We start from the raw sequence: 72,089 nt of genomic DNA, 5'->3' as shown, positions 1-72,089 counted from the left end.
CATGACTTCAGAGTTGATTTGTAATTTCGGACTTGTATTATAACTTTGCAGAATAATCTTGGGGATTAAATCTGTTGTGAGAGGCTCAATTGTTGAACAGTAAGGAAAAGTGAGTTATTGGCTTCTGACAGGAGAGATACTGGTTCAAACAAAAAATAAATAAAAAAAATGGGAATTTTAAGGTAGTATTTGTATTTTGAGGGAGTGATCGGTTTTGGATGAAATTGTAAATTAAGTTATAGGGATTGATGAGAACCATAAGCTTTAAACTGGATGGGAGTAATTTATATGTGTGAAACATTTCGACACATACATTTAAGGAATTCAAGTTGTTGTTATATTATATCAATGGAGCATATAAATTCAATTCATTACCAATTTGCTATTTTATGTTCACTTTGTTGTTATATTACATCAATGCAGCATATAAATTCAATTCATTACCAATTCATTATTTATGTTTGCACCAAATGGTTTTAGTGAATATGGAGGAAGGGACGACAATTTTGAGAGAACAGGTAAATTATACGATATTGAAAATACTGATTTTGGAATTTGTGAAATTGATGCCTAGATGTAATGGTGCTTTGAGAATGGGTGTTGGCCATAATTTATCATATGCTTGGGGAATGTTTTTTGTGGTTACTGGTTGATTATCAGTAGAGGGTGGTATGTCTAGATTTCTGATGCTTCATTTGCAGGGTCATAAGCATGAAAACCAATTGCGTTCATGTTGACTTTGGAAATGTTTTGTACCTGGAATATTATTTTATCAAATTAAATCTGTCTTTCCTTCATGTGAATCGGATGTTTATTCTTTGTTTCTTTTACTGCTTGGAATTGGTATTTGGCTATAAATTGTTATTTGTTTTATCACTTGACAAGAGCATTTTACAAGATCTCATCATAACCTGTTATGTTTGTTCACAAGTTTGATTACTTTTTTCCCTCATAAAGGTATACAAGTGGATGATGCAACGACATTGGTATCGATTTGATTTTGCTCTTGCTACCAAGCTAGCAGATTATTTGGGTAAAGAGCGGAAGTTTTCAAAGTGCCGTGATGTATTTGATGATATTATCAATCAAGGTCGTGTTCCTAGTGAGTCCACATTCCATATACTAGTCGTTGCATATCTTAGTGCTCCTGTTCAAGGTTGTTTAGATGAAGCATGTGGCATTTATAATCGTATGATTCAGTTAGGTGGTTACCAGCCCCGTCTTAGCTTACATAATTCCCTTTTCAAGGCTATTGTAAGCAATCCAGGGATCTTATCAAAGCATTACCTTAAGCAAGCTGAGTATATATATCATCATATGGTTACAACTAGACTTGATGTGCAGAAAGATATTTATGCAGGCCTAATTTGGCTTCACAGCTATCAGGATTCCATAGATAAAGAAAGAATAGCAGAATTGAGGGAAGCAATGCAATGTGCTGGATATGAGGAGGATATAGAGGTTCTGCTATCAATCTTGAGGATATGTGCAAGGGAAGGGGAGGTGGAGGAAGCAGAGAAAACTTGGGTCAAACTTCTTAAGTTTGAAAGTGATCCCCCAGCTTTGGCTTTTGTGTATAAAATGGAAGCATACTCAAAGGTTGACATGCCTATGAAGTCATTGGAAATATTTAGGGAAATGCAGTCAAAACTCGGTAAAGCAGATGTTGCAGCATATAATCAAATAATAGAGATATTATGCAAAGCACAAGAATCAGAATTGGCAGAATCAATAATGGCAGATTTTGTCAAGAGTGGTCTGAAGCCCCTTACATCATCATATGTGCAGTTACTAAACATGTACTACAATTCGGAGTTATATGACAAATTAGAAGAGACGTTATCCCAGTGCCTGGGAAAATGTCGTCCTAACTGTACTATATACACTATTTATCTGGATTACTTGGTGAAAATTGGTAATATTGACAAGGCTGAGAATATATTTTACCGGATGAACAATGATGCTTTTGTTGGTGTTAATGCTCGATCATGTAACACCATCTTAAGTGGATACCTTTCATCAGGAAATCACTTGAAGGCTGAGAAGATCTACGATTTTATGTGTCTAAAAAAGTATGAAATTGAATCCCCATTAATGGAAAAGCTTGATTATATCCTTAGCTTGAAAAGGAAAGTTGTTAAAAGACCAATAAACCTGAAGTTGAGCAAAGAGCAGAGAGAAATCTTGATTGGGTTGCTTTTAGGTGGTTTGCGGATTGATTCTGATGATCGAAGGAGGAATCACATTATTCGCTTTGATTTTGATGGCAATTCAAACAGCCAGTATGTTCTCAAGAGTCATATATATCGCCAGTTTTATGAGTGGCTGCATCCTTCTTGTAAGCCAAGTGATGACAGTGAGAATGTACCTGATAAGTTTTGTACCATTGCAAGCTCTCATTTTGGCTTTTATGCAGATCAGTTTTGGGCAAAAGGTGAACCTACCATTCCAAAACTAATCCATAGGTGGATGTCACCATGTGTTCTGGCATACTGGTACATGTATGGTGGTCTTCGAAATTCATCAGGGGATATTTTTCTGAAAATCAAGGGAAGCCAGGAAGGTGTAGAGAACATTGTCAAAAAGTTTAAAGCCATGTCCATGGATTGTAAAGTCAAGAGGAAAGGAAGGGTATTTTGGATTGGTATTTTGGGAAGCAATTCAACCTGGTTCAGGAAATTGGTTGAGCCATATATGATTGAAGATAGAGATTTTTCTGAAGCAGGTGATGAAACGGAGAAACATGATGCAATGGCAACTGAAGAAATTAACTTCAATAGTGATTCAGGTGAATAGAAAAAATGATGATACTGCACGGTGGTGTTTTGGTGAAGGTTTTTGAGGAGCTTTCCTTCAACCAATTTTTTTTTTTTTTTTACTGAAGTCATGATTGCTATGGTTGCAAAATGAAGGCTTTCATGAATATTTTTGTATTTATTCTTTGTAATATTGTAGGTGTATATTCATAATTTATGATGCATAGAAGGTTACATAGTAAGTGACTATCTGCCAATGGGTTTGCAAATTGTCACAGTTCATATAAGTTTTATTTTATTTAGTTATTTAGTATGATTGTGGCGGTAAATTAAATGTTCATAATTCATCTCAATATTGTAAATGGTAAGTGCAAACTAACTGAATGAGTGATGATGTACCTCTGTTTTTTTTTTTTTTTTTTTGTTATATGCAATGTTGGTTGACTTTGTTTCAGGCTTAAAATAAAGTGTTTTAAAAGAGTGATTATTAGTGAGACTTATAATAACAAAAATGATTTGTTTTGTTATAATTATAAAAATAATTTTTTAACTAAATAGTAACAATGTATCAATCAGTTGATTGAATTTTTAATTATAGTCAAAATAATTGAATTATTATGAAATCTAAGTCCACATAAAAAAATTGTTTGGATTTTGTAAATCTAAATCTAAATAAATCGATTAAATTTTAAATTGAAATCTATATTTCAAAAATAGGTTGAATGTTTGTAAATTAGTTTGATACCGATTTTAAAATTGATATTTATAAAATTTAATTTTAAATCTAAAATAATTTAAATTTGTTATATGAGATAATTGTACGATGAAAATTTATTGAAATCTTTCGTATTTAATAAAATATACAATTAATTAACATTTTAAAAATAAATTATTTTGAACGAGTGACTTAATTATATATACCGTTTGTTTGTGTATCATTTAGTTTGAATGAGTGAATTTATATATCGAATAATTTTGATTTAATGAGAAAATATATAAAGATATTTTTCAAAAAATTATAAAATTATTTGAATTTGTGATATTTATTTAATGTGATCTTTTTATTCTTTCATTTTAATAATCTTATTTTAGTGCTCTCTTATTTTAAATTGATGTTAAGATAGTTAGGTAAGATCACCACATTCAGGCTTGAATTTTTTCTTTTTTCTTTTTTTTTTTTAGTTTTTTGTGGTTTCATTACACCTATTACTTATTTTTTTTAATTTTAGAGGGATCACGTGTCATTATCGGGGACAAACTCTAGCATTCTTGGAATTTATATATTCACCCACTCTTTTCTCAACCTTTTTTCTTTCAAAAGTTCTCGTTCCTCTCCTTTTTACATTGCTTTGAGTTGATGAATTACATTGTCAACTTCTAAACTATACCTATCTAATGAAAAGAACTGCATTAAATCTTTTTAAATAAAACGGAGACTAAGTTTAAAACAAAAAATTAAGGGATCAGATTTTGTAAATCAGACGAGATCAAAATACTAATTAAGTCATTATTTAAGAATGTACTTATTCGCAAAACACTCCGTAAATAAAACCGGACTAAAGAAAAATAGTACATTATTTTACAATGATTGAAATTTGTGGGAAACAAAAGAAACAAAAGAAAAAAAAATGGTTAAATTGTGATTCAAAATCCTTTTAATACTTTTTGGCAAAGTATTGTGTGATAATAGGTAGTTAGACAATAGTTTTTTTATGACAAATTTATTTTTCACATATGCTCTCATTCTTTAGTTAACAAAAATAAAATAACATGCAAAGTAACTTAGTAGGAAAGGGAAGGAAAGAGTACTCAATATTTTTATGTTAGTTTGTTTAATAGTGTAGACTATATCTAGTTCCACTTGGTAAACTAATATTCTTTTGGATTGTATCCACTATTAGCTAACTTTTGTATGAGTATTATTTTGAAATGCATCCTTTTTTGGCATAGTAGGAATATTCCTTCAACAACAAACTATTTGTCGTTTAATGAGATTATTCTTTTAACAACAAACTACCTGTAGCTTAACATGATTATTCTTTCAACAAGTTACTCTTGACTCAAGACAAAGAAAATGCTTTTGTGATCAATAGATTACGGTTTCACCCACTAGAGAACAAGTTATGTCTTTTGACTTTTACAAGGTTAAATACTCTCTATTAGTTTACTAAATGAACACATAATGTTTCTTACAAAGCTATATAGGCCCAAAAAAATTTTATGCAACTCAAACTCTTCTCTTCTTCTTGAAGGATGGCTTTATATTGTCGTGAATAAAAGTAGTCATTGGAAATCCTTTTTAGGGTGTTGAGTCAACTTCAAAATCACTTGAATGAGATACTCTGAAAAGCTTTGAGGTTGATTAGATGCGTGTCATGCATACATTACATGCACTTATCTTCTTCAAGCAAATCCTAATGTTTGATTATATATATCAAGTCTTGTCTAAATCAAAGAACCTTTACTTGAAACTATGTAAAAGGTACATAGGAGACAATGCCTTCTAGAGTTGAAAAAACGTGTGAAAGAATTGGTGAAGCAACCCAAAATATTTTACTCCATTTTGTTTTAATTGTTTTCACGTATTATCATATGTGAGGTTTTGTAGTTAGTATAAAATTATTTTGTGATTAATACAAAATGACAAGTAATTATTATTGTTTTCATGGAAGATGTGTTAGATAATAACATGATAGGGACAATTTTTTTGTCATTATCAATGATAATGCGAAAATTCGTTACAAAGCATGATGACCTCGCTATCTAATATATTTTCAATTAGAACATTAAAAATCATACATCAATCACAATAACAAATTTTATATTAACCACGTAACTTAACATTAATAAAGTTAGATGATAATAATTATGTCACTCAATTAAACTTAAGAAAATAATTGTCACCCAATGACACAAACTATATTCAAACATATAAAAATTTGGTTTAATTATGTTTTAAATACATGATAAATTTAGAAACTTTCAATTAAGTATTTAATAATTTTTTTATAATTTATTAAATACTCAATAAATTTAATTTTTTCAGTTGAATTTATTTATATTCTAGGAATAAATATTACAATATTAAAACTTGAGCTCGTTGAAGCAGTAAGGGACATACTTTGTGATTAGGGGTGGAGTTTGAAGCTTATGTCTCGTCCAAAGACGTCATTTCCTCGACATAACTATTTCTCTAAAGAAAGATCCTCTTTTGCAGTTGCGTTTCCCCAATTATTAAGAAGGTTATGTTCTAAAATCACTTTGAAAAACATGGATAATTATTATTTGACACCAATTCCTCTTACTCAATTTTGACACTGTCTATGTGTCACCAATGATAATAAGTTTTTATTTTTTTCTCGTTCATATACATGCGACATTTTGGGGTGGGAAATTTGGAAATTAAGTGAGCAACAGTTCACTTTAGTTGAAGAAACCACCAAAAGTTCAAACTTTTCGAGTGTTTAATGCTTGCAGCGGAATGAAAAGGTGAATGCTTTGTTGGTTCATTTTGGCACCAGAGTGAAAAGATGAAACCTTTGGCATGGAGATTTGATATCAACCAACGGAAAAAAAAGGGCTTTTTACTGTGGATGCGTGGGGTTCTGCCTTGAAAGCTTTTGTCTTGGTCCCTTTCATTGTGGGTTGGGTTAGAAATGTGGTGTGGATACATCTGTTATGAGTGTTTTTCCTTTCGTTGTGGGGTTAGAAATGTGTTGTGGGTGTGTCTGTTGTGGTTCATTTTACGTACACAGAACATGGTGTGTGTAAATTTAAAATTGTCATAAGCATATACAGAAACCCCAAAGCAACTCCCTAATTATTTGCACATGACCCCCCACATGTGTGTCAAAGCTGTTGTGACACTTTTTTGACAAAAGATTGAATCCAATCCATTATTTTTTTTGTTCATAATCACTTCAATGTAATTAGTATGGTCCAATTTTAAATCTAATAATTGGTTATGGGCTGAGAAGTTCATACACTTCCATGGTCATTTTTGTTACTAAATATATTAACAAACCTCTTCAATTTCCAATAATGATAATACACAATTTCCTTTTATTTGCAGGTCTTATTCATGATGAAAACATGACAATATAGCAATATGTATAAATGTATGAAGGCAGAACCTCGAATGCGGTTCAAAAGTTGTGCGATAAGAAATCCATTTGTTCGATATAGGAAGAAAGAGAAGGGACCGAAAATAGTTTGATAGGTTTATTATTGTTGTAAACTTTAGAACATGTATAGATTGGTAGCAATTGTTAGGGTTGTTGTATGACTAAAAAACTTATATATTAACCATATTTTTGTATAAAATAGTAATGCATGTATATTTTGCTTGATTTAGTTGTGAATATATCTCCTACATTATTGTCCATGTAGGAAATTTTCCATGTGCAACTGTACAATTAGTTGTATGTTGTTTAATGTGTAGTGTTGTATTGTGAAAAACTTTGGGTTTGTAGAGTTCAAAACTTGTGGAAAAAGTCTAATGCAGCTCCCCGTTTAATTACCTTGTGCTCCTCACTTAATTATGACAACATGAACCAGTTCATTTATGGTAATGAATGTTTAAGGTAAAGTTAATGGTGATTTTATGTTACAATTCAACTTGGACAGAAATGACAAACAATGAAGGTGAAGGTAGAACATAGAACTTGTGTCATAATTTCAAACATGTCAAAAAATTGTACAAAAACTCCAACACAATTCTCCACTTATTTTCACATGGCTACTCCAACACAATTCTCCACTTATTTTCACATGGCTCCCTGCATGTGTATGTGGTAGTTGGTGTGGTATTTTTTTTTTTTGTAAAGATTAAATCCAATGTACTATTTTGTTTTTGATAATGATTCAAATGTAATGTCTATGATTAATTTTACATACATAGAACATGGAGTGTGATAATTTCCAACATGTCCATAATTTGTTCAAAAACTCCAGCGCAGCTAGAGATGGCAAATAAACTCGTCCTCATTTTGACGGGAAATCCCCGCATTGATTGGGTATGGGTATGGGTATGGGGAATCCCTGATTTTTTCGATTGGGTATGGGGATGAGGATGAATATATCCCCGCCATAATACCCGTCCCTGCCATATCTCCATCCTCCTTTAAATTATTAAAATATTCACAATTAATTAAGTAACCCTATATATATATTCTTTCTATTTTTTTTATTTCTTCTAAATATTTGGTTTGTCATGAAACTCATTCGCATCTCCAATATATTTTTTTGTTAAAAACAGATCTGTCTATTTATCTTAACCACAAAGGGATCTGAATTGATTAATAAGCTTTTATCTGGTTTAAGATGAATCTTGAATAAATCTTTAGGTTTTAAAGCTCAATTAATCAATTTCACAGTTCTGGGTTAATGGACTGTTTTAATTCAATCAAGAAAGATTATGAGAGAAGAGAAAGAAACAAAACACAACAATTTATACTGGTTTGATTCAGGATGAATCTACATCCACTCTTCTCCTAAGTAACTCACTTAGGAGGATTCCACTAACACAGGTAGGATCAAAGAATTACAAGCACACTTATATAATTCTAGACCCTAAAACCCAAGAACTTGATTTGCCAATCAAGAACTCCCCCTAGGAGCAATGCATCCACACAATTGCACCTAGGCCTACACTTCACACAATGAAGCAACTATAATCAGGAATACAATAAACAGAATCAAGAAACGAATACACCTATGTTGTGCAGATTTGACAATATGCTCCTTGATTCAAGCAAGACCCATCATGGTAGAATCAACTATCAATCTTCTTGGATCTGCACTTGAATGATCTTCCAGAATGCTCAATATCTCTGTGACTCTCAGAAGGCTCTCTCTCAGAAGGAAATTGTTGTAATCTATCAATTTTCTCCAGACTTAAAACAGATTTTAAAACCAGCTTTTATACAGCTTTCTCTGCTGTCATTAATGGATTAGCAATTTACCTAATCGATTATCGTGAGTTTATTTTCACTGCCTTAGTGTAATACTCACAACTAATCCATTAGTTAAACAACTAGCCATTCATGTTTGCACAAGCAAGAGTGTAATGATCCAATGCAACATAAAGCAGGTCTAATTTACATATGATAAAGAAAAACTATTAGCCTAATGCATAACCTAACTAGACCCAATCTATGTTCTATTCTAATCCTGTAGACATCATCAAAACCATTCTTCATTCATAGGTGAAGTAGCTCCCCCTACCAACATTTTTTATCTTATCATAACCTTTATGTAATTGTGTTAAAATGATGTATGTCAATTAAAAAAAATTTATGTCTAACATTTGAATATTTCTATTATTTTTTAATATTTTTATTTATTGTATATTTTCCTTTCACATGAGAATGTTTAATACTCTCAATTTAAGTGTTTAATAGGATAAACATTTCATTTACTAGGTAATATAGGAAAAAAATATATTTACTTATTATTATTAATTTTTGTTTTCATTTAAAGAACTCTTTTATTTCGCTAAAACAATTTTTGTTATTTCTCAACCATTGAGTATATATGTTGATATTTGAAAAGTTTTCTTAGATCTCTAAGATATTTTTCGTCTTATCATACCCTTAATTATACATTTGTTTTTCTTTGTGCAATTCCTTCCAATAGTCTCCAAATTGTTTATAAGACACACACTTGTTAATTTTTTAATATTTTTATTTTTGTTTATTTTCATCATGTAGAATATTATTTCGATAAATTTTATCTAATTATGTTTTATTTTCTAACTCATTACAATCATACTTTAATTTTTTCACTATAGTTGTATAAATAATTTTTATTTACTATAATATAAAAATTTAATGTAATTGCCATGAATATTCTTTTACCACCATCCAACATATATTGTGATTCAAAAGATACAAGATCTATATTAAAATTTTATTATTATGTTTATTATTTGTTTTTTGCGTCATTTTAATCAAGTGATATATTATAACTTTTATTAGTGTATAAAAAAGAGATTCATTATAATTTAAAAAATTGAAGTAAAGAAACATTTAAAATATATTTTAATTTAAATATTTTTTTCCTTTTATATTTTTTTAAAAATATTTTTTTCACTATAATTGTATACATAATTTTTATTTACTACAATATAAAAATTTAATGTAATTGTCATGAATATTTTTTTATCACCATCTAACATATATTGGAGTTTAAAAGATACAAGATCTATGATAAACTTTTATTATGTTTATTATTTATTTTTTGCGTCATTCTTTTATCAACCATTGAGTATATATGTTGATATTTGAAAAGTTTTCTTAGATCTCTAAGATATTTTTCATCTTATCATACTATTAATTATATATTTTTTTTCTTTTGTGATTCTTTCCAATAGTCTCCAAATTGTTTATAAGACACACATTTTTTAATATTTTTATTTTTTGTTTATTTTCATTTTAGAATACTATTTCGATAAATTTTATCTAATTATTTTTATTTTCAAACTCATTACAATCATACTTTAATTTTTTCACTATAGTTGTATAAATAATTTTTATTTACTACAATATAAAAATTTAATGTAGTTGCTATGAATATATTTTTACCACCATCCAACATATATTGTAGTTCAAAAGATACAAGATCTATGTTAAAATTTTATTATTATGTTTATTATTTATTTTTTGCGTCATTTTGATCAAGTGATGTATTATAACTTTTATTAGTGTATAAAAAATAGATTCATTATAATTTAAAAAATTGAAGTAAACAAACATTTAAAATATATTTTAATTTAAATATTTTTTTCCTTTTATATTTTTTAAAAAATATTTTTTTCCTTTTATATTTTTTAAAAAATATTTTTAAAATTTATCAACTAGGTTTCATTAATGTTTTCAAATTTAATAAATGTTTTGGTTCTCATCAAATTTTATTTGGTATTATAATCTAAAATGTAAACAATTATAATTTATTTCAAAGTGTTTGATATCGAACAAACAACCATACTCCTAATATTAAATATTTAATAATATTATGTTTCTTTTACAGTAATTTTTTATAAAAATTAACTAAAATTAATATTAAAGTAGTAAGAAAACGGGGTATAGATATGTGTACGAGATTACACCCATTACCCGATGAGGATGGGATGAGACAAAAGTTTGATACCCGTTGGGTTTGGGTATGAGGATGGGGATAAATATTTTTTACGGGGATGGGTATGGGGATGTGGATGAATATTTTTTACGGGGATGGGTATGGGATAGTGAAACCCCTCTCTGCCCCGCCTCGTTGCCATCCCTAAGTGCAACTCTCTACTTATTTCTACATGGCTCCCCAATGTGTTTGTGGGAGCTGGTGTGAGATTTTTTTTTTTTTTTGTAAAGATTGAATCCAATTCACTATTTTCTTCTTCTTAATGACTCCTATGTAATTTGAATGGTGCATTTTAGGTACATAGAACATGTGTCATAATTTCAAAGTTGTCAAAAAATTGTACAAAAACTCCAAAGCAACTCCTCACTTATTTTCATATGGCTCCGCACATTTGTTTGTGGCAATTGGTGTGGTATTTTTTTGGTAAAGACTGAATTCAATATACTATTTTGTTGTTGATAATGACTCAAATGCATCCTCTGGTGATCAAAATATATGAATTTCACTTTTGTTTTTAATTTTTTCCACACATCACATTTCATATTTTGACCACAAAATTAACATATAAACTAAGTATGTTATTAAGTTTGGATGCGTCATTGCTCAAAAAAATGTGGTTATAGCTGAAGTTAGTCAAGTCGGGAGCAAAGCCAACATAAGTGGGTAGTTCAAACTTTAATTATTACACAACAATGTCATTAACTTCACCGATGTTGTCCACAAATGTAGTTGTTACACACTTTTAGGTCAATTGGGGAGCAATGGAAAGTTGTGCTCTTCCAACTTCAATATGTGGATAACTAAATCAAACATTTATCATAATATATTACTTCTTATTGTTTATACTCAAAACTAATTTAGTAAACACAACAATATTTTATGATTGTATATATCAATCACCAAAAATAACATATTAGTTTATGTCGTCATGCGTAAATGGGGACCACAGACTTAACGAGTGGGAACCTACCACACACATTTTGAATAAGTATTGTTTGTTACACTAATTTTGGTTTTATCACAATATACCTGCATATAAACGAGCATATACCTATTCATATAACTGCACATAACCAAATTCATAACATCTAAAAATTTGCAGACAACAAATCCATACTCAATTAACCAAATAAAATTGCCAAATTTGAAGTCCTTTTCGCCTCATTTTGTAGTCTCACAACAAACACAACAAAATCAAACCACCTCACCCACGACAGGTCAACAACAATGTACAACCCATCCACCACAAATCCAACCACCACATGGCCGACAATTATCTCTGAAACCAAAGATTTTATTCTTCAAAGAGCTTTGTCGTTCTTCGGAATGGGTTTTTCTAAATCAACAAGTAATCAAAATGAAACATTTCCAGGTCAAACCCGCACACAATGACCACCACAAGCCTTTCTTTTCCGTTGGTTCATATCAAATTTCCATGCCAAAGGTTTTACCTTTTAAGTTTCACATTTTCCTTTCGTTGTAGGCAATTAACCAACGCAATGTTGATTACCAAATTTTTCACCCAAAATGGTCACATGTGTGAATGAAAAAAAAATTGCTTATAATTAGTGACACGTAAACCGTGTCAAAAATAAGTACGAGAAAACAATGTAAAACTATCATTATCAAAAAAACATAGAAAACAATGAAACAATCTTGCAATCTTTTATTGAGGTAATATTTAATTATTGTGGTATTTTTTATCATGTTACATATAAAGGTTAAATTTAATATATATTTTTAATAATATGTTGTATATAATTTTTTCATTTATTTTTATGTTGTTTTAATTTTATCCAAGATATTTAAAATTAGCATTGAATTAATTTAAAAGTAATATGTGGGACCGAAAACCAATCGATAGAAGTCAAAAGTTTATGAAATAAATAAATAAAAAGTGAGGGGTGAAAGTTTTTTCTTTTGTTCACTATTGAAAATTTGTATTTATGTTATAAAATTCATAAATTATAAAATTATAATTTATAATTTATAAAATTTTAAAATAATAAAATTACATTTGACGACAACTTAATAAAATCATCACATATCCAATTTAATAAAAATATTAACCAAAAATATTTAATTAAAAAAAGTTTAAATTTATTAAGTACTCACAGGCCATAATTTATTTTCAATTAATATTCAATTGAAAAAGGTTTAAATGTATTGAATACTCATAAACCATAAAAATTAAAAAACTTTATTAGAATATCACTTCGGAAGTTCCCAATTTATTCAGAATTTAAAATACAATTAAGCCTATAAATTTTAAATATTCAAAATAAATAAATTAATTAATATGGTTAATTATGTTTTTAATCAATGATAAATTTGAGACTTTTCATTTAAGTTTCTATTAAATTTTTGTGAGTCCTCAAAATTTAAAAAAGTATTCAATTAAGTCATTATCATTAGATTTGCTTGTTAAATGTACAGTAACAATTACCTTACATTATCATTCTACCTAAATATAGTTAAATAATCCTTTATTACAAGAGATTTTGTTGTATTTGACAAAAATTATTCTTAAATAAAATTAAAAATTAAAAATATAAAATATAAAATAAAAACATAAAAAATATATAAAATATAAAATTAGATAAATAATAAAATTATGAAATCATTATACAAATAAAAGATATAATACAGTAAATCTTTGAGAGATCTCATCATTAATGTCTTTACGTATTATGTAATGATATTTAAGTGTAGATAACAGTGTAAAGTAATTGTCACATATTTTATATATATATATATATATATATATATATATATATATATATATATATATATATATAATTAATACTAAAATTTAAAGATAGAGACTCAATTGAAAAATTTTAATATTTTGAAAATTCAATACACTACAAAATTTTATTATTTCAATTAAAAAAGTTTAAATTTATTAAGAACTCAAAACATAATTAAGTGTAATAAAAATTCAACTAAAATTATTCAAATTGATCAAGACTTGAAACTTGAGTCTTAATTTTTTTTAACTTAATTAAATTTTAATTTTTAATAAGGTTATTTTTAATTAACTTCTAACGAAAATATTTTTAATTAAATATATCATTTATAAGAAATATTAAATATTTTATATTACTTTTATTTAAACTCATTTATCAATGGCGTATAAAACAATAAAGTGTATTAATTTTTACGAAGATAAATTTAGAAATTTATTTTAGTTCAATATGAACAATTGAGTTTTTTTAATTAATAATCTTAATTTTTTTTAATTTAGATAAATGAATAATGCTATTTAATTAAAGTGTATATTTTTTTGACGAAGATAAATTTAGAAATTTATTCTAAGTTCAATATAAATAATTGAGTTTTTTTTAGTTAATAATCTTAAAATTTTTTAATTTAGATAAATGAATAGTACTAATTAATTCGTAAAAAAAATATAAAGCAGTATTTTTTAAAGTAATAATAATTTCAAAAGAAATATATTTATATTGATTTTAAGGGACACTTAATTATTTTTTAATATAAATATATTTTTAATAATTTTAAATATTGATTTTTAAATACTTACTTTGTCGCATAAAAAATAATTTTCTAAAATGTTAAAGTATTTCTATTTGAGATTTCAATTTGGGTGACATTTTAAATTTAAATGAATAAATTGATAATAGAAAAATTAAGAAAAATATAATTTTACTTATTAATTACGACCTTACAGTAAATAAAAACTTAATAAATATTAGAAATGAGAAACACATAAAATTTAATTAAATTGTTATAAATAAAAATTAGCAAACACAGACGTTTTGCATTTAGCGCCTGATGTTCACATTTTCTTAATTTTTATAAAAATTTGAATTGAAATGAATGAAAATATATAATTAAGTATTAAAATAAATTTTAAATGTAAAATTTTAAAAAATAAAATATGCAAAAAAAAAAATTAACATAATGGTTAAAAATAAAAGAGATTTTAAAATAGTAATTAATTTTAAAAATAATAATTAAAAACGAAATGGGAATATCAAAACGTGATTAAATAGGGATTATCTTTTTGTATATATTATTATTGATTACATAGTTTTGAGTAATTTGTTAATAATTTTACTGACGTTACAGAAAATATATATATATATATATATATATATATATATATATATATATATATATATATATATATGTATGTATGTATTTATATAAAACTTTTTATCCTTCAAAAAAATATACGAGAATCACTTATTTTACAGTCTACAGTTTTCTTTGAAACACTAATTATACGTAATCGAAAATTATCTGCTTATTCTTCTTGCAAGCCTTAAAAATAATATTTATCCTTTCTTTACTCATATGTATAATTTTGTGACTGTTTTGCCAATGTTTAGTTCATCAAATTCACACACAAAAATAAATAAAAATCATAAATTAACCTTGTTTTACAAATTTATTTAATAAATTTTTTTTAATACATCAATCAAACCTTAAGTATGAATCTTCATTAGAATATTATTTTAAAATTAATCTTCGTTTAAATCTTCCAAACTTTATCTATGGTACTCCTGAACATAACATAATCCGCATTCAAATCAATGGAACTTAATATACCATTTTAGATATACTTAAAATTTCGAAGTTCAAACATAGTCAATTAGCTTAAGTTGGTTAGAGAGTCGTGCTTCGCAGCATGGGCCAGAGTTTTCTAATCCAAATATTTATGCATATTATATTTCTTGCATTTCATTCACTGTATCTTATATTAATTTGAGATCAAAGCTAATTTAAGATGTTTATCCAAACGAAGTGTTATTGAAGAATAAATTAATGAAATACATAACCTAAGAAATACTCTTATGATAATTTATTTAATAAATAAAGATATGCGGTTTTAAAAGTAAAGATATAAGTAGTTTATGTTAATATAAAACAAATAATTTCAGCAATCGAATTTACAATAATTATATCATCTAATTTGTAATTAATTTTTGTAAAAGAGAAATTAATTATTTTTTGTAATTTAATTTACTAATGACATATTAGTTAACTCCGTTACATTACTTAATAAATCAAAACGATCAAAACTATCCCGTGTGAATCTGATTCCAAGCTTGCATTGGGATTGATTTTTCAATAGGATCTTCATCTTTTCCCTCCTTCAAAACCCAACATGATGAGTATTACCTTTATTTTATAAAAACTATTTTATTTAAATATTTCTCCAAACATTTACCTAATGTTAAAAAATACTGAGTTAAATATGTTTTAATTTTTATATTTGGTTGCAAAATTGAAATTGGTTCTTATATAAATTTTAATACATTTTGTTTTTCAAATTTAAAAAATGAGTGGATAAATTTTTTTTAAATCGATGATATTAATGATTTTTTATGTGTTAAACGATCATTCAAACTAATATTTAAGTTAGGATTTGTCAAAATTATATACAATTCAAAAGTTAACTCAAAATATCATTTAACACATTAAAAATATTTAATACAATTTAATTAGAAGAATTATATTGATTACTTTTTAAGTTTGAAAATTAAATTATATCAAAATTTTAAATACTGCACAAATCTCAATTTTAATTTTATGTTCAAATTTAAGAATTAAAAATATATTTAATTAAAAACATTAAATGCTCTTAGTTTTCTCTTAACTGTTTTCATTAAGGAAATTAAGAAAGTCTTAAATTTCTACTTTTCATAAATGTTTTATATCATTAAAACTGAAACATAACTAACGAATAATAACTCAGTCACTCATTCTTTACACCAGTACCATATGATTTCTTTTGTTCAGTCAAATAAAAAGCATTTAATTTATTTTTTAAGTAATCTTAAGTGAATAATATCATATATATATATATATATATACCTTTTTTAGATTTTTTGTATTTTAATCTATATTTATGTGTTATTTCATTATTAAAGATTTGTTCTTTTCACATAATATAGAAAAAAAATTACATATAATAAAAGATAGAAAAATATAGTAATACATAAATATATATTCAAATAATAGACCAACTAAACAATATACAATATATAATTTATTTCTCGCAGATGAAAATACCTTAAACAAATACTACAAAAGATATAAAAACGAAGCACTGATGGATTATGTATATTAATTAATATATCTATATTCTGTCGTTCTTTTACAAAATTTTATTCATCAAATTAAAAAAGAAAATTAAACCCTTTTTCACAAATTTCTTCACTACATAAATAAACTTTAATTATTGATCTGAATTAGGATATTATTTTAAAATTGATCTTCATTCAAATATTTCAGACTTAATTGATTATAATGCAGAAGATAACAGTAATATTCGTTCAAACCAAGGAAATTTAACATATCATTTTCTCTTTCTACAATTTGGAGTTTAACTAAAAACATAAAAATAAAGAAGCGTGGCCTATTAGCTCAGCTGGTTAGAGCGTCGTGCTAATAACGCGAAGGTCGCAGGTTCGAAACCTGCATGGGCCATTTTTCTTTTTTCTGATGTTTTCCTTTTTTCATTTTTCCTTTTTCTGATGTTTTTCTTTTTTCTGCATCTAAGTTTTGTGCTACCTAACTAACTCCCTTTGAAAATGTTTATACCTAATTATATTAACATTTTTTATAGTAAAAATTTAATTATCGTTTAATTATATATTTTATATCAATTCAACATATAATAGTTTAACAATCTAACCATATTTATTTATTGTTTATATTATTTTTATTAGTATAGATTCCAACATTTTTATAACAATATCTCTACCAAAGAAACTGTAATCATACAACTAATATATTTATTATACATCTATTTTATACTCAAATAATCTCATTCAAAATTCTTTTTTTTTCTTGGAAATTACAATGTGATACAAGGATTTCATCCTTTTGAAGAACATGTATACAAACACTCTACTTCCTAATATAAAAAACATTTCATACTAATCATGAAATAAAAGTAAACCTTTTTATATATTTAAAAAAAATGTTCAGTTTTCTCTTATCTACCCAACCAATTCTCTATATATTTAATGTTTATCTTTAACATATTTTATTTTGCCCCATTTGATATGTCTATTGGTTTTATCCAATATCCTATGGTATGACACGCAAAAAGCCTTACATTCTTTAGAGCTTCCATCCAATTAGTATTAATCTTCAGTTACATACTTCATGGAAAATTAATGATTGTCGAATTAATAACGTTAGAAATTATTGAACATTTTATAAATGACATGAGAATTAGAGATTGCACAGTTAACCCATTTTGATGTAAATGATTTAATTGTTATATTTCATTAAAGATTTATATCGTAGGCTAAGTTTAACTATAGTGTAACGTGATAATTATATCTTATTGGTCACATTGATGCATCTTTTGCATGGTATATTTATATTGTACATCTTCATCGATTAAATGGGGAATGAAATGAGGTGGATGTTTTAATTATAAGCCCACATGCTAATCATTTGATAAATTCTACAAAACTTTTTCTTACATACATACTTCTGTATTGATGTATTTGTCTCTTTTTATTGTAAAATACTTGTTTGGAAAAGTATCAGACTTTATAAAAAAGGGTTTAATTTTTTTTTTCTATTTTTGTTAAAAATATCAAATTGATCTTTCAGTGTGTTTCTAGTTTCGATGCTAATTTTTTTAAAATTGATGTATTTAGTTATTTGTATTAAATTTTTTGAAATGAATTAAATTTCCGTTTTCAAAATTGAAACTATTAATAAGGATGATTTGTTTTATTGATGTAATTAACTTAATTTTAATGTCAATTTTGACAAAAATTTTTAATCTATTTCAAGAAATTTAATGACAATAATCAAATTATAATAATTTTTTCAAAAATTAAGACTAAAAAAATTAAAGGACCAACTTAACATTTTTCAACAAAAATAAAAATTAAAAAAGTAATTAAACATAAAAAAAAATAACCATTAAAGAGAAACTAAAATGATAAAGAGAAGAAACTTGACAAAAAGAAAAGTGAAAATGTTGACAAAAGCATTAAAAAAAAGAAAAGAAAAGTATAAAAGGGCTATCAAATTAGATAAATAAGTAATTAAAATAACCACAATATTCATACTAAAACAAAATGGAAAAAGTAAATCATTGAAACTCACACAAATTATAATGATTTAATTTAGCTAATCTCACAATAAAAGGTGGTGTCTAATATTTGTTGATTTAAGGAAACTTGAATCTAACACTTTAAACCAAATAATTTTTCACTTTTCCTTTGCCTATTTGGTTAAGAATGTTCTTATAGTGTCTATTATATTTTTCATTGTGAAATTTTTTTTCTTTTCAGATACAAATTTAATTGTGCTTCCAAGGTAAAAATTAACAACACTTAACATTTGTGTTGGCAAGTCTCAAATCAATTCAATGATAAGCTTATTTAAAATTGTTGAGAAATCTTAATACTTTTACGACAAAGAAAACAAAATAACAAAGACATATTCAAAACACATAAGCGAGACTCAAATTAGATTAATCATGCAATCAATTTATACCCATGAAACAATAAGAGGTTAGACGAGGCTATATAAAGACAAGTGAATGATGTAACACCTTCTAAGCTTTAGTTTAGGTTATAACTTTTTATACCATTTTGTAGTTTTCCCTTAAACATGGATTGAATCTACCCATTTAACTAAGACTTTAATCTAAAATCAAATTTTTATATCGTTAGCAAAATTCTCAACCGAGTCAAAAGGAAAACATGAACAAAATAAGTTAAATAAACAAAAGAAATTAAGGAAAAGAAAAGATACAACATACTACCTAAAACAATATATTAAAATTGTATTAAAAAAATGTATTACTAAGTTTTTGGTAGGCAACCCCTTTTCATGCATCATTATGATGAGTCTAGCCTTGCTCTCTCATCTCAATCTCATGATCACAAGAATTGCACCACTTTAAGTAGAGTAATACAAGTGCCTCTGGTTCTTTGGCTAACAAACAAAATATCATGCAACGTAACATATTAGGAAAGGGAAGGAAAGACCACTCAAAATTTTATGTTGATTTATTTAATAGTGTAAATTATATCCAATTATTGACCAACGAGTCAATTTTCACCAGACACTCATGTTACAAAGTACAATCAAGTATTCTTTTGAATCGTAATCAATATTGGCTAATTCTATATGATGATTATTTCATAAATGTAGTCATTCTTGGCTTAACAAGATTATTCTTTCAACAACAATTCACTTATGACTTAACAAGATTATTCTTTCAATAAGTCAATCTTAGCTTGAGGCAAAGAAAATGTGTTCATGATCAACACATCACAGGTTTCACTCATTGGGAAGGAGTTACGTCTTTTGACGTTGACAAAGTTAAGTACTCTATTAGTTTCCTAAATGAAGACAAATAATACAAAGCTTAATACAAAGCTATTTATTCTGCAACTCAAAGTCTTCTTCTTGAAGATGACTTTATATAGCTAATAAAGGACTATCCCAAGATTCTATACAAGAAGAACTTGAAGATGAACCTTTAGGTTTTCTTTTAGAAATTAGTTATGTTCTATGTTTTTGAGCTTTGGGTTTTATTTTATTTATTAGTTTATGTTTTTATGTTTTGGGCTTGGGGTCTTCATGTAGGGTTCTGAGATTTTCTTGAACTTATGTGCTTATAAATAGAAGTACCAAAAATCGATGTAGACACTTTTTAGTTATATATTGAATTTGATTTCATTAAAGAGAGGATTATCTTTATTCTTGGCTTAGGCCTATGGTTCTTATCAAAGATTAACATCTTTGTGACGAATCTTCACTTGACTTATCAATCTGCTAGATTGTGACGTCCTCCATCTCTGTCTTATTTCGCATTCTTCTCTGATTTATTCGTGTCGTGCCTCAGAAACGATCGTACTATTTCTTGGATAGGATTGTATCATCTGGTATCTAGAGCAAGCTTCTGGTTTGAATTTCCTCTTTTGTTATTTTTTTGTCATATGAAAAAAAAAACTAAAATTTTTCAATGACTATTTGTTTTGTGTTTTGTTTTTAAATTTTGTTTGTTTCATTTTTTTAAGGAGTAAAACCCCTAAGGTTTTATCCAATTTCGTAAAATTTTTTATTTTTCATATATTTTCCTTTTTCGTTCTCCGTTTAAATTATGTATTTCTACATTTGATTTGTAAAAATTATTTATTTTTGTGTTTTGGGATTTGTAAGGGCACTTACATTGATTTACATGAGTCTGGGAGTTTGAAGGAAAAAATGTTTAGTTTGTTTGTGTGTTGAACTACAAAAAAATAATAATAATAAAATTGTGGATCAAAGTCAGAAGAAAACAAAAAAAAAAGTAAGGATCCAAAAAAAAACAAAAAGGGGAGTTCAACATAAATTTTTGTTGCAATTTTATTTGTGGTTTATTGATTGCAATCAATCTTTTTCTTAAAGTCTTCGTGTTGTCTCCTTTAACTCTCTTTGGTAGTCCTATTATTTTCTAATTTTAATTTTCTTTTTTTTTGTCTTTAAAATTCTTTGAAGTTTTGTCTAGAGTTTTGTATTTTCTTCGATCTCTTGAGTCAAGATTTAGATCTCGCAACATTTTTCACATTGTTTGTTCACTCTTTGCTTAAGCTACTGGAGTTCTTTGCCAAGCGCTAAAGGCAAGAGAGCACATTCAAGAAAAAAACCCCTATAAGTGTGATACACAAGTGAAAATTTGAGTGAAACACTTAGAAGAGTGGTGAGTTCCTAAAATATATTTTATTATACTAACATTTTCTTTCATGAACTAGCAATATTGAGTAATACAACATATTTCCACAAAGGCATCCTTCTGGAACTGGTTTAACATATGGTTTAAATTATCCTACTCCTAACTAGGATCATTTGGTTAGAGGACTTGAACGTACCAAGAGAGTGACATGTAAAGATACACCTAGTGTTTATGAGGCCTTGGTAAAGGATGTCAATGGCAAGATTGCTAGAATTAAAAGGAAGCACAATATTGATAGAAAATCATTGTCAAAGACAAGTGCACTAAGATGTTCCAAATGTAAAGGCTATGGGCATGAAACTCATCAATGTCCTAATGGGGATGTAAGTCCCATGACCAATGAAGACCTCGAGAACTACATTTCAGACTTAAGAGAGGAGGAAGAAAGGACAATGCAAAAATTAGATGTATTGAAAAGAAGGCAAGAGTGGAAGCTAAAAAATGCCCATGAGAATGAAACACTTAAAGAAAATGAAGCAAAGGAAAAGAGAGAAAAAAAGAGAAAGAGACGGAGAAAGGATACTTAGGGAAGACTTGCTCATCAAACAACAATGGGATCAACAATGGGAAGACGAAATGATGATAAAAAAGGATACAAGCTTAGAAATATATACTCATGAATTAGCTTGTTTACCCATTCCTAACAAACCTATGGGTGATCAAAGTCATACATGTAATCTGGTTGTTTGTTTGTGCAATATTACATTTTTTTTCTTTGAGCATTATATCTTTAATTTAAAATTATTTGATCATTTGTGCAGGTGCATATTTGACCCTGTAGGCAGACCTCCAAAATCTTTGATAATAAGATATTGCCCTATTATAGGATCCAAATCCCATTTTAGTAGAATTTCTAATTTTTTTTATTTAATCAATGTCTCTGATTTATGTTTTGTTTGTGCATAGGGCCTTCTAGAATTCAGGTTGAATTCTCTCCAAACAGGGGATAATGATAACGAATCTTCAAGTGAGACGAATTTGACGACAAATTCTCTTCAAGAATGAGAAAATGATAGAGGACTATCCCAAGATTCTATACAAGAAGAACTTGAAGATGAACCTTTGGATTTTCTTTTAGAAATTAGTTATGTTCTATGTGTTTGGGCTTTGGGCTTTCTTTTATATATTAGTTTATGTTTTTATGTTTTGGGCTTGGGTCTTCTTGTAGGGTTCTGAGGTTTTCTTGAACTTATGTGCTTATAAATAGAAGTACCAAAAATCGATGTAGACACTTTTTAGTCATATATTAAATTTGATTTCATTAAAGAGATGATTCTCTTTGTTCTTGGCTTAGGCCTATGGTTCTTATCAAAGATTAACATCTTTGTGGCGAATCTTCACTTGACTTATCAATCTGCTAGATTGTGACGTCTTCCATCTTTGTCTTATTCTACATTGTTCTCTGATTTATTCGTGTCGTGTCTCTTGAGGATTCAAATCCAAAAACGATCGTACTTTTTCCTGGATAGGATCGTATCAATAGCCGTGGAAGAAAAATAACCATTGCAAATATTTTTCTAACCATTAAGTCAATTTCATATTCACTTGAATGAGTTGCATCGGGGAAGCATTGATGTTGAAGATGCATTAAATGTGCTCCATGCATGCATTACATGAACTTATCTTCCTTAAGCAACATCCTAATAGTTGGTTAGCCTTATCAAGTCTTCAATCCAAGAACATTTACTTGAAACTCAGTAAAGCATAGATCTATAAATAGCAAATGATCATTTCTAGAGTTTATAGAGCATGTGTAAAGGAGTTAGCAATAACGAACCTTCAACAAACATTTTGAGGATGCCAAAATCTTTGTATAGTCATAAAATTTTGAGAAAGTGTAAAATATATAAAATAAATTAAAATTTAAAAACAACATTTTAAATTATATATATATATATATATATATATATATATATATATAATTTGCAGGGTCCTCTGAGCTCCATGATGGTTTGCCACTAAGAGTTTATATTTTTCACTTGAATTTCTTTTGATTAGTTTTTCTTTAACTGGGTTGGTTGTCATCTTACCTGTCATTTTGTTTATTTACCTTCATGTATTATGAAATGTGAGGTTTTATACTTAATATAACATTATATTATGATTAATGTAAAAAATCAAGTGATTTTTATTATTTCCATTGAAAATGTGTCAAATAATAAGAATGTTGTGATGATAAGGACAATCCTTTAGTCATTGTAGATAATGATATGAAAAGTCGTATGAAAACATGACAATCTCATTATTCAACACGTTTTAATGAAAACACAAAAAGTCACTCATTGTTCTACATCAATCATGAGAATATTTTTATATTAACCATCTAGTCTCGCATTTCTTAATATGTGAAAAATAAGTAACTAAGATGACAAACTAAGATAATAGTTACGTTGGCAACGACTCAATTGAAACATATAATATTTTTAAGTACTAGAAAACAAAAAAGAAAATTAACTCTCAAATACAAATATTTAAATTGATTAGTTAAGTCTTAATTTTTAACGATTTTACTTTTAATTGACTTTTAATTAAAATATTTTTAGTTAAATATATCATTTCTAAAAAATATTAAATATTTTAAATTGTTTTTATTTAAGCATATTGGTCCATTTATCAATGGAGTATAAAACAATAAAATGTAATTCTTTTTTATGAAGATAAATTTATTTGAATTATAAAAAATAAATTTCTAAAATTTTAAAGAGTTTAAAATCAGTTATTTCTATTTGAGATTTCAATTTGGATCAAATTAGAAATTTAAATGAATAAATTGGTAATAGAAAAATTAAGAATAACATAAATTTTACTTTTTTAATTACAAGCTTACAGTAAATAAAAACTTAATAAATATTAGAAATGAGTGATACATATAATTTAATTGAATTTGTTATAAATAAAGCTACATAGTTTGAGTAATTTGTTAACTATCTTGACGTTACAAAAAAAAAAAAGTGTTATACATATAACTTTTTATCCTTAAAAAAAAACAATAATCACTTGTTTACAGTCTACCGTTTTCCTCCTTAAAAAAAAGGCACTTAATAGATTATTTTCCTTTTTTAGTGTTTGCATTTTGTAAAGTTAAAATCTAATAAAAAAACTTAATATCGTCTGGCCTATTAGCTCAGCTGGTTAGAGCGTCGTGCTAATAACGCGAAGGTCGCAGGTTCGAGACCTGCATGGGCCACTTTTTTCAAACGTTTTTCATATTAGAATTAAACATTTTGTAATGTTTTCTTTGTTTTGCTGCATCGTCTGGCTTAATAGTTTAGTTGGTTATAGGTTTCGTGTTAATAACCAAGAGGCTTTAGGATCGAAACCTGCATAAGTTACCTATTATAAACGTTTTTCCTATTTTAATTAAACATTATCCAATATTTTCTTGTTTTTCGGCATCTTATGATACGTAACTAGGTACCTTTGAAAATATCTATAACTAATTATATTAACTTTTTTTAAAGTAAAAATCAATTATCGTTTAATTATATATTTTATATGAATTGAAAATATAATAGTTTAATAACTAATCATAATTATTTCTTATTTAATTATTTTTATTTGTAAAGATTCTAAAATTTATATACTAATATCTCTGCCAAGGAAAATGTAATCATACAACTAGCATTTTATTACATCTATTTTGTAATTAAATCATCTCATTCAATTTCTTTTTTTTTTAAACTACAATATGATACAAGTCTGAAGAGCTTGTGTACAAACATTCTACTTCCATATAAAAAAACATTTGATACTAATCATGAAATCAATGTAAACATTTATATATATATATATATATATATATATCACTCTTCTCTAATCTACCCATCCAATTCTATATATTTAATGTGCATCTTTAACATATTTTACTTTGCAACATTTGATACATCTACTTATTGGTTTTATCTAATACCCTCTGGTATGCACACAAAAAACCTTACAAATTCTGTAGAGGTTCATCCAGTTAGTACGGGTATTATTAAGCTGTCCCCAAAACCATTTATTATATAATCTTGAATTACATAATTAATGGACAATTAATCATGTGAACATTTTTAATTAGTATTTGGTATTATTATCAAATAATATTATGTTATAAAATAAAGCTAGCAACATAGAAAACAAGGAAAGGAAAAACAGATAATGAAGAGTAACTTTTGCATGTATCTTATTATTGATAGAAAGAACCCTAGTTGTATATACTCACAAACAGATTAAATAATTAATATAAATATTTAAACTTAAAAGAGGAGTAATTGTAATAAGTCAATCAATCATATCAAACATATGAGGTAACTGTATCAAATCAATGGACAACCATTAATTCATAACACTCCTCTCCTAATACAATAATACTCCCTCTCAAGTGTTCATTGATAAGAGAATGTGTTTAGTTAAAACCTTACTAGAAAACACCATTTGGGATAAAAACTTAGTGAAAGAAAAAGAGTACAACATTCTGTATTTTTTAATACAATATCATTTATCGCATATTTTATTAAGATGGTGAAGTCAAAATCCTAATAAAGGAAAAAGAGTACAATATTCTATATTTTTTAATACAATATTGTTTATCGCATATTTTATTTCTCCCCTTCATGTAAACTCATATCATTAAGATGGAAAAGTCTAATCTTGTGAACCAATTACATTTAAGTTCTCTTTGGTAAAGACTTTGTAAATAAATTTGTCAAATTTTCACATGAATAAGTCATTTGGATCTCTATATCACTTTTTCAATTGAACAATTCACTATTATCTTCATATAAGATTGTTGATTCCCCTTTTCCCGAGAATAGACCACAAGTTTGTCACACATATTGAATTATAGACCTTAACCAAACACTTCACGACTTACCTTATGTAATGCTAAAATTTTGCATGATTTAACGATGTTGCTATTATGGTTTGCTTCACTGACCACCATGAAACCATTATGTTATCACATGTGAACAAATATCTTGTTTGTGATAAACCACTATGACATTGTGAGGATATGCTAACTAACATGCATTTGCATAGCCATTAGATATGATTTTGAATCATTTGGATAAAATAAGCTCATCATAATACCCTTAAGGTAACAAATTATATGTTTTAGTCCAATCCAATGTCTTCTCGTAGGTGAAAAACTATATCTTCCTAAACAAATTTACAACAAATGAAATATCAGGTCAAGTATAATTAGAAAGATACATTAGTGCTCCTATCAAACTGAGATATGGTACTTCTAGACGAAGAAGTTCTTTATCATTTTCTTGAGGTCTAAAAGAGCCTTTATCAATATATAACAACCTCACGACCATTAGAGTGCATAATGGATGTGACTTGTCCATTTAGAACCTTTTAAGCACCTTCACTATATAATTCTCTTGATGTACAATCTTAATGTACAAAAACACCTTTACTTAAATACTTAATTTCTAATCTCAAAGAAAACTTTGCCCTTCCAAGATCCTTCATCTGAAATTGTTTCTTTAAGTAATCAATTTTCTTTGTGAACTTATTAAGAGTTCTAACGATGTTTATGTCATTTACATAAACAACAATTATGACAAATTCATTTTCTAATATTTTCATACAAATACAAGGACAAATAGGATAATTTTTATACCCTTCTTTTAACAAGTACTCATTAAGATGGTTATACCACATACATCTTGATTGCTTTAACCAATAAAGGGGAACTTGTTCAATCTTATTGAATAATCCTCTTTAGAATTTGTCTTGGACAAATTAAATCTTTTATGGATTTTCTGTTGCCAAAAGAGGAAGATTTAAACTTAAAAAGATTTTGATGATGACAAGGAATCTCAAGCATATATTAGAAGATAATTTGAAGACAATTTAATTTAAGTTTAAAGCTCTCTTGTAACAAGTTAATTATGTTTTGAGTAACTTAAATTAGCTTAGATCATTATGAAACAGCAACTAGCTCAATTCTCTAATACATTTTTTTCTTTAACTCAATTCTAGTGATATAAAGATATTTCAAATCTCTGTCATTATTTGTCTTAATACGATATCCATTTAGACAAATATTCTTGAAACTTAATAAGTTTCTATTAAACTTCTTGGTTGAAGTATAATAGCTTTTATGGAGCCTTCAAATATATTTGTAGTACCAGAGATAATGCTAATATTGACTTCTCGCATAACCAAACAAAAAAAATTATTACTCTTGAAAATCGTGTATGAGTGTTGCACTATCAACGAAACACAATATATTTATTAGTCTATACAACACTACTACATACCAAATGATCATATATATAATTAAATTTTAATGTACTTAATAACCTCAACTCGTTGTAGGTACCAATCAAAATTTATCAACTTCGCAAATCATATATCATCATATAATATCAAATAAAGCTAAGTATAAAACATCATCTCCGAAAAAACTTTGAATTTATATATATATAGTATAACAAAATAAAAACCACAAATTCATATCAAAATCCTTATTTCACATTCTTACACATAATACGTATATTTTAATATATCATTAACTTAAAAGATATCCATATGTAATATATGTATAAATATTAATATTTGAATATATCCATTCACACTTCCATAACAATTAGTATAGAAAATATATATAATTAGAAATACTCATCATACACTCGATTTACATATACATTCTATACTACAAAAAAAAAAAAATTCTTATACTTATACATAATACTAACATTAAACATGCATATTTTAAACCAATATATATATATATATATATATATATATATATATATATATATATATATATATTAAAAACACTATAGAAAATTCACTTTAAATTAAATTATAATAAAAATAAATTAAAAACTTCATCACGTAATTGTCATTTTATAACTTATATATATCTTGTATTGTTTTATTTGATTTTCAATAGAATTTCTATAAATAATGCATCTCTCAAATCTTTGTAGGCACAAAACCACACTTATATAGATGAAACTCTAATCAAATTTCTATTTAGTTAAATCTCTTGTGTAACTTTGGTGCTACTATATGGACATACTTTCTAAAACCTTATGAATGCAGTCATAATATTGCAATTAAATTCCTAATGTAATTTTCTACATGAATGTGTCTCCTCCATGAACATTTGGGTATTGTTATACTTTTTTGAGAAACTTTTATAAGAGTACCAAATTAATAGAGCATAATTTCAAAAAAAGAAAATACGAACAAATCAACAAACAATTGTAGAATACTTTTAAAAACAAAACTATTAAAGAAAATTTATAAAAATTTAATGACAAACTATCTATAGCAATATATAAAGAGATTCTCTCTTTTGTGTCCACATTTCAAAATACCAATTTTATCCTTTAAAATAAAATTATTTATTAAATTTTTTAAAATTGACCATTACTTTTACAAATCTTTTATAAAACCGTTTACATGTACTTTTTTTCTTTTTTCTTATTTATCAACGATTATTTTCTCATCTTTTCTAATATATTTAACTTTATTTTTAATAAATATAATTTTATTTTATATATTAACTTAATAACATTACAATATCATCACCTACTAATTTAATATCACACATATTAAAAAATGCGTACACACAAGCGCGATAGCGCATGTGTTTACGCTAGTAATGATAAAGAAAACAAACTTGTAAAAAAAATAAAGAAAAATATAAAAATTGTCAAATTAAATAAATAAATAAATAAAATTACTTTAAGATTCATACTAAAAAAATGAAAAAAGTCTATCAAAGAAAACAAGTCATTGAAACTCACACAAATTGCAATGATTCAATTAAGCTAATCTCACAAAGAAAAAAAAAATGTGTCCAATATTTGTTGATTTAAGGGATCTTGAATCTAACACTTTAAACTAAATAGTTTTTCTCTTTTCCTTTACGTATTTAGTTAAAATCTATGACACATAGATATGATATGTGTATCGGATACGACACGTATCCGATACGTTGATACTATTATTTTCAAAATAGTAGAATACGATACGTGATAAATACGTGATATATGAATATTGAAAAATATATAATAATTCTTAAAAACATAATAAATATATGATTGTTTTGTGTGAATCCAAATTAAAACTATATGTACTAAAGTTGTCAACATAAAAAATATAAATTATTATCTTCATAGAAATACCATTACAAGAAAACTCTTAAATAATAACCAATTTTAGTAACCAAAAATATGTTAGAGACCAATTTTCTAATTAAAGATTAATTTAAAGACCAATTATTTTGGTAGCCAAAACCTGATAGCTAATGTTAATGATTAATTTAGAAACTAATTCATGATTGAAACTATTTTAGTTATCAATTTAGAGACCAATTATAATTTTTTGGAACTATTTTAGTTGTCAATTTGATCACTATGGAAATCGCATGTATGGAAACCACTGTTGTTGTGGGAACCCCCACTATGAAATATGTCATGCGCGCCTCCCCTCTTAATCTCACTCTCCCTTGCATCGTGTGGTGGCTCGCAACGTATTTTTATGTCGCTCTCCCTCGCGTCATGTGGAGTGGCATGAACATGGTAATGACACCACACGTGCGTCCTCTCCTGATCTAACATCATCGTGGTGGCTTGCAGTGTAACTGTGTGTGGTGGTGGTGGCGGCTGATGTCGCGTTGTGTGGCTTTTGACTGCTTGGTGTTTTTCTTTTTTAATTATAGACCATAACCTAGTCCAACAAGCATATGTGTATGAGTAGAGTAACATGCCTTCTTTTGGTTTAACAGGTTGCAGGTTGACCTGTTTTGACTTAAAGGGTTGGTAAGTTGTGCAAGTTGAACTGCTTTGGACAAATAGATTGAAATTTCTAATCCAACCAGCCTATTTTATGTTGGATTGCCTGGTTGGCTTTTGAAGCCTAGTCCACCTTGCCACCCCTAGTTGTGATGAACATTACAAAACCCAACTTCCAAATTTTGAAGATAGTTTGGTTTTTTCTTTTTTTAGATTTGATGGGAACGGAAATAAACCAATATCAATCACCATTCATACCTTTTCCTTAAAATTCAACTAGTATAATTAATCATTAATTTTGAAATCTCTAACTTGTTAGTCGATAATGAAATAGAATGATGTCTTGATTAGATGACGTTAATAAATTGTGATTGTCTTGAAAGAAAATGATAAAATAACTTTTAAGAAAGTCTTCTTCACATATAGAGGGTACGTTATAAAACTCGTACACAAAACTCACATCTTGCTTATCACTTTAGAAACATCTAAAATAAGTTGGTATATAAACATAAAAGAAATTAAACTGAACAATGTCAAATTCTTTGCCTTTTGAAACACAACTCGGATAGTTCCCTCCTAAAGCCTGGTATTTGGTGCTTCAGTGTTAGAAGAACATGATAATAACATACAAGGGTACAAAACCTATTTTGGTGCTTCGGTGTTAACAGATAGTTTCTATAAGAAAGATCATAAAACCTATTTTGACTTTTCTTTCGTTCCGTGTCAGAAATTGTAGATCAAGATGTTAGTTATTCTTGTTGCAAAAGGGAGTCCATGGCCTCTGCCACTTTTTTCTTAAGAGCATGAAGAGACTCTGTGAAATGAAAGACTTCTGTTTGATCCATTTCTAAAGACATTGCAGAAATATTTCCTGCATGATGGCACTCAAGATGCTTTACAATGGGGGATTGTTCACCCAAAACCTGTCATATGGAAAAGATAAATCATAAATATGACCAGTATTATGATGGAGGTATAAGCACATTACCTTCATGCAAGAGTTCAAATACTAAAACAACATAATTGGTCATCATACCTCAGCCATGGTTGAAATGGCCAAAATAGTTTGTAATCTTTTGACATCAGATTTTGATTCATGATCTTGTATTGGTCTGAGAATTTTATGGATTTCAGGATCAAGGCCACTACCAAGCATGCAATCTGCCTCATCCAACACCTGCGCAAGAAGCATGAAAAAGAGTAGTGTGATCAATGATAGGAGCTTCCAAGAACTGGTAACCTGAGTGCTATACATAGATTTTGACACAAATATTTTTAAGTGAAACTAATTACTAACCAAGTATCTTATTTCAGAAGGAACAACGCTCCCCTCTTCAACATATTGAAGAATCTCACAGGGAGTTCCAATCATTAGGCCAATAGAGGCTTGCGACTGCCCATTATCTGGTGAAGCACAATCCTTTGCAGACTTCAATTTTGTGTTATGGATGATATATGTTGCAGCATTGAAGCACTGAAATGCCAAAAAATTTTGAAAGGAGCATCATCAGTTCATAAAAACCAGGATGGTACTCTGCACAACTAAATAGACAAGATGGTGAGATGGTACATAGTAGAAATTGTGTCACCTGTGTGGCTTTCTCCTCCGTAGCACAAAGCACGATGGCTTGTGGATGTTTTGAATTTGAACCAAGCAACTCTCTATCCCGTCTTAGCAACTACACAAGTTTGACATATTTAATCCATTTTTTCTCTAAGGGGAATAATAAACACGGGAGGAACAGGACAACAAAAGTAGATAACAGTTATCATCGTTTGTGTTAAAGTGATGAAAATGAAGCTAAAAAAACTATGTCACTAACTTTATAAATATTATTATTATATTATTCAACCCTATTAGAGATCCCATATAAACTTGAAATATTACCAAATTATAATATCTATCTATCTATCTCTACATATCTAGATGAGTGGAAACTTCATAATGTCACCCATTTGTAAAATTGACATAAGAAAACGCTTGAAATGGAGGTATTTTATTATTTAAATCAATACAATGATTCTAAGATAAATCACTAATTCGATCATTATAAGTTGATTTGGGAAATTTGTTTTCTCCTAGTGGAATTCTCAAGCAAACAATCAATTTTATATTACAGAGTTCCAATAGATGAGACATACAAGAACCTTTATGCCATAACAAGGTTAGGAAGGAACCAATTTCACTTGACATCACCTTCTAAGTAACAAAATTCCGGTATTTTCTATCAAACAGAAACCCATACCAATACCAAATAATTAACGCAACAACAACAGTCATATCATATCAACTAGGTGAAATACCAGATAAATAAAAATAAACAAACTACAAAAATAAGCCAGCTTGCAAAGTGAATGCATTCCCAAATTCCAGTATCTTGTATACACCCAACTCAAGGAATTTGATCCTCAAAAGTCAAAACCTAGGAAGGAAAATGAAGAGAATTAAACTAACCTGAATAAGGGGCAACAAGAAGGCCAAAGTTCTGTCAGGTTCAGATGGTGAACTCAGCAACACACTCTTCCCTTCCAAGATAACAGGAATAACCACACACTGTATCTCACTGGGAATAAACCCTCCAATCTCCTCCATTACCTCAACAAGCTCATCACTCACACCCAACTCCTTGAAACTTCTAACAACCATGGTGGGTTCTTCCTCATTCTGCACACCCTTTTGGACCACTTTCTCAGTATAAGCATCTGAACTTAATGGAACTGAAGTTGAACCCCCTTGAGGGGTACCCTTGGCGTCTTTTGGGGACCCTTTGAGTTTTCTTTGCTTGAACTGTTCCAAAATCAGTGCATCCCTTTGGGACTTGGACGATGAAGTCTTTGATTCTTCAATAGGAGGGTCTATGGAGGAGGAAGAAGTTGAGAATGTGATTCTACTTCGAAATAAAGAAGTGGGTGGTGTTGATTTTGATAAAAGCTTGTGCTTTACGTGTGAAAGCAGAGAAAAAGAGAGGCTAAGAAGCACTCTGCGTCTTCCTCTCATGTTTCTCCCTTCTTCTGCGTTCTTTTTTCGTTCTTCGAAATACAAAGTGGGAATGGAAGTTTTGGGTTTTTGATGCCGGTAGGGTATTCTCGAGCTTTTGAGTGATGTGTTATGTGAGGTTTTTGTAAGGAATCTATTTATAATACAATTCAAAGAATCATAAAAGGCAAAAAAAATACATGTGTCATTTTCTCATAATTTGTTCAATTTCAGAAATGTAAATTTTTTTACCTTTTAAGGTAATTTGGACACGTGTCATCTTCTTAGCCCGTCTCAGTCATCTTTCTCGTTTTTCACCACACTCACGTTAATCCTCTCTCTTGACTTCCTCTCTCTCTTCATTTTCTCTCTCAGGCTGTTTACGCACTCTCCAGTACTCTCCTTCCTCAAACCCTTCACTTCCTCTCTCTCTTCACTTTCTCTCTCAGACCGTTTACGCACTCTCCACTTCTCTCCTTCCTCAAACCCTAGCCACACCTCTGCCTCCGCCTCCACCTCAATCGTTCTGTTTCGCATTTCCTCCACAAACGCGACACCAAATAACGTTCTCCACCTCTCTTCACTTTCCCTCTGTCGAACCCTAACCTTTTTTACGCATTCTCCACTTCTACGCGATCCACCTCCCTTCCTTCTCAACTTCATTCGACCTTTTTGCCGCGTCCAACCATCTCCACGATTCTCTCGATTCGTACTGGTTTAGGGTTAACATCAATTTTTTTTGCTTCTAACTAATTTTTTGGTTTGTTTTGTTTGTGTAGATGGTTTTTGTGCTTCAGACGCTCTTCCTGCACAAACGCGATCCACCTCTCTTCTTTCTGAACTTCATTCGACATTTTTGTCGTGTCAAACCATCTCCACGATTCTCTTTACTGAAACCATCTCCACTTTTGTGCCGCATGAAATGCTCTCCATTGGAATCGCACTCTCCCCCTTTCTGCCTCATCAAACCTTAGCCAGCTCTCTGACGCCGCCTGAAACGCGATCCTCAAACCCTAATTTTTTGTTCTTAGACTCAGTGAATCCAACTTCGTTAACATCAATTTTTTTGTCTTCTAACTCATTTTTTGGTTTGTTTTGTTTCTGTAGATTGTTTTTGTTCTTTTGTGCGCCCATCTCTTTGACGCCGCCTCAAACGCTCTCCATCGCTCTTGGGTAATAACTTTTATCTCTTCACTTTTAATTTTGAAACCCTAATTTTTCATTTCTTACTCATTTTTTTCTTTGTGTAGATTTTTTTTGTGGTTATGTACCTTTTGAAACCCTCTCGATGTCTCTGCTGAATCAGACTCAAACCCTACCATTTCAATCTGATATGTTGTTCTAACTCATTTTTTTGTTTTTTTTGTTTATGTAGATTGTTTTTGGGTTCATTCCTTCATTAACTCTAATAAGATAACTTCATCTTGACGTCCACTACGTATTCCAGTTGCTGATCAAATTTCTTTTTCTCCACTGCTGATGAGAATATGTTTTAATCAAATTAATTCCTTTAATATGTTGTATTGTTTAATTGTTTAATTCATGTGTTTTGATTAAACATGTCTTTCTTTGTTATTGATTTTCTGATGTCTGATGAAGAACTTTGAGCTTGATCTTATTGTCCCTCAACTTTAAATGCAGGATCTGTTGCCATCTTATTTCATAAGATAATTTGTTGTTGATTCTTTATGAATTATTTATGAATTTGTTGTATTGATTTCTTTTGTTGTTGTATCGTTCATTCAAAGATCTTCCATATTACAGTTTTAAAAATCTATTTTTGTCGCCTATTGCATGTTTTATTGGTTTCTATTAACTATTAAGTTGCTTCACTTCTTAATCTTTTTTATTGTTAATGTTTGCTCAAATTTGATGCGATTATACATCAACTTTCAAGAAATCCCACCATTTCAGGTTTGCTTAATTCGAACCCCAACATTTGAGGTTTATTTCATTTTTTGTTAATTTTATATTTTATCTTACTTCATCAATCTGATATGTTGTTCTAACTCATTTTTTTTTTTGGTTTATGTAGATTGTTTTTGGGTTCATTCCTTCATTAACTCTAATAAGATAACTTCATCCTGACGTGCACTACGTATTCCAGTTGCTGATCAAATTTCTTTTTCTCCACTGCTGATTAGAATATGTTTTAATCAAATTAATTCCTTTAATATGTTGTATTGTTTAATTGTTTAATTCATGTGTTATTATTAAACATGTCTTTCTTTGTTATTGATTTTCTGATGTCTGATGAAGAACTTTGAGCTTGATCTTATTGTCCCTCAACTTTAAATGCAGAATCTGTTGCCATCTTATTTCATAAGATAATTTGTTGTTGATTCTTTATGAATTATTTATGAATTTGTTGTATTGATTTCTTTTGTTGTTGTATCGTTCATTCAAAGATCTTCCATATTACAGTTTTAAAAATATACTTTTGTCACCTATTGCATGTTTTATTGGTTTATATTAACTGATAAAGTTGCTTCACTTCTTAATCTTTTTTATTGTTAATGTTTTCTCAAATTTGATGCGATTATACATCAACTTTCAAGAAATCCCACCATTTCAGGTTTGCTTAATTCGAACCCCAACATTTGAGGTTTATTTCATTTTTATGTTAATTTTATATTTTATCTTACTTCATCAATCTGATATGTTGTTCTAACTCTTTTTTTTTTTTGGTTTATGTAGATTATTTTTGGGTTCATTCCTTCATTAACTCTAATAAGATAACTTCATCCTGACGTGCACTATGTATTCCAGTTGCTGATCAAATTTCTTTTTCTCCACTGCTGATGAGAATATGTTTTAATCAAATTAATTCCTTTAATATGTTGTATTGTTTAATTGTTTAATTCATGTGTTTTGATTAAACATGTCTTTCTTTGTTATTGATTTTCTGATGTCTGGTGAAGAACTTTGAGCTTGATCTTATTGTCCCTCAACTTTAAATGCAGAATCTGTTGCCATCTTATTTCATAAGATAATTTGTTGTTGATTCTTTATGAATTATTTATGAATTTGTTGTATTGATTTCTTTTGTTGTTGTATCGTTCATTCAAAGATCTTCCATATTACAGTTTTAAAAAACTATTTTTGTCACCTATTGCATGTTTTATTGGTTTATATTAACTGATAAAGTTGCTTCACTTCTTAATCTTTTTTATTGTTAATGTTTGCTCAAATTTGATGCGATTATACATCAACTTTCAAGAAATCCCACCATTTCAGGTTTGCTTAATTCGAACCCCAACATTTGAGGTTTATTTCATTTTTATGTTAATTTTATATTTTATCTTACTTCATCAATCTGATATGTTGTTCTAACTCATATTTTTTTTTTGGTTTATGTAGATTATTTTTGGGTTCATTCCTTCATTAACTCTAATAAGATAACTTCATCCTGACGTGCACTACGTATTCCAGTTGTTGATCAAATTTCTTTTTATCCACTGCTGATCAGAATATGTTGTAATCAAATTAATTCCTTTAATATGTTGTATTGTTTAATTGTTTAATTCATGTGTTTTGATTAAACATGTCTTTCTTTGTTATTGATTTTTTGATGTCTGATGTTCTTTGTTTGATTCTTAATTGTTGTATCTTTGATTCAAAGATCTTCCATATTATAGTTTTAAAAATATATTTTAGTTGCCTATTGCATGTTGTTGATTAGTTATGAATATTGCATTCCCCTTACTTTTTTCATTACTTTCAAATGTTCAAACTTGAAACTTGAAATCAGATCTTTATTTCCTATTTTCGTTGATTTGTCAACCTTTTCCAACATTTAAAGTTACTTTTTGTTTTCTTTTTGTACTGCTTTCTGCCATATTTCCTTTTATTGCACAACATTGAGCCATGTGAAAAACAGCTTTTGTTTTTTTCTTTCATCTTCGTATTTTTGTCAGTCACTTTTTCCAATTTTTACTCCATTTGTTTAACCTAAACCACACTTTGCGTGTTGTTTCAGTAAATATCTTTTTTCATTTCAAAATCTGCTTTTGCTTTTGCAGATTGTTTCTAAATTTGTGAAATGAAAACCAGAGCATGCGTATGGTGTTGTTTTGTATTTATGATTTTCCAATCTATTCTTTTTATGTTTTTATGTTTTGTACAAATACATTTCTACAGACCTTTCTTCATTCCTTACTCTACTCTGATTTCCCTCATTTCCCTCATTCCTTCAACCATGTCTGTTATCCAAAAACACACTCACTCTTTACAAGAACTAAACCCTGAGAAGGAGAGTTGGAATATCCTTGCAAGAGTTGTAAGGTTATGGTTTGTTGAAGATTACACAAAAGGAAAAACTCCATTTTCCATGGAAATTGTTCTTCAAGACCAAGAGGTATCTTCCTTAAACTATAAACGGCTTTTATTTTTTGACTTTTCCTAAATTTTTTTTTACCCAAAAGTTTAGATATGTTTTTATAAGTTTAAATCTGCTTCTATTTTTTCATTTATGAATCTGTTTTTTCAGGGTGTACTCATCCATGCATCTGTTAGACGCACATTGATATACAAATTCCAGTCTGAAATCAAAGAGGACAAGGTTTACACCATCCAATCTTTCAGTGTTTCATGTAATGGTGGTTGTTATAGAACCACAAAACATGCCTATAAGATCAACTTCCAATTTGGAACCAAGGTCAATATGGTGCAAAGTACCTTAGTTCCGAAAACTACAACTTCATACACCCCTTTTTCAATAATCATAGTTGCTGGTTTTGACACAGATTACTTAGTTAGTAAATATGTTTTGCTTATTTTTCTTCATTTTTTTGTATAACTTTTTGTTAATTTTTTTCTTTCTTTTTCCTCTTTCTGTAGATGTGATTGGGATGTTTACTGGTGTTGGAACAGAGAGGGAGCTAGAGAAAGCTGGTAAGAAAACCAAAATGAATGTCATCCTTATTGAAGCTGATGGGTAAGCAGATTTCATTTGTTTTTGTTCTTTATTGTTTTTTATTTTTCTTCATGTATTTCATCTACTTCTCTTTTTATGTGATTTTTAACATTCAATAGTTTGCAACTGGAGTGTACTTTATTTGGTCAATATGTTGATATGTTAAATGCATTTCTGGCCTCTGGAGAGGATCAACATGTTGTCATTGCTTTGCATTATTGCAAAGTGAAGACCTTCCAAGGTAACTAACATAAACCACATTATTACAGTTGTAATAATGAATAAAAATCTTTTTGACATTTTCTCTTTTGTAGATAAAGTTTCTATTCAAAACTGTGTGAACTGTACCAAGATCATTTTTAATTGTGATGGTGAAGATGCAACCAAGTTGAAAAAAATGTAAGTCTATATACATAACATATATCTTTGTTTATAGATAGATATATGTATATCTTTGTAATATAACATATTTTTTTAACGTAGGATGTGGGATAATACTGAATCTCCTTCTCAAGCTCTTACCCAACTTTGTGGTTCTTCTAAAGTTAGCTTAGAAGATGATTTCATTAAGCTGCATCCTAGGAGTTCAATTGAAGGTCTAAAAGATTTTAAGCAGGTTCAAATATTTGTCTCTATGTTCCACATAAATTTTTTTATTTAATGACTATTTATTTTTTTGTTCATAATTTAATGAATATTCTTTATTTTACAGGAAAGTACTTTTGTAGTAAAAGCTACTATCAAACATGTGCTAGATCATGATGATTGGTGGTATACAGCATGTATCTGCAACAAAGCAGTTTATCCTGATTCCAAAATGTTTTTTTGTGAAAAGTGTAACAAGCATGTCATTAAGGTTACACCTAGGTAATATTTTCAATATTCACAACATGATTTTATTAATATAATATTAAGAAAACTTAATAATGTTCATAATGTCTTTATTGTTTTTTTTAGGTTTAAACTGAAACTTCGTGTAATTGATGCTACGGATTCTACAACTTTTGTTGTATTTGATCGTGATGCAAGTGCAATGTTGAAGAAATCATGCTCTGACATTCTTGACTTGCAAGACAAGGTTAAGTTTTTAAAATAATCATTTCTGCTTATATTGTTGACATTTAACTTAAATGTTTTGTATAATTTTCAAATGAATTCACAATCAATTATTTCCTATTCTATATTGGGTACTTCATTTCCACTTATTTTACTCATTATTGTTGTACAGTAGTTGTTTTATATTAATTTACATCATTTATATTAATCTTTTTTTTAATAGAACACTGCTGCTGGAGACTTGCCTAAAGAGTTTGAAGTCCTAATTGATAAGACCTATCTGTTCAAAGTTAAGTGCAAGAATGATTATAATAGCAAATTTGAACAATCATTCAGAGTTAAAAAAGTTTGCATGGATGAAAAAGTAATTGAAAACTTTTCTGATGTTGAAATTAAGTCTTTGGTAAGTTTTTTTTTATATTTTTTTTCACGTGTTAGCCTATTTTTTTCTTAAATTTTATTATTATTAATATTGTATACAATTTTTAGGATCTATACTTTGCAAATGAAGAAGAAAGCAAATTAAATGAGCGAACAAATCAAATCTCATCTGATTCCATTGCAGAGGTAGTTGAAGATTACAATTTAACTTATTTTGTAAAGCTTTGTATATGCTAATCTGTTTTTTTTTATTAGGATCTGTTGATCAAATTCACAGAAGAATCAAATGATCTTGAAACTCTAAGTGATTATTTGAACAATATAGTATCAAGCCATGTTCCTCCCGAAGAATCCTTGAAAAATAAAAATGTAATTGATGTTCAAATTCATGAGTTAACCCGCAAAGAATCATCTCATCTGGACAATCTTGATTTGGGGACTCAACCACCTGTTCCAGTACTTAAAAGACAAAGTCGATCTATGGTTCAAGAAAACAAGAAGATTCCAGTGAAGATGTTGAAGAAGAATATAAAGATTGAAAAGTGATAGACTTTATTTGGATTTTTATGTTTATTATGTTATTTTTTTGAAAAACATTTGCTGCTGTTATGTATTTGTACTCATGACCATTTGGTTGTTATTTTGAAAACAATATTACTTCAACTATGTTTTAATTTAATTCTGAATAGATTTCATGCTTATTTTTAATTCTGTACTCTATCTTTACATTCAAAATTTGCTAGCTGAATCAAAGTGTGTTGATATAATTTGACATTGTCAACACCATAATCATGCTAGCTACATTAAATTAATTAATTTCAGCATAGGTTTTTCCTTTTGTTTTGGTTTATAAAAAATCCTTTATTTTCACTATTTGTTTACCTTTTTTAAATAGATTTCTTTAAATTTATATACGTTTTGTTGTATATGCTTATTTTTAAAATTTAGTATATATTGCTAGCCTAATGTCGAAGTTTTGATATTATTTTTAATGTCAACTACATTATGATGCTAGCTACATCAAAGTCATTAAGTTTTTATCTATGTATATTTTTCAACTACATTATTGTTTTCGTAACATATACAATTTATTTCATGTTTTCAAAACCATGATTCCTTCATCAAACAGATTGATTAACAAATCAAAAAACATTTGTAACTTTGCATTTAAAGGATAAAAGTTGATTTTTATTTTCTTAATCATAATGGTACAATTTTTTAAATGTTATCTTTTCTTCTTTTATTAATTAGTTATCTTTTATCTTAATATTTTATTATATTATTTTTATGTGCTATTACTCTTTCAACTTCTTATTTGTTTTTATTTATTAAAAAAATGTTCATTTCTTTATAATTTTTTTAAAGTTACTTTTACTTTCTCAAAATTAATTTTAAAATTTTATTAAGTAGCATTGAATTTTGAAAAACCCTTCTTTAATTTCTCTTTAATTACAAGTCTTTTCATATCTATATATTAACTTTTAATATTATATTTTATTCTTTTATTAATTAGTTTTCTTTTTTCTGAATTTTTTATTATATTATTTTTATCTGTTATTACTCTTTCAAATTCTTATTTGTTTTTATTTATTTTAAAAATGTATATTATTTTTAAAGTTATTTTTACTTTCTCAAAATTAATTTTAAAATATTATTAAATATGATTCAATTTTCAAAAAGCTTTCTCTTTAATTACAAGTCTTTTCATATCTATATAACCGTCTGTTTTCCTTATTTACTATCAAGTTTTATGTTTTTACAAAATCACTGAAAAAGAAAGGTCACTTCCCTACACTTGCTTCCATGGATTCCTCTTTGAGTGTCACTGCCAGAAAAACTTTAGGAAGGTTCACCACGTATCATTTTGTTCATAATCAGGTACGTCTACTTCACAAAAACTTAAAAAAAATATGTGCTTTGATGTTTTTTTTTAAGTTTAGACCGTACCACATTGCTTCGTCATCCATCTTAATCGTTCAAAAACATGTATTTATGTTTTCACTTTTTACACAATATTACTTATTCTCGATTTTCTTTCTAAAAATTCAAACTTTCTGCAATAATCTTTCAAAGGTCGTTTTTTTCTATTTGTTTCCCATGCTTCATGTATGTTAAACTATATTTTCCTTCGTCATCTATTCCCCAAATCTTACTTCATTTCATTTTTTTGTTATCAAAATGTCATCTTTCTTCAATAATCATTGAAATCAGTTAAAACTACTGTTTTTGATGCATTTCTCATCTATGTCCACCTTTTTTGTCTTTCATAAGACAACTTATATTTTTACTTTGTTTGAACTCTGACTTACTATTGGTTTCTTCTAAAGATGTCAACTTTTTTCATTAACCATTCAAATTCACTACTTTTCTGTTTTTTGTTTTTATCAGTTTTACATCACCCATGCATGTTTTTATTCCTGTATTTTAATATTTATGCTTTCATCATCAGTTTCATATTTGTCTTATTCATCTTTTTGACCTTTCTATCTGTTTTTTGTCTCATTAGGAGTTTGGACATGTTGATCCAATATTTTTCGCTATTTTTGGTGAGGAATTAGGACCCGTTTGGCACTTGGAAGATATTGAAGGGAATCAACATCAGTTAACCTTTAATATGGATGTGAATCATCCCGTTCTGACGGATGGTTGGTATAGTCTACGAGTTTTTTATAAACTGCAACATATCCATCAAATTGTATTTAGATATGTTGGCAATTCTACCTTCCACATCATTGTATTCCCCAACATGTCTACAATATCGACTGGTGCCAAATTTCTTTCAAACCTAATTCGGTTGCGAAAAAAACATATGTTTAGAGTCAAATTGTCAAAATCTCAATGCAAAGGAAGCCATCTGGTGAACTTATAATTTTATTATTTTGGTTTTATATTTTGTTTTCTTTATATATTTTTATTTGTGGTCTTATTTTGTTCTTTTTTCAGGACCTACAATCTGACTTTGCAGATTACCTTCGTAAACATAGATTGAGGAGGTTGGAATTGCAGGGACGTCACAACACCTTCATTGTTCAATGTAAACTTCTGCTCCGTAATACACCAAAGAAGTCAAGTAAGATTGGGAAGGGATGGAAGGACTTCTGCACATTCAATCGTTTGGAAGAAGGAGATATTCTTGTGTTTCTAGCGGACAAAAAAATGAAAAAGAAGAAGATCAAAGTATACGTCCACAAAGAATGCAGTTTCTAATATTGCACTTTTCTTTTAGTTTACTATTTATATTATGTATGTTTTTTTGAAGAACTTTGAAAGTACTTTGGTTTTATTTTGTTTGTAATAGTTTTAGCATCTTTTTTTTGTTGTTTCTAATAATTAGAAGCCATATCTAAAAGTATTTAACCTAATTTAATTATCGTCAAGTTTTATATTTTAATTATTTTCGTAATACAAATTTTATTTAAGTACTGATTTTCTAAAATAAATTTTCATTTCCGATACTATAAATACTTTTAAATGATTATGATAAGAATTTAAATATGTTAAAATATTTGATTGTTTTTCTTTAAAAAAAGGTTAGAAGTAATAATAAAGAAGCCAAGTTGATATTCTGCAGTACTAATAATTGGACATACTAACTGAATATAATTTTCAAAAGATTTTATTAATTTCTTTACAAAAAATATTTTAATATTTCTTGTAAAATTTATTGAAATTGTTTTTTAGTAATAGAGTAACCATGAAAACATTAAAACCCATTTCATTTTGAACTCTCTTACAAGTTTTTTAATTTAAATTTTATTTCTTCGATTTTTTTTTTCATTTCTAAACTTGAAAACAATAAAATAATTTTCTTTTGCCCTTTCTTTAGTACTTGCATGTTACACTCAATGTACAAACAAATGTTTACTTTAATGGTTGACTATTACAAAACATAGTACTTTTGTGCTTGGCAAAAAAGGACATATATCACAGATCCACATTCTGAAATGAGGCTTTGCATTGTCTGAAAATCATCAATTTGGACTTTGCAGATCAAATCTTTTTCAAAAGGTACGCTTTTCCAAATTTTAAGTTATTTGTTCAGTTCTGATATTTCCATATCAATGAAATGTTTGTTGTTTTTTGTCAAAAGTTTGTACTGACAGTACCTGAATCATCAGGAAGAATGTTGGTTGAATACTAAAAATGTGCCTACATATACTAATAGGTTTTTTCTTCCTCTCTGCTTTACTTTCTTCACAGTGCATTGTTAATTGCTTTTGTTATTAGTTTTCTATTTCTAATTTTAAATCTTCCTCCAACATGTAATGAATTTGTAAAACATCATAATACCACAATACAATGCATAACTTCTGCACACTTTGAACATTATCACAACAAAATGGATTCAACAAATGGAAGAAGAAAAAGGAAGAACATTATCCCACAAAATTTTTCCAATACCTTGATGAAGTCCACAGGTTCAATATTTTTATGTTTCTGACATTGCATTTTTAAGTTTCTTCATTTTTTGGAGCTCATTTCATTCGTTTCTCATCCAATTAAATCTACACTCATACATAAAAACAAAGATGCAAATTCTAATCTTGCTTCATCTATGTTATTTTTTTTTTCTTATTTTAATTTCATTAACAAATGAGGACAAATCCAGTCCAACTGAAGCATTTGCTTTTCCAAATACTACACCTCTTTCTCAGTTAAGATATTGTGGTAATAATCTTTTCATTCACTATACATTTCATCCAACAAATTTATTACTGCATTCATTGTTGTCAAACTATTTTTCATTTCGTTCACAAATCCGAATCCATTGATTGCACTAACACAAATCTTTATTAATGCATTCATTTTACATCTATTCTTTTCTCATTTGACTTTTTAACTATTCTACCAGTATCGAAAGAAAATGTTACGCCAGATTCAACTAGCAAAACCTACTTATCTCTCAATGAAGATACAGACGTGCAGAATAAAAGAATTCAATCTACTATTAGAAAGCCACTTTCCGAGTTGACATATTGTGGTAAGTTTATTTTTTAATTTAATTTTCATTCAAATTCAGTACAAATGCTAGCACTGCATACTTATTAATCTCATTATTCATCTTTAATGCATATTATACAATTAACACACATTGATATTAGATGACATCATTTCATAATTAATTGGTTTCATCTTTAAATTCATTTCATAATCCTTTTTTTAATTGCATTTTGCAGAACTTGAACAAAATAATGGGAAAGCTGCACGAAGAAGAAGGAAACTTATTATAAATCAGAAGTTGGCAGATAAAAGTAATTACAAGCGTAATAAAAATGATTAAATACTAATTCTTTATATATCTATTATTATCTTATCTTCAATTGAATTTCTTTCATATTAAATTTTTCTATTACTACCTCTCTTATTATAATTTCATGGTTCTACATCCATTGGATCTACCAATGCTCCAATTTTGCAAAACAGCAATAGTAACAACACAGGTACAAATGAAAAATATATTAATTTTTTTAATGCTTTTCTCTTAATATATTAGTGCTTTAATATATTTTACTATTTTTTGTTTTAAAATTGAGTTGTGCATACTGAAATTGAAGTTATTTTAGTTATTCAAATGTATACCACTAATATATTTTACTATTTACAATTATATTTCAATGATAAATTAAATTAAGAACAGAATTACAAAATCATATATATCAATAATATTTAGTTCATTAATTTATGGATGTACCTGCAGGTATTGTTCAATTTGATTGTCCTATTGGAAGAAGCAAAATCAATGTGTTTAATACAGAAGAACTGTTACCTAAAGAAATTGTGGGTAGCAGCTCCAGTCATGCTTCACTAAATTCTTGTGCTTTTTCTGAAGTTGTTAATCCTTTTTATGTTCAACAACACCAAAGTCATGGTAATTTATAATATAAACAAAATTCATTTCATTACTTTAATTTCTTTAATTGTTACAAATTCAGCTTGCTAATATTAATTTCAATCTATGTTAAAGGTTTACAATTTTGTCAGCCTTCTCGGGAGCAAGCTATTAGATCTATTTCGAAGATATTGGATTTTGACAATAATTCTGAAGAAGATGAAAATGATGGTAATCAATAATGGTTCATTTTAAATAATAAATACTTTATGTTTCTTTCAGATAACATAATTGGACATTTCAAATCTGATTTGTATTCAAAAGCTGAAATTCAAGGTGAAACAATACTTTTTAGTGTTTTTATATTTAAGTATAAATGTTATTTAATTACTGACATATATGTTTTTTATGTACTTAGGAAATGTTGATGTTGGGGAGTGTTCACTTGAGTTTCCCTATTGTCAAGCTCAACTGTGGTACGAAGAAAGATCTGATAAATGCAAAAGATTAAAACAAGTTGATTTCTCTCTTTGTTGTCAAAAGGGAAAAGTACAACTTCTATTGTTGAAGAAACCTCCACAATTGCTTCAAAAGTTGTTAAAAGGAGAAGACAGTACAAGCCAGAATTTCTTACATTACATAAGAAGTTACAACAACATGTTCTCATTTACATCCATTGGTGCTAAGATCCATTCCTCAATCAACGATGGATCAGGTCCTCTTCAATTTATTCTTAGTGGTCAAAATTACCATCACATTGGAAGTTTATTGCCTGAAAAAGGATCAAATCCCAAATTTGCACAACTATATATTTATGACACAGAAAATGAAACAAGCAACAGAGTTAGTCACTTTGGGTATGTTTAAATAGTTTCTTTATGTTTTAGCCATCATTGCGCATATAATTGACTAATTTTTAATTTTTCAGGTCTGATAGTCAGCAATCCATATTTGATAAATCATTGATCGAAGAATTGAAGAAAATGATTGACAAACACAATGTACTTGCTCAAACATTCAGAAGAGTAAGAGATTTTATACATGATCATGAACAATCAGATTTTGGATTGAGGTTATTTAGACATCGCTTTAAGGATCCTATAGTATATAATACACCAGTAGCAGATGAAGTGGCAGCATTGATTGTTGGTGATTTGAGCACCTTAGATGTAGGAAGGGACATCATTGTCAAGAAAGTTTCTGGTCAATTAACAAGACTACATGAAACACACACATGTTTCATTCCTCTTCAATATCCTTTGATTTTCCCATATGGAGAGGATGGTTATCAAGAGGATATTCCAATTAGAGATTGTCAAAAATATGGACAAAGTAGAAAGAGAATTCGCATTTCTTTACGAGAATTCATTGCTTTCAGAATACAAGATAGAAAGGTTGAATTTGGTAATGTTGTAAATTCACGTAGATTGTTTCAACAGTTTTTAGTGGATACATACACCATGATTGAAGCCCAAAGGTTGTCTTTTATACGAAATAATCAAAAACTCATTCGTTCAGATATTCTGAATGGGTTACAAGAAGCTGTTAACAAAGGTGAAACTGATCCTTCTTCCATTGGTAAGCGTATTGTTCTTCCAGCTTCATTTACAGGTGGTATGAGATACATGTTCAATAATTGCCAAGATGTTATGGCAATTTGCAAGAGGTATGGCTATCCAGATTTGTTTATAACAATCACATGTAATGTAAATTGGCCTGAAATTGTTGATTTTGTCAAATCAAGAGGATTAACTGCTTCAGATAGGCCAGACATAGTTTGCAGAGTTTTTAAAATGAAATTAGACCAAATGATGACCGATTTCAAGAAGAATAATTTCTTTGGCAAAGTCAATGCAGGTATACAATTTTAATTTTCTTAATTTATTTTTCTTACTGCCTATTGTTTTCTCTAATAATTATCTTACAAATTTAAGTATGTATACAGTTGAATTTCAGAAGAGAGGTCTGCCACATGCTCATATATTACTATGGTTGAGTGACTCTAACAAGTTAGAAAATGCAAAGCATATAGATCAAGTTATCTCTGCTGAACTTCCTCATCCAGATCTCTATCCTAAACTTTCAAAGGTTGTTCAAACATATATGATACATGGTCCTTGCGGAGCTGCTAGATTCAACTCGCCATGTATGAAAGAAGGTCGGTGTTCTAAATTTTTTCCTAAAAAATTTAGACATTCAACTACAATTGATGAAGATGGATATCCTGTATATAGACGTAGAGATGATGGTTTATTTGTGTTGAAAAATGGACATAAATTAGGTAATGCAAATGTGGTGCCGTATAGTCCTCTTCTCTTAATGCGTTATCAAGCTCATGTTAATACAGAATATTGCAACAAATCCAACTCAATCAAGTATTTGTTCAAATATGTAAACAAAGGTCCTGATAGAGCAACAATTAAAATTACAGACAAGGAGAATGAATCTACAGAGATGCATATTGTTGATGAGATAAAAAGATACTATGATTGTAGATATTTATCTGCATGTGAAGCAGTTTGGCGAATTTTTGGTTTTGATATCCATCATCGGTGGCCAGCTATTCAACGATTAACTTTTCACTTACAAGATCAACAACCAGTTTTGTTTAAAGATGATGATCGAATTGATGATGTATTGCATATGAATGAGAATATGAACACCATGTTCCTAGCTTGGTTTGAAGCTAACAAAAAATTTGAGGAAGGTAGAAACTTGACCTATGCTGAATTTCCAACAAAGTTTGTTTGGATGTCTCAACAAAAACAATGGAAACCAAGAAAGCAAGGTTATAGTATTGGTCGACTAACATATGTTCCTCCAGGATCAGGTGAATGCTACTACATAAGAATCTTACTAACAAAACAAAAAGGTTGTATTGATCATGATAGTATAAAGACAATTAATGGTAAAACATTCTCCACATACCAAGAGGCTTGCCAAGAATTAGGATTATTGGCAGATGACAAAGAATTCATTGATGCCATTAAAGAGGCTAGCCATCTTGCATCTGGAAATCAACTTAGAAGGTTATTTGTTGCTTTGTTAATCATGAATACAATGTCTAAGCCAAATGTTGTTTGGGATGCAACTTGAACTTTACTTGTAGATGGTATCCTATATCAAAAAAGAAAAGACTTGAACATACCAGGTACTAAATTGAATTATTCTACACTATTTTTTCCATAATTATGTATTAATTACATATTCTATTTTGTAGATTTTCAAATTGAAGAGCATGATTTACACAATCTTTGCTTACTAGAAGTACAAGAACTTCTAAATTCAAATGGCTGAGCTTTATCAGATTATAGTTACATTCCTCAACCCGATCTTTCAAATTCATTCAAATTTCAGAACAGGTTCATTGTTGATGAAATGAATTATGATAAAGAACAAATGGAGAAGTTACATCAATCTCTATTACAGTCTGTCACTAATGAGCAACTACATGTTTATAACAGAATTATGACAGCAGTGAACTCAGAGGTAGGGAATTTCTTTTTCTTATATGGTTATGGTGGTACTGGAAAAATATATCTCTGGAAACTTTTGTCAGCTGCTATTAGAGCAAAGGGAATGATTGCCCTTAATGTAGCTTCAAGTGGCATTGCATCTTTATTGCTTCCTGGAGGTAAAACTGCTCATTCTACTTTTTGCATACCATTAGCAATCAATGATGAATCAACATGTAACATCAATCAAGGAAGTCTTCGTGCTAAACTATTGATGGAAGCAAAACTTATAATATGGGATGAAGCTCCTATGATGAATAAGCTATGCTTTCAAGCTTTTGATAGAACATTGAGAGACATTATGAGAGCTACGAATCAACATAATGCTGACAAACCATTTGGTGGAAAGGTGGTGGTCTTGGGCGGTGATTTTAGACAAATCTTGCCAGTAGTAAGAAAGGGATCAAGGTATGATATTGTGAACTCATCAATTAACTATTCTGATTTGTGGCAATATTGCACAGTTCTTAAGCTATCACAAAACATGAGGTTAAAGACTGCTACTTCAAATGAAAGTGCAAAAGATATAAAAGAATTTGCTGATTGGATTCTTAAAATTGGAGATGGAAATATGAATTTGAATGAAAGTGGTGAAGCCAACCTTTCAATACCAACAGATCTTATAATTCAGGAAAGTGAAACACCTTTACTTTCTTTAGTCAAATTTGTTTATGGTGGTCTAATTGAAAATATCATGACTCCTAGATTCTTTGATGATGGTGCAATACTTTGCCCTACAATTGATAGTGTTGAACAAGTAAATGACTTCATTTTATCTTTGATTCCTGGTGAAGAACAAGTTTATTTAAGTTCAGACACTCCTTGCCAATCTGATGATGATCAAGAAATTCAAGGTGAGTGGTTTACTCAAGAGTTTCTAAATGATATTAAATGTTCAAGAATTCCAAATCATAAGATTAAATTGAAAGTTGGCGTACCAATTATGCTTTTAAGAAACATTGATCAAGCAAATGGTTTGTGCAATGGTACAAGGTTACAAGTTAATGATTTGGGAAAGAATGTTATCTCTGCTACAGTAATAACTGGCAAAAATGTTGGTCACAAAATATTCATACCAAGAATGAACTTGACACCTTATGATTCCAGCATCCCGTTCAAATTTCAAAGGAGGCAATTTCCAATATCCTTATGCTTTGCGATGACAATAAACAAAAGCCAAGGTCAAACTCTTTCTAAAGTTGAACTTTATCTTCCTCGCCCAGTTTTTACTCATGGACAATTGTACGTAGCAGTTTCTAGAGTCACATCAAAGAAAGGACTAAAAATCTTAATTCTGGATGAAGATGGAAAAGTAACCACTACAACTACAAATGTGGTTTACAAAGAAATCTTTGAAAATCTTTGATAAAGGTATACAAATTACTTTTATATAATTCTTACAATTTTTCAATTATTTTACATTTAACTGTATTTATTTTTTACCTTGCAGATTACAATTGGTGTAGATTACTTTATTTTTTGGGTCCATATACAAATTTTGGTGCACATTACAGTTCATGCATATTAGAACTGTATAATATAGTGATTGATAAATGTTTTCATACTTTCATTGTTTATCATTTTTTTCCACGAGCTACTTCTTTGAATTCCAGTAATGCTTCTTATATATTAATACACTATTGTTTCTTTTATTAGTTATATATATGTTGGTTTTCAATTGTTATTTGTTGCTTTACTGTATTGTCAACAATAAATATCTACATACATGTGCTTGGGTGTTACTAAATCCGAATTGACATAATTGCATTTCATTTGTTTAATTTTCTAAATGTTAAAGAATCTGAATTATATATTTTTGCTGTTACTTTACCTGTAACTTCTATACTTTATTTTATCTGTTACTTTTTCTGACAAGAACAATAACAATTTTAAATTTGTTGTCACTGTTTGCACGTGACAATGTTCTCTATTCTGACTTAAAGTTTTCCATTCATTCACAACTTTCACTTTACCATTTCATACACATCCTTCACTCAACACTACATTTGAACCTCCATTTCTCTACAATTACAAAATTGGAAATGGACCAAACCCAAGATCAGAGAACAATACTTTGGAAGTTCAACACCATCTACATATTCTCTAAGGTTTGTCTTCAATTTTAACACAATTACAAATTTAGATCTATTACCCTGCATTGAGATTTTCTGTTCTATGTGGTTCGCAGTGTTCTGTATTCATAACGTATGTACTGCACCTTTCACTTGAGTTTGTTTATTATTTCAATGTTCAGAAATTTTTCAGTTTTTTATTCTTTGTATTTATTTTTTAAAAGAATTATTAATTCTGAATTCAATTTTTATCAACGTCTGTTATAAATAAATATATTTTTTGTTGATATATTTGTCTGTTGACAACTTATATATGTTTTGTTTTTCATTCTTTTATTGCAGAAAAATTATTCATAATGTCTTTATTGTTTGAAAATAATTTAGTGTCCTCATTATTTTGTAGCCATTTTTGTTTGTTGATTGACACTTTGCTGTTGGTTATGCACACGAATTAGGCCCACAGTGGCACTTGGTAGATGTAAATGGTATGAGCACAACAATTACCTATAACATGGATTCAGATAACCCAAGGATCACTGAAGGTTGGTTTAATATGAGAAATTTGTATCAAATTCAAAGTGACTCACATCCAGTTTCAGTATTTGGGAAATTGTTTATTTCACCTAACAGTGTTTAAAGGTGGATGTACACGAACAAGTTGGACAACATTTATGAACCGTATTACTCATCAAAATACAAGATCTATATTTTCAGTGAAATTGTCAAAGTATCAAAGTAAAGCAAGTCACTTGGTATATTCCTTCTTATTTATTATTATGCTTATTACTATAATTAAATTCAAATACTTATACTAACAATAAACGTTTTAATGATGTAGGATTTGCCATCAAAGTTTGCCAACTTTATTCGGGAGGTCAAGGTAGAAGACGTCTTTCTTATAAGGCATAAAACTATAGTGAATTGCAAAATACTAATATCCAACAAACAACGAAGTTCAACAAAGATTGGTCAAGGTTAGAGGCTATTTTGTTCTGAAAATGAATTAAAAGAAGGAGATATTGTTGTCTTTCAAGTAGACAATGATTTCATCGAATCAAATGTTGAAGTATTCGTGAATGGTTGTTGTTGTGATTAGATTAACAATAATTTTTTAATGTTGATGAATTATGGTCATTGAACTTTGTTATATGACAATATAGTTGTGTACTTCATCAATTATGAATATTGAACTTTATTATATTACAATATAATTGTTTATAATAAATGGTTATTGAAACTTTGTTTACAATATATAATTGATGATAATTATTATAAATAATCCCGTGCATTGCACGGGTAAAAAACTAGTATATTACTCATTTTAAACATTCTTATTTAATATGGAAATTTAAGTTATTTTAAACAATTTCTCATGTTTATTAGAACATTTCTCTATTAAGTATGAGTATTCCAATAATAACTATTTTTTTATATACTGATCATTTTATTTATTTTTATTTAATATAGGACTTCAACTCGAATTCTAAAAAGATTATGTGAAAGAGGTTGGTTTGATGGCTAAATTTATGATGAAAAAATGGTTTAATTTTTATTGGGTTTTGTTAAAATGAGTAAAATTTAGAAATATTATGAAAATGGAACACGATTTTAAACTAAAAAATGTATATGTTTTTAAACACAATTTTGTTTTTTGTTTTTTGTTATGAAATTGTGCTTGTGAGTTTGATTTAAGGTCTGAGATTTTTTTTTCATGAGTATGCTTTTAGTTTTTTTATTATTAAAGTAGTCCCATTTAATAGAAAATAAATCTATAAATGAAATATCACACAAGATATAATATAGAATGGCAGTACCAAAAAGGTACACATGTTTAAACCATTACAGTTATACCAAAAGTGCTAGAAGAGAAGATTAAGGTACACCATGATGTCAATACTAAAGCCGAAAGAAAAGTACAACGGTATTCAAAATACATGCTCCAGGAGTAGGATAATACATGGGCCAAAACCCTAAAAGAAGACCCAAAGCAAGAGGATCCGACCCAAAATAGGCTATGTAGGGGAATTCCCATCACCCTAATGACCACGAGGAGTTCTCACATTTGCTCACATCAATAAATTGATGATCATCGCAAAAGGAGAAAGCCACACACAAAACATACAAACAAGTAGAAAGGGTATGCTAGAGTAGAAAAACATTTTATCATACCATTGCATACAATTTTTAAAGCCAAAGATACATACATCAATCCAACATGTGATGACCAGCAAACAAGACACTAAGACTCAAGACACGATTATCCGGGATACATATAATCAGTCCGATTCACCAGATGCTTGCACTTGTGGTGGCTTCTACTGCTCTGTAGAGCCAATTGCCAATGGGTTTCACCCTACCACTCACAAGGTTAGTCTTCAAACATCTAAGGCCATTATCCTGCCAAAGACTAGGGTCTCCTACTACTCTCACCACTTGAGTCAGTACGCTCTACGTGAGACTACCTAACTCTTTAAAGTGTTAGGATGCAATCCTTACTAAATTATATAATGAGGCACCACCACGAACCTTTGTGGAATTACGTCCTAAGCATGTGGCACCACCATGAGCTCCCACTAACAAGGGTCATGGAATTACGTCCTGACCATGAGGCACCACCACACAACCATCGTGGAATTACGTCCTGACCAATGAGGCACCACCACGAAATCATCATGGAATTACGTCCTAATCAATGAGGCACCACCATGAGATCTCACCTAAAGATTCATGGAATTTCGTCCTAAACCACACCAAAATCATGTCTCACCCACCAAGCATAAATTATCATGCATATCAATTCCATGCCAACATTCATAACCAACCATCCATTCATGTTCCATACAAATACCATACCAAACTCATTATTTCCAGCCGATAAACCATTCAATACATGCAAAATCACTCATTTCGTGCTTTAACATAGTAATCCAACCAAACATGTGACAATCATCCAAGAACCGAGGAGAAAACAAGACTTGAACACATTCTCGCCCAATTCTTGCTCAGGCTAAAAGGCCTCGCTCAGGCGAGTTCCTTCTGCCTAGGCGAGAGCTCGAAAAGTTGGAACAATGGCCTTCGCGTTCTCTCGCTTATGCGAGACCTCCTCGCTTGAGCGAGATGGACTCTCGTTCAAAATAGGAGCTTGTCGCCTGAGCGATTGCTTGCGCAAGTTCTAGGGAGCAACTTCTGGTGCTCTCGTTTGGGTGAGACTGGCTCGCCTAGGCAAAAATACCAGGGTTCTCCACTGTTCACGTGTGCAAAACACAAAAACCGTACCAAATCACATTTCAACCAATACCAAGCAACCATAACAGCGAGCATACCTTATGAATATGATTTAAACCCAGAAAACATGCGAAAAAATCATAAAAAGATGTAAACCCTAGTTTCCCTTACTTGGAAAATGCTAGCCAAGGACTCCGACACCTAAGTCAACGAACCCAATAGCTCCAAGAGCAGACTCAAGAGCTGAGAATAGTGACACAAAATGAAAACGGGGTTACTGCAGTGAACCCTAATAGGAACCACAAAAATAAGCTGGAGAAGAAAGAGTATGAGATACAGAACAACTTACGTGGAGTAGAAAGTGAAGTTGAGCTCTTGAATATGAATGAGCTTCAAACCCTAGCAAAGCACTATTTGAGGGAAAATGAGAGGAGTAAAATGGTTGTTTTGGGTAAAGAGAGTAGAATGAAAAGCCAAGAGGCTGAAAGGAAACCTTTGGGGACACCCTATGAGCTGACCCTTAGGCCCAACAAATGGAGTTAAGCCTTGAACATTAGGACTGAAAAAATGAGTCTTACAGCACTCATGCATGTTTTTTATTTTTTATATATTTTTGTGAAAATCATTTGAAATCGTGTTCAACCTTTGATTTTTTTCACATTTTTTTAGATTTAGATTTTTTATTCTTTTCCAATTTTAGTTCCTGATGTATTAAAAAATGTAAATTAAAGTTTGTAATTAACATTTAGAATATCTTCTATGTATTTAAAAATGTAATTATGGTTTTTAATTTTAAATTAGTATTTATGGTTATTAGTATATTTGTTAATTAAATTAATAATTTTGATTGAATATAATTTGCAAATTTTAAATTAATAAGTATATATATATATATATATAATTTGAATAAAATATAAAAAGAAAATTAAACATATAAACAAATAAAATAAATTATCTTATAAAGTGGGTTAATAAATGTAAATAGATGTAGATTGTTATAGAGTCGATGCTAGAGCCGTCAAAATGGGTTATAACCCGTGAGCCAACCCGGCTCATCACGGGTTCGGGTCGGGTTGGGTTGAAAAAAAATTACAAATTTCAATACGGGTTAAAAATAAACCCAACCCACTAAAAACCCGGCTCATTCGGGTTAAACCCGTGATGAGTCGGGTTGACTCACCAACCCGCCAATAAATTTTAAATATTAAATATATATATATATATATATATATATATATATATATATATATATATATATATTGTTAGTGAATCTGCTTTTAGTCTTGGTTCTCATGTGCTAACCAAATATTGTTTTTCCATTCTTCTAGAGAATGTTGAGACACTCATTTTAACACAAAATTGGTTACATGGTTTTGAACTAACAGGTAACATTATTGTTAGTACTGTAAAATTAATTTAATTATTTAATACTTAAGCTTTTAATATTATTAGTTAACATTATTTTTGTTTTGTTTTATTGTAGATGGGGATAAAGAAGATGCTTCAAGAGATGAAAATGTTCTGGATTTATCCATTCAAGACTCTAATACTATAGTTTGATAAGTGACAAAAATGATTTGATGTTAGATAGTAATTTATATTTTTGTGATTTTGGTTTGTATTTGGAGTTTAACATAATTTGAGATTTTATTTGGATTGTATTGAAGTTTATTTAAATTTTAATCAGAATTATAATTTAGTTTTCTTGAGATTGAAGAAAAAAAATTGTGTTTTATTTTTTAATTAAGTGAGCTAGTGAGTCAACCCGTTTAACCCGCCAACCTGTGATGGGTCAGGTCGGATTCTAATTTTGTTGGCTCGCTAATAAGTGAGGCGGGTTGGGTTGATCCACTAAGTGACCAACCCGTCGCGAACCGAACCGGATTGGGTCGGGTGACCCGTTTTGACAGCTCTAATAATGCCCTCACATTTGTTTGATCATGGAACTTAGAATCAAAATGAAGATAGCGAGACTGAACACAAATTCATAGACAAGTTTTTGTCACTAGCTTCGATTTAAAAGTTTAAGATAACAAATTATTTTTCTTTTGTATATTGCTGAATTTTGTTATTTTTATTTAAGGTAGGCCTCAAACTTACATTTAAATTTCTAACTCTTTAGTCACAACAATTAAGATCGCAAATACAAATTTAAAAATCAACTTGTCACACAACTCTCACAAATAAATAATTATTTACCTTAGTTTAAGTCTTACAGTTCTAAGTTAATTCCAACTTTATTAATTTTTATTTTCTTTATTATGAATTATCTTTTATTTTCCAAATTACATAGTCTAACCAACATGAATTTAAAATTAAGAAAACAATAAAATTATCATGTTTCTACACCATAAGTTTAATTTAAAATTAAAAACCACATTTTTTTTAATTTCAAACAATTAATTACATTTTTAAATACATCAAAACCCAAAATTCAAATATAAAAACAAATTATTTTTATCAAGTCCAATAGTGTTTGAGGGAGAATTTGTGATCTTTAAGAGCGGGTAGTTGATCTCTAATGACGTCCTGTTCGGACTTCTTGACAAAAATGAAGGGAAAAATTCAACTGTAAAAACTGGCTAAAGTGAATAAAAATTTGAGAATTATGAAAGCAATAAGTGAGTAACTAATGTTTGTTTCTAAAATTACTTATTTTATAAAGTTTATTTTTTAACAACAACATAATGAAATATTCTATATAATATGTAAATATAATATAATAAAATAAGATGTTTGTAAATATATTAATTTTTAAAATAATTAAATATTTAATAATGCTTAAATATAATAACTCCTAATATATTATAAATGCATTAAAACAAAAGAAACTTCAAAAGATAAGAAATTTATAATGTTTAAAACATAAATTTCAAACCTTTAAACATTAAAAATTATATCATTAAGTAGGAATGGTACCGTGCTGGGCACCTCCTTGGATCATCTTGCAAGTCCGCATGAAAAAATGTGAGATGGATTGAGATTTTAAATCTGTCAGTCAGCATAGGTTTTCAGTCCATACAGGCTAAAAATAGAGATTTTAAATCTGTCAGCCAGCATAGGTTCACAGTCCATGCAGGCTAAAAATAGGATAGAACAGGTCAATCCGTAATCCGCATAAGCAGCGGTGGAAGATGGAAGGGGCAGACAGGCCATGACTCCCCTTCCCCAATTTTTTTATTTTTATTTTTTTTCATTATTTTATATTAATTTTTTTAATTATATAAATTTTAATTAAATAATATTATATTCAAAATTAATAAAAAATAAATTAAATATTTTTTATTTATTTTATAAAGTACAATAATAAATAATAAATAATAAAATATAAAATTAAATATATAAAGAAATAAAATTATTAAGATATTTTTTATTTTCTCTTTCATTGTCTTTTGAATTTTTTATATGATGTATTCTTCTCTCATGTTTATTTATTTTCTTTTGTTATTAAAAAAGTTAGACATAAATTCAATATTTTTATCATATTTTTTTATATTTTCTCTTCCATTATTAAATAAATAAATAAAGTAGTTTTTTCTTGTCTCACTTAATATTGAACTATTTGTTTAACATTTAACATTACTTTTTATTTTATTACCTTTTTGTATATTTATTTTTTATTAATATAGAAAAAGAAACAATGTATTATACTATTTTTCATAGTCAATTTTTAATTGTAACTTGATTATTTTAGTTTTTTTTAGTAATTATGTCTTTCAACTTTTGATTAGATTATGATAAATTATTTTTTAATTTTTAATTTATTTTTTAAATAGGTATACTAATGAAAAAAAATAAATTTATTTTTTAAAATTGATAGAGAAAAGAATTTGTATTTTTGTTCGTTTTTACTTTTGTTTACTTTTGTATTAATATTTCAAATTCTCGTATGAATAAAAAAAAATTTAAATATTTTTGAATGTGCTAAAATTTCAAAAATTCAAACGTGTATATCAAAACAAATATAAATATAATGAAAATATTAGACTTTTAATTTATCATTCAATTTTAAAAAAATTTGCTTAAGTTTTATGAATTTTTTAAAATTTCTTAATTTTTAAAACATTAAAAACTTTATAAAAAGAAATAACCAGTCCGCAGGCCGAAACCTATATGAAATGGATCATACTTTTGAATCCATAATTTTAAAACGAGTGACCAACCAAACCTATATTTTGCGGATCAAATATAATATAAACGACCGACCGACCTGTAGTGTCACATGTTAGGGTGTTACATATGACATTATGAAGAAAGATAAATGTAATTAATTCGAAATAGTAAATAAAGGGTGTGCTCGGATTATAATATATATATATATATATATATATATATATATATATATATACCACCTCCTCTTCTTCCCGCCACTTCAAAGTCTGCATATTTTGTGCCCTCATCACTTCTTAGAAGCTATATCAGATATCAGTAGAAGAAACACAGTTTCACATCGAACTATTACCGAGATGTTGTGGGTAGACAAATATCGTCCCAAAACCCTCGACCATGTTACGGTCCACACCGATATCGCTCACAATCTCAAGAAATTGGTACTATGTTCTCCATTTTCCGTCTAATTAAGCATTTTATCCTCGTTTTCAATTTTTTTTCGATTGTGTTACTCTTTTATTGCAGGTTAAGGAACAAGATTGCCCCCATTTACTCTTCTATGGCCCTTCTGGCTCTGGCAAGAAAACCCTAATCATGGCCGTTCTCCGCCAAATGTTCGGATCTGGTGCTGAAAAGGTTTTCCTTTTCGATTTTTTGCTTTACATGTCACTAGAAAGAAGGACAAAAAAATGTTTTTTTTTTTTTTTGTAGTAATTTAGTTTATTTTGGTATATTTTATTTTCTTCTGGATACCCTCATTCGAAACTGGAATCTGGCTTTGTTAACCTTGCAGGTGAAGGTGGAAAATAGGACGTGGAAAGTGGATGTAAGCTTCTTCCATCTTTTTAGTTGTGGCTTTAAACACCAATGCTCTTATGTTGTTGTTCAGGAATTTTTTATGATTTTAATTACTCTCTGGGGTTGGTTAGTGACTGCCAATAGCTAAAAGTTTTCCATATCAGCAGAAAAGAAGGCTTTAAGAATATGTTGCTAATTTATGTTTTTACAAGGTTTATTATATTTATAAAGAGAGAAAAGCTTTTTGTTGTGAAAAGTATTCTGACGGAGGAGCTGGTTTTTATTTACTGGAAAATGGTAGATGTCTTTGATGAACAACAAGCAAACATCCCTTAGATTCTTTTCGTTTAGACATATCACGTGTGCTCCATATATGGATCATTCATTTGCAACTTTATGCTGGAGTCATCTTCATATTTGTTATGTATGGTGAAACTGAGTTATTAGTGTTTTTATTTTTTTGTTACTTGTTTCTATTTTGAATTGTTTGCGAATTGGTTTCAGGCTGGGAGTAGATCTCTTGATATAGAGTTGACAACATTGTCAAGTACCAACCACATTGAAATAAGTCCAAGTGATGCAGGATTTCAAGACAGATATGTTGTTCAAGAAGTAATCAAAGAAATGGCTAAGAATAGACCCATTGATACTAAGGGGAAGAAAGGATTTAAAGGTAACTGAAAGTCTTTGTTTTTATCATTACACTAGTTTTGTTTTAAGCAAATGTAAAAGTGCACCTGATAGACAGAGGAATATGGATAGGGATTGGAAAGTATATTATAGAAAGAAATTTAAGAATAATCGTGGTTAGCTGTGACGGTTAGCGGTTATGAGGCTGAGACTTAGGGATGGGAGGTTAGGGAGAACTGTAGTATTGTAAATAGGGAATGCCCTGCCAAAGGAAGATTAGTTCCTTTGTAAACAATTGTTGAGCAATAGTCACTGACGTATAATCAGTGGAAAAAGGTCTACCTACGCTTATCTGGGAATTATTCTGATTTTTGATCAATGTGTGTAACAGCACCTTTGCATGGTTAACATATATTTTAGTTCTTTTTTACTTTCCTTCTTTTGCAATGCATGTAAGACTATATTGCTATTTTGATCTATGTTGTAAAGCATCTTCTCTTTGATTGTTAACCTTGTGGCGTGGTTGGTAGTGGTTAATTACTTTTGTAATGTGGCCTTCTAATATTTTAGTTGTCCTTTTTACTTTTGTGTATGTGAATTTAGGAACTTGTCCACCTTGGTATATGTGTTTACCTCTACCTTTTTCTTTGTGTTTGATTTTATTCTCTATCAGTACTCGTGCTCAATGATGTTGACAAACTCTCTAGAGAAGCTCAACATTCTCTCCGAAGAACAATGGAAAAATACAGTGCTTATTGCAGACTAATTCTATGTTGCAATAGTTCTTCTAGAGTCACAGAAGCAATCCGCTCTAGATGTCTCAATGTAAGGATAAATGCACCAAGTGAAGAACAGGTAATTATTTTCCATATATACAATAGTGGCAAAGGAAAGTAAGGAATTTGGTTTCTTAGCGTGTTGTTTTGCTTTATTCATTTCGAGTAGATTAATGATGTTTTTCTATTGTGAGCACTTTATTATTTATTCTTATTTCCATTTTTGTTAGGCATTATTCATTTTCAAGATCTATGATATGCTGTTATGAGTCACTCTCAGAGATACCCAAACTGAAGCTTGAAAAACAAATACTCCACCTTTTCTCAAGAACAGATAACTGTAATACCTCTTTATCCAAGTATCAAGAATTACAGAAGAAGATAAACAAGTTTACCCCCGAAAGAAGCACTCTCCTTTTCTACACTGACTTTCTAGTTTACACAGCCAACATTTCCTAACCTCATCCTGGTGAAACCAGGACACTATATTAAGGGAAATTTATTTCTTTAACAACTGGAACAAATAAATAAAGAACTCCGACTAACAATTACAAATATAACAAACTATATTAGTCCTTTATCAAGTCCTTTCTTTCTCTTATTATGAATCTGATATGAAAGTTGGAGAGGACGATTGTGTTTTATGTTATAGAATATATAAATGTAAATTTACAATTTTCTAAATGTCAAACAATGCTAACATTTTCTTTCGTAATCAATTAATCATGATACTTAGGCCTGATCTTTTCTTGAATATAAAAAGACTATTGGATTCGTTGAACATGAAACTGAGAACACTCTCAACTCTCCAAATGACCTTGATCTGCGAATTTCCATGAGAAAAGGTACTATAAGCTGCACAAAAGAGTTCTGATACCAACTTGAAATGAGTACAAAAGAATAGAGAATAAATTAGAGAGCTTGATTCCCCTCTTAGGTTCTCATATTTAACATTAGAAGTTCAGATACAATGAGAGGACAGATAAAAGAACACAAAAGGTCATATCTAGAAACTAGGTACAACACAAAGAACAAAGCATCTTTTTAGTAAAGTCTATGTAAGATGACCTATTCTAATAGTCTCTAAATCTTTTTTTTTTGTGCCTTGTTGCTTTAAAGGGTATGCCAAAGGTACTTTGATGATATCCAAGGTTTTTCATATAGTATGTAACAAATTGACATTCAACAAAAAGTACTATTTCAATGGACATTATATGTATTATATACAGTGATCTTGTTTAACTTACCCATTCTCTGAATTTAATATATATCTTTCGAAATCCATATGGCAGATTCTTGATGTTTTAGAACTCATTGGTAAGAAAGAAGGATTGCAACTTCCTCCTGGTTTTGCTGCTCGCATTGCAGAGAAATCAAATCGGAATTTAAGGAGGGCAATATTGACATTTGAGACTTGTCGTGTCCAACAGTAAGTTCCGGATGCTTCCTATTATTAGTGGATCATAACTTCAAATGTGCAATTCCTTTTCAAAGCTTTGCTCTTAAGGGGGCAACTAGTAACTACTGATAGCCATGTCTTTCACATATTGTCACATGTGATGCTTGCAGGTATCCTTTCACTAGCAAACAAACAATTCCTCCAATGGACTGGGAAGAACATATTTCTGAAATTGCATCTGACATAATGAAAGAACAGAGCCCCAAAAGGTTTGATTTTAGTGCAATATACTTTGTTCTTTCATGATAAATTGACTGTTCAATTAACATTGTAACTTGTCTGGTTCGTGTATCACCTATTGAAATTGTGTTGTAAACAAATATGTTTAGTCAGTTATCGTAGTGACTTTTGTGGTGTGCAATGCCCATTTCATCTCTGTCTCATTTACCTTAGGTTGTTTCAAGTTCGAGGGAAGCTTTATGACTTACTAATAAATTGTATTCCTCCGGAGATGGTTTTGAAGGTAAACATGTTCCTTTATATTGTCACCGTTTAGTTTTTTATGTTTATACTTAGTTTTGATATTATATCATATTTGTTGGTTCAGAGGCTTCTTCATGAGCTATTGAGGAAGCTGGATGCAGAACTAAAGCATGAAGTATGTCATTGGGCTGCATATTATGTAAGTGCTTTAGGAATATTATTTTTCATATCAGCTCTTGAATTGGTATTGTAATATTTTCTAGAAGAGTTCAAGCTGCTATATTTTTTTTTCTAATTTAACTGATACTCCTTTTTGCTTCTAATGTACTTTGGTATAGTCACTCATCTCTGTTTTCTCCGCATTGTACGTTTCTCATTAGTCATTAACTTGGAATTAGTTATATTAGTACATTATATTTTAAGAAGTGGTTCCTGATTTTCCCTTCACTGATTCAGGAACATCGGATGCGTCTTGGACAGAAGGCAATCTTTCACATTGAAGGTATTTTGACTGATAGACTGTTGTAGTCAGATTGCCGGTTGCATCTTATGGTTGACCATTCTGAATTCTTTTATAGGCCCTGTTTATATTTATAGACTCTATATCGACCTGTTAAAGCAATGCATTTATACAATTACAATGTGAATATAGATTCTGATACATAAAAATATTGCTTACTGACAGCCTTGTTTTTATTTTGTTTACACTGGCAGCATTTGTGGCTAAGTTCATGAGCATTTATAAATCCTTCCTTATTGCTACTTTCGGCTGAAGGTGAAGAGGATGGTTTACTTTTCCGTGATTCAACATGTTAAATGAAGTGTGTAGGGTAAACGACTTACAAAATGGAGTTTTCTCATCATGTATGCAGCAATTGTTACAGAATGATGTTTTGATTTGCTAAGGTGCTAATGTTTTACTAAATTGTGTGGACTGTGCATGATGTTTGACACTCCTGCTTAACCCAACCCCAAATATTTATCAATTTAATTTTGGAATGCCTGCCGGTATTATTACTGGCTTATAAATATTTTGCATCCGCGATCTAGTTGAATTTTAGGTGTTAAAAGCATCAATTTACTCATAATGTTGAACATGAATTTGTCCATTTTTATAATTGCATGAAAAAAATTTAATTGTTTTTGGTGAAATAACTGTAGTTGAACATTTACGACCGGTGGGCTTTTATCTTAAAAACAATCGATTTGATTAATGATCTAAAGTTTTTGTTCTTCTTAGAATGTGAAATGTTGCTATATTATTAAGTTGTTAAGAACATCTTGTTAAATTTATATACTCTGGAGTTTATGTCTTAGCATTATAAGGAGATTTATTTGTATAAGGCTTTTTGACTGAGTTAAAAGATCAAAATGATAATATTGTACCCCTTTTGGTGAAATCATAGGCTTTTTGGGTCATTATGATATCTTTAGTTTTCTGTTGTGTATATAATTGTGTAATTAAACTACTCATGTCTTTTATCTTGATATCTTTCGAGGTACTTGGAAAGCTCCTCAAGCTTAATGTATTTAAGTCTAATAACTTTATTTCATTGAGTAACATATAGCATAAATAATAATCATTTGATTCTCTATGAATAATCCTTGTGAAATATACTAATAAAGAGTGGTTTTACGAATCTCGAAACAACACAAGCTTAGTTGGTTAAATTCATGACATTTTGGAAAGGAAGCGAAGCTTCTTCATGCCAAAATGACTTAATGTCATATTTTCCTTCATCATGTAAAATACTATTTCGATATATTTTATTTAATTATTTTTATTTTTTAACTTATTATCAATCATACTGTAATTTTTTCAATGTATAAATAACTTTTTTATTATAATATAAAAATTTAATGTAGTTGTCATGAATATTTTTTTATCACAATAACATATATTGGAGTTCAAAAGATACAAGATTTATGTTAAAATTTTATTATTATGTTTATTATTTGTTCTTTGCGTCATTTTAATCAAGTGATGTATTATAACTTTTATTAGTGTATAAAAAAGATATTCATTAGAATTTAAAAAATTGAAGTAAACAAATATATTTTAATTTAAATATTTATTTTCTTTTTATATTTTTTTTAAAAATATTTTTAAATTTTTAAATTTTATTGCAAATTTAATAAATGTTTTGGTTCTCATGAAATTTTATTTGGTATTCTAATATAAATTGTAAACAATTATAATTTATTTAAAAGTATTTGATATCGAAGAAACAACCATCCTCCTAATGTTGAATACTTGACAATATTATGTTTCCTTTACCGTAATTTTTTATTATTTTATAAAAATTAATTAAAATTAATATTGAAGTAGTAAGAAAACAAGCACGGGTATGGGTACAAGATTATACTCGTTACTCGGTGGGGGATGGGATGAAACAAAAGTTTGATACCTGTTGGGTTTGGGTATGAGGATGAAGATGAATTGTTTTTACGGAGATGGATATAGGATAGCGAAACTCATCCCCGCCCCGTTGTCATCCCTAGGTGAAAGTATTTTGTAAAATAGAGTTGGAAATACTACTTGTATTCCGGAAATAGAATTGGAAGAACTACGTATATTCCGGAAATAGAATTATAAGTGTTACGTGTAATTTGGAAGAAGAGTTAGAAATATTAAATAGAGTCAAAACTATAGATAATGAGAAAGCCTTCACTGTTGAGCCAATGGAGGTTGTGAATTATATTTGTTGCTAGTATGGCATGCGATAAATGAAGTTTGGAATGATATAATTTTCAGTGAATACATAATTTGATTTATTGTAGTTGAAGGTATGATCTTGGGGATTTAAATGAGTATATTACTAGCTCATTTATCCTAACTAGCCACTACAAAATATAGTAAAGAAAAATTGACATTAATGGGTAGCCCAATAGGTAGAACTATATGCCCAACAAACATAAATCTCGCTAGGATAAGCTTTAAACTATGACTCTAACCCATGTTAGGAAGTGCTAGCCACTACAAAGTATAATAAAGAAAACTTAACATTAATGGGTGGTCCGATAGGTAGAATTGTATGCCCAACAAACATGAATCTCGCTAGAATAGGCTTTAAACAATGGCTCTAATACCATGTAAGGAAGTGAACTTTAAGTCTAAGTCAACCCCACAAAATCGGCTTATAAGGTGAGGGTTGCACCCTCTTATATACTATGAAATTGCCTTATCTCTAGTCGATGTGAGACTTTCAACAATATGATATTATGTACTTACCACAAATGAATAATTATTGATGTTACCTATACAATTAGGTATATGGTCCAGTTGTTCATGAATTTTGTGAAATAATAACAAAAGGTTAATTGTGAATGATTTATGGTATAAAATTTGTATGTGAGACTGTTCTACTATGACATGTGTTAATATTAAGCAAGATACTCAAAATCGAGATTTAAATCATAAAATCCTAAGATCCTATGATTTTATATAGTATTTACGAGTCAGATCTCACACATAATCATAATATAATATGATTGGTAGGATCGTCGAACAAAATCGTAAAATCGTATAAATTGTCAGTTTTTCTTTCGAAGTTTCTCTTGCACTACTTGTTCATATTTTTTGGTGAATAATTAAAATTTTACATTATTATGTGCTGTCAGTCACACAACCACCTTTCACCTAATTAAATTAAATATTAATACAATTAAAATTAATTTCTTAATAAAAATAATGTAATTAGAATTCAAATGCAATACACTACAACACTTCCTAATTAAAATTTAATACAATTATAATTTTTCAATTTTGGAGCCATAATTTTGTATAGACCTAAAGCATAATAATATTTAGTATTTATTAATTATAAAGTTAATATTTATTACTTCTCATATAATTCTCATATAAGACATAATAACATTGCTATTTATTATTTCATGTATAAAGAAATGTATATTAATGTTATTTATAAAGACGGGTAACAAATTGTTTCTTTTGATTTAATTTCTCTTTGTTATTTTATTTTAAATCTTTTCCCATTCCCATATTTTATTATTTTAAAATTAACTTCATTCAAATCTTTCCAACTTAATTGATTATATTCCAGAAGACAATAGTACTCGTCATTCAAAAAATTAATAGTATTATGAATTAATGATTGTCCATTGATTTGATATAATTACTCATATGATTGATATGATTGATAAATTTTCAAGAGTAATAAATTTTTCTCTTGTTTGGTAATGTGAGACATCAATGTTAGTATTATTTATAGTACTACAAATATATTTGAAAGCTCCGAAAGAGCTATTATACTTCTATCAAGAAGTTGAATAAAAACTTATTAAGTTTTAAGAATATTTGTCTAAATAGATATCATATTGAGACAAACAATGAAAAAGATATAAAATATTTTTATATCTCTACATAGGCCATTGGGTTCATTTTTTTTCCTTTTATAATTAGTTAGTATCCAATTATTTTTTTTCAATAAAATAATTTAACCGGATTATTTTTCAATAAAAAAGTTTAACCAGTATTTAGAATAAAGAAATGCATGGCCTATTAGCTCAGTTGGTTAGAGCGTTGTGCTAATAATGCGAAGGTTACAGGTTCGAGATCTATATAGGCCATTTTTTTAGTCTAACCCAGGTTTGAGACCTGTATAGGCCATTTTTTTAGTTTAACCCAATTATTTGTATAGGCCTATTATTTGTCAATATACTATTATTTGTTTTTTTTCCTTTTATAATTATTCAATATACAATTATTTTTTCAATCAAAAGGTTTAATCGGTATTTAAAACAAACAAACGCTTGGCATACTAGCTCAATTGCTTCGAGTGACAAGCTAATAATGCGAAGATGGTGGCATCAAGTCCTGCATAAGCCATTGTGTTCATTGTTTTTTCCTTTTATAATTAGTAAGTATCCAATTATTTTTTCAATAAAAAAGTTTAACCGGATTATTTTTTCAATAAAAATCTTTAACCAATATTTAGAATAAGAAATGCATGGCCTATTAGCTCAGTTGGTTAGAGCGTCGTGCTAATAACGCGAAGGTCACAGATTCGAGACCTGTATAGGCCATTTCTTTTAGTTTAATCGGATTATTTTATTGTTCATTGTTTTTTCCCTTTTATAATTAGTTAGTATCCAAATATTTTTCCAATAAAAAAGTTTAACCAAATTATTTTTTAAATAAAAAAGTTTAACCGATATTTAGAATAAAAAAATGCATGGCCTATTAGCTCTGTTGGTTAGAACATCGTGCTTTTCCTTTTCCTTATATAATTAGTCAATATACTGTTATTTGTTTTTTTTTTCCTTTTATAATTATTCAATATACAATTATTTTTTCAATCAAAAAAGTTTAATGGGTATTTAAAACAAAGAAACGCTTGGCATATTAGCTTAATTGCTTTGAGTGTCATGCTAATAATGCGAAGATGGCAGGTTCAAGTCCTGCATAAGCCATTGTGTTCATTGTTTTTTTTTTCCTTTTACAATTATTCAGTATCCAATTATTTTACCAATAAAAATATTTAAGCAGGTTATTTTTTCAATAAAAAAGTTCAACCGGTATTTAGAATAGAGAAATGCATGGCTCAGTTGGTTACAACGTCATGCTAATAACGCGAAGGTGGGTTTGAGACCTATATAGGCTAGTGTCATGCTAATAATGCAAAGATGGCAAGTTCAAGTCCTGCATAAGCCATTGTGTTCATTGTTTTTTTCCCTTTTAAAATTAGTCAGTATCCAATTATTTTCCAATAAAAAAGTTTAATCGGATTATTTTTTCAATAAAACTCTTTAATAGCTATTTAGAATAGAAAAATGTATGGCCTATTAGCTCAGTTGGTTAGAGCGTTGTGCTAATAACGCGAAGGTCACAAGTTCGAGACTTGTATAGGCCATATTTTTTAGTTTAACCGGATTATTTTTTCAATCAAAAAGTTTAATCGGTATTGTTCATTATTTTTTCCATTTATTTTTCAATAAAAACGTCTAACCGGTACTTAGAATAAAGAAGTGTATGGCCTATTAGCTTAGTTGGTTAGAGCGTCGTGCTAATAACGTACCTGAAGGTTACAGGTTCAAGACCTGTATAAGCCATTGTGTTTTTTGTTTATTGTTTTTTCCCTTTTATACTTAGTCAATACACAATTATTTTTTCAATCAAAATGTTTAATGTGTATTTACAATAAAGATATGTATGGTTTACAATAAAGATATGTATGGTTTATTAGCTTAGTTGGTTAGAACGTCGTGCTAATAGTGCGAACCTCTTTTGTTTATTGTTTTTTCCCTTTTATACTTAGTCAATACACAATTATTTTTTCAATCAAAATGTTTAATGTGTATTTACAATAAAGATATGTATGGTTTACAATAAAGATATGTATGGTTTATTAGCTTAGTTGGTTAGAACGTCGTGCTAATAGTGCGAACCTCATAGAAGTTCGAGACCTGTATAAGCCATTGTGTTTTTTGTTTTCTTCCTTTTATAATTAGTAAATATATAATAATTTGTTCAATAAAATAGTTTAACCAGATTATTTTTTCAATCCAAAATTTTAACCAATATTTAAAATAAAAAAATGCATGGCATATTAGTTCAATTGATTAGAGCGTCGTGCTAATAACTTGAAGGTCACAAGTTCAAGACCTATTGGTATTTAAAATAAAGAAATGCATGACCTATTAGCTAAGTTAATTAAAGTGTCGTGCTAATAATGCAAAGGTCACAGGTTCGAGACCAATGCATGGCCATTGTGTTTTTTCCTTTTATAATTAGTCAATATACAATTATTTGTTCTAACTCCTCTACGGTTTCTCTCAAGGATTGGTTAGAACGTCAGTGTACAAGCCATTGTGTTTTTCTTTTTTTCCTTTTATATTTAGTCAATATACAATTATTTTTTCAATCAAAATATTTAATCGGATTATTTTTCAATAAAAACGTTTAACCGGTATTTAGAATGGAGAAATGTATGGCCTATTAGCTAAGTTAGTTAAAGTGTCGTGCTAATAATGCGAAGGTCACAGGTTCGAGACCAATGCATGGCCATTGTGTTTTTTCCTTTCATAATTAGTCAATATACAATTATTTGTTCTAACTCCTCTATGGTTTCTCTCAAGGACAATATCAGACAATTATAAACTTGTTAAACCAATCTCAAACTACTACTTCCTCTATGGCCAACATCAATCCGTGCACCCAATAACCCACAAGTTCTTCTTTTATCTCCAATTTTTTCTTCTTAGATTATAGATAGTAGTGCAACTAATCATATATGCTCTTCCAAACTCTAAACTCTATTTTTCCTAATTTTATATGGTTACCAAATCATAATTCTGTTACTGCAAAATATTCAGGTACTGTTATTTTAGACAATCTCATTCTACATAATACCCTATTTGTTCTTGATTTCTCAGTCCATTTAGTTTCAATTTCCTAGTTACTTTCGTCAAATATTTGTTTGGTTTAATTAGTCAGATGGTACACATTCTTGTTCGGATGTGTCAGTTTGGTACCTACTTTTGAAAATGTGTCATCGTGTAGACCAATACCTATAAGATGATTGGAGTAGTTAAAAAATTACTAAGGCCTCTTTCATCTCTTTAACAACAATAGTTTGAGTGTGTCAGAATATTTTTCTTCTCATTCTTCATTTACCAATAACACTGAGTCTTGTAATTTATGGCACATGAAACTTGGTCATCCTTCAAATAAAGTTTTACAAATTCTAGCTTTTCAATTCTCTTATATTTCCTTTAAATTTGTTGATGCTTGTGATGCATGTGCTCTTGTCAAGCAAAAACGTCTTCAATATCCTACGAGTAATACCAAATCATCCTTTTTTTTAACTTATCCATATTGATATTTGGGCACCATTTTTACAACTTCAGTTGATGGGTATAAATACTTTTTAAGCATTATAGATGACTACAATCGTTTCACTTGATTCTTCTTCTAAAACATAAAATAGATGTTAAAAGCATGCTTCAACATTTCATCACTTTCACAAAAAACAAATTTTCTTGTAAATTATTCTGTTAGACAATGGCAAAGAGTTTATCTTTAATGATTTTTACACTAACAAATGTATTTTGCATGAAACTACTTATGTTGTTACCCCTCAACAATATAAGAGGAAACATCAACACCTTCTTAATGTTTGTAGAGCCCTCCTTTTTCAAGCTAAAGTTCCTAATATTTATTGGTCTTACTCCATAAAACTTGCGGTTCACATCATTAATAAACTTCCAACACACTTTCTTGATAATAAATATCCATACAAAATGGATTACTCCACCAAACCTGACTTTTGAAACCTAAAACTTATTTGGTTGCCTATCATACACTAGCTCTACTATTGTAGGACACACCAAACTGGATTCCAGGAGTTTAAGCCTAACTCAACCCCACAAAATCGGCTTGTAAGGTGAGATTTGCACCTCACTTATATACTATTAAATGGCCTTATCTCTAGTCGATGTGGGACTTCCAACACACCCCCTCATGCCGAGGTATATTCATCTCGTGCGTGGGACAAGAAATTAGTGGGTGGTTCGTCAGCGGCCCGATATCGGGTGGAACAGAATGTCCAAGAAAGTTCGTTAGGATAGGCTCTAACTTGGCTCTGATACCATGTTAGAAGTGGGCTTTAAGCCTAACTCAACCCCACAAAACCAGCTTGCACTTACTTATATATTGTGAATTGGCCTTATCTCTAGTCGATGTGGGACTTCCAACAAACTTCCAACATCCTTTCTTGATAATAAATCTCCATACAAAATGGATTACTCCACCAAACCTGACTTTTGAAACCTAAAACTTATTTGGTTGCCTATCATACACTAGCTCTACTATTGTAGGACACACCAAACTTGATTCCATGAGCTATAAATGAATATTTTTTTGTTACAAACCTAGAACCAAGGGTTACATCCTGTATGATTTGCACTCACAGTCTATTCTTGTATCAAGTAACATGTTTTTTTTCTTGAGAAAATTGTTCCATACCATACTACTTATATGCTTAACAACTAATGGCTAATAAGAGAGAAAGCAGAAAAACCCCAAAGGTATTATGAGATATATAATTATAATTTAATATATATATATATATATATATATATATATATATATATATAAATATATAATAATAAAAGAAAATATGGAAGAGTCGTAAGTGTCTCTATCATAACTAACATTAGTCCTTGTGCTTGTGAAAAAGAATTGTATCTCACTAATATTATAAATTAACCCTAATCATACTCGAGAGGGACTTTAGTCTTTATATATATATATATATATATATATATATATATATATATATATATATATATATAACTCCTCGTAAGCGAAAATAAATTATGATAAGTATAGGATGTTTGAGTCTATTCTATACACTAGTGTTTCAAAAGCAAAGTTAGATGTATATATTATGAGTGAGCCATGAGAGTTGTAACATTTGATTCTTGAAATGAATTATTGGTTTGAGTTGATGATGATATATAATGCTATATGTTATATGTTTTAATTTCACTAACTTGCCTCTGTGTTAGTTATTATGGTGTAACATGCAATGACT

The 72,089-nt window shown here is 28.8% G+C and overlaps 4 protein-coding genes, 5 non-coding genes and 1 pseudogene across 9 annotated transcripts in view; 9 read left to right on the top strand and 1 right to left on the bottom strand.

The window, feature by feature from the left end:
- Window positions 1-3,069, top strand: part of LOC114182191 (pentatricopeptide repeat-containing protein At2g15820, chloroplastic) — a 3,659-nt gene extending 590 nt beyond the window's left edge. Inside the window, exon 2 of the mRNA XM_028068991.1 lies at window positions 958-3,069. Within this exon, the coding sequence (XP_027924792.1) occupies window positions 958-2,796 (1,839 nt within the window). The 3' untranslated portion in view covers window positions 2,797-3,069. The remainder of the gene's footprint in view (window positions 1-957) is intronic.
- Window positions 3,070-17,277: 14,208 nt separating this feature from the next.
- TRNAI-AAU lies at window positions 17,278-17,351 on the top strand. The gene has a single exon. It is a non-coding gene; the product is annotated as a tRNA-Ile (tRNA).
- Window positions 17,352-24,734: 7,383 nt separating this feature from the next.
- Window positions 24,735-24,808, top strand: TRNAI-AAU. The gene has a single exon. It is a non-coding gene; the product is annotated as a tRNA-Ile (tRNA).
- A 6,024-nt stretch (window positions 24,809-30,832) lies between these two features.
- Window positions 30,833-33,463, bottom strand: LOC114181456 (DEAD-box ATP-dependent RNA helicase 39-like). The gene is made up of 5 exons (XM_028067920.1): window positions 32,821-33,463; window positions 31,955-32,044; window positions 31,663-31,839; window positions 31,402-31,542; window positions 30,833-31,288 (listed from the first exon to the last, which is right to left on the bottom strand). The coding sequence occupies exons 1-5, from the start codon at window positions 33,361-33,363 to the stop codon at window positions 31,115-31,117; spliced, it is 1,125 nt and encodes a 374-aa protein (XP_027923721.1). The 5' UTR covers window positions 33,364-33,463; the 3' UTR covers window positions 30,833-31,114.
- A 4,077-nt stretch (window positions 33,464-37,540) lies between these two features.
- Window positions 37,541-38,760, top strand: LOC114180740. Its single transcript, XM_028067036.1, has 5 exons — window positions 37,541-37,699; window positions 37,832-38,015; window positions 38,182-38,278; window positions 38,377-38,498; window positions 38,572-38,760. The coding sequence occupies exons 1-5, from the start codon at window positions 37,541-37,543 to the stop codon at window positions 38,658-38,660; spliced, it is 651 nt and encodes a 216-aa protein (XP_027922837.1). The 3' UTR covers window positions 38,661-38,760.
- Window positions 38,761-41,497: 2,737 nt separating this feature from the next.
- On the top strand, window positions 41,498-50,405 carry LOC114180739 (annotated as a pseudogene).
- An 8,267-nt stretch (window positions 50,406-58,672) lies between these two features.
- LOC114181129 (replication factor C subunit 3) lies at window positions 58,673-63,557 on the top strand. Its single transcript, XM_028067485.1, has 11 exons — window positions 58,673-58,886; window positions 58,972-59,082; window positions 59,240-59,272; window positions 59,749-59,917; window positions 60,548-60,729; window positions 61,943-62,079; window positions 62,220-62,318; window positions 62,503-62,572; window positions 62,657-62,731; window positions 62,989-63,034; window positions 63,247-63,557. Exons 1-11 carry the CDS (start codon window positions 58,803-58,805, stop codon window positions 63,303-63,305), a joined length of 1,065 nt encoding a protein of 354 aa, XP_027923286.1. The 5' UTR covers window positions 58,673-58,802; the 3' UTR covers window positions 63,306-63,557.
- Window positions 63,558-67,048: 3,491 nt separating this feature from the next.
- On the top strand, window positions 67,049-67,122 carry TRNAI-AAU. The gene has a single exon. It is a non-coding gene; the product is annotated as a tRNA-Ile (tRNA).
- Window positions 67,123-67,504: 382 nt separating this feature from the next.
- TRNAI-AAU lies at window positions 67,505-67,578 on the top strand. The gene has a single exon. It is a non-coding gene; the product is annotated as a tRNA-Ile (tRNA).
- Window positions 67,579-68,331: 753 nt separating this feature from the next.
- On the top strand, window positions 68,332-68,405 carry TRNAI-AAU. The gene has a single exon. It is a non-coding gene; the product is annotated as a tRNA-Ile (tRNA).
- The last annotated feature ends 3,684 nt before the right edge of the window (window positions 68,406-72,089 follow it).

The sequence above is a fragment of the Vigna unguiculata genome, chromosome 4 (assembly GCF_004118075.2).
Source record: "Vigna unguiculata cultivar IT97K-499-35 chromosome 4, ASM411807v1, whole genome shotgun sequence".
NCBI classification, from domain to species: Eukaryota; Viridiplantae; Streptophyta; class Magnoliopsida; order Fabales; family Fabaceae; genus Vigna; species Vigna unguiculata.
Note: the sequence above shows the minus strand (reverse complement) of the source record. Positions and strands in the feature narration are given on the sequence as shown.

What these genes read in the sequence shown, in the direction of transcription:
- LOC114180740 (XM_028067036.1), top strand. Translation starts at nt 37,541, where the DNA reads ATGTCTGTTATCCAAAAACACACTCACTCTTTACAAGAACTAAACCCT. An exon ending in TTGTTCTTCAAGACCAAGAG is followed by an intron (nt 37,700 to 37,831) that starts GTATCTTCCTTA and finishes CTGTTTTTTCAG; the next exon opens with GGTGTACTCATCCATGCATC. An exon ending in ATCCTTATTGAAGCTGATGG is followed by an intron (nt 38,279 to 38,376) that starts GTAAGCAGATTT and finishes AACATTCAATAG; the next exon opens with TTTGCAACTGGAGTGTACTT.
- LOC114181456 (XM_028067920.1), bottom strand. Translation starts at nt 33,363, where the DNA reads ATGAGAGGAAGACGCAGAGTGCTTCTTAGCCTCTCTTTTTCTCTGCTT. An exon ending in CGGAGGAGAAAGCCACACAG is followed by an intron (nt 31,840 to 31,954) that starts GTGACACAATTT and finishes TTGGCATTTCAG; the next exon opens with TGCTTCAATGCTGCAACATA. An exon ending in CTTCTGAAATAAGATACTTG is followed by an intron (nt 31,543 to 31,662) that starts GTTAGTAATTAG and finishes CTTCTTGCGCAG; the next exon opens with GTGTTGGATGAGGCAGATTG.
- LOC114181129 (XM_028067485.1), top strand. Translation starts at nt 58,803, where the DNA reads ATGTTGTGGGTAGACAAATATCGTCCCAAAACCCTCGACCATGTTACG. An exon ending in ATAGGACGTGGAAAGTGGAT is followed by an intron (nt 59,273 to 59,748) that starts GTAAGCTTCTTC and finishes AATTGGTTTCAG; the next exon opens with GCTGGGAGTAGATCTCTTGA. An exon ending in GAGACTTGTCGTGTCCAACA is followed by an intron (nt 62,080 to 62,219) that starts GTAAGTTCCGGA and finishes TGATGCTTGCAG; the next exon opens with GTATCCTTTCACTAGCAAAC.